At 41.1% G+C, this 72,089-nt stretch overlaps 2 protein-coding genes across 2 annotated transcripts in view; both read right to left on the bottom strand.

The window, feature by feature from the left end:
• The window catches only part of GORASP2 (golgi reassembly stacking protein 2), an 8,838-nt gene extending 7,526 nt beyond the window's left edge, over nt 1–1,312 (bottom strand). Inside the window, 4 exon segments of the mRNA XM_039698769.1 lie at nt 445–525; nt 960–970; nt 973–1,130; nt 1,132–1,312. Of these exon segments, the coding sequence (XP_039554703.1) occupies nt 445–525; nt 960–970; nt 973–1,130; nt 1,132–1,283 (402 nt within the window). The 5' untranslated portion in view covers nt 1,284–1,312.
• A 23,374-nt stretch (nt 1,313–24,686) lies between these two features.
• Nucleotides 24,687–58,609, bottom strand: GAD1 (glutamate decarboxylase 1). Its single transcript, XM_039699374.1, has 17 exons — nt 58,074–58,609; nt 56,791–56,936; nt 54,857–54,919; nt 49,523–49,681; nt 48,500–48,742; nt 45,750–45,840; nt 41,099–41,211; nt 39,564–39,679; nt 39,387–39,466; nt 39,128–39,182; nt 37,915–38,031; nt 37,701–37,765; nt 34,340–34,418; nt 32,595–32,744; nt 31,150–31,257; nt 30,383–30,472; nt 24,687–28,819 (listed from the first exon to the last, which is right to left on the bottom strand). Exons 2-17 carry the CDS (start codon nt 56,858–56,860, stop codon nt 28,646–28,648), a joined length of 1,773 nt encoding a protein of 590 aa, XP_039555308.1. The 5' UTR covers nt 56,861–56,936; nt 58,074–58,609; the 3' UTR covers nt 24,687–28,645.
• Between the last annotated feature and the right edge of the window lie 13,480 nt (nt 58,610–72,089).

Genomic DNA, 72,089 nt, shown 5'->3' on the forward strand with positions numbered 1-72,089 from the left:
ACAGTGTTTTTTTCCACTGCTATTATGGTCTGTTGTTTGACAATAGCTCTGCTTGGAAGCTCCCCCTGTGCCTCCTGCCCAGCCAAAAGCTCTGACAGCAGCTTTTCACTCCACCTGTTTGGTCTGTGTGCAGTTTGTGAGTTCTCATGGAAGCAAACAGAACTAGGAGGGCACTAACATAAACCATGAGGGTGGATCAGCAGGCAATTCTGTCTTGGTGCAGATGTCTGCAGAGAGCAGGTCTGTCTTATCCTCCAGCTAAACTCAACAGAACTGTTCCTACAGGGTGAAGGAAATCAATTCCTGATGCAGTTTGCCTTCCTCACTTTAAAGTAAGAAGAAATATTTTATATACATTTAAATAAAACAAATCTGTTGGTTTACCTATAAATATCCAATTCTCAACACAGTGTTTATATTAAAAGTTTATAACAATGCACTTACCAATCTTGAACCATTAATGGACACGATAAAATCAAAGAATGGCTCCAATCCAGCTCTATGCCCTGGTGAGTTTTCTTGTACCTAAAAAATTCAACAAGAATTTAGTAAAAGTGTTCCAATGCTGATTCACAGATTAGAATTATATTTCTGCTTTTGCCAGCTGCAGTTCTAGAAGCTAGTAATATTTGTATATATAATTTTAACATATTCATATATAATCATATAATCTATAGAACAAAAAAAAATCCCTCCCTTAAAAAAATAAAATACAGATATTTCAAAAGAATTAGTCATTTATAAATTATAAAATTATAAATTGAGGAATGACACAGCAGTAGCCACTCCCCGGGAAAAGCAGTGCTTAACAGTTGAATTGGATAAACTGTATGTATTTGTTTCAAGAAAGGAGATTATAGTGAAAGGTGAGGTTAATGAATTCTGAAAAGGTTGGTTAAAAAGTACTATCTTTCCACAGTAGTACCAACATTAGACCTTGCTTTTTATCTTATGCTTACTAAAGGAATAGAGAGTCACATCTGTAAGCAGCACAGGTTGTTATCTCGTGATGAAACATCACCTGGTGACATTTGTGAGACACAGAGGGCATCTGTACCACCAGTGATTTCATTAACAGACCTTCAGCTTGCAGGAAAAGACATGCAATTGGCAGCTCAAATAAGACAAGGCCCACTAAGACAAGGCCTAAGTTTTGGATACACACTACTCCCAGAAGCTAAAAGTATGCTTCTAATTCCAAATGGAATAACTGAGAGACATTTTGCCAACGTTATTTTTTCACTATTGCTTGCATTGCTGACAATGAAAAGTAACTCTAACATGGCTGTCAGATTTTTCCTACAGCTTTTTTGGTAAGGACACGCTTTTTCTGAGTGGAAGCTGATTCATTTTACCCACTGGATTTTTCTTTTATGTACTACAATCACCTTCCAAAAAGATCTAAAGCCATTACCCTTTACAGTGCAGTTCCTTACATTACATATTATTCTACCTGACAGGAGTGGTAAAAATGTTTTTGATTGTTCAATACTGGTCTGATTCTGCAGGAACTGAATTTTCTTAATATGACTTATCTAGAACAAAATATTCTAATATTCCACCATCTATTGCATAGGTCAAACAGGAACTTACAGTTTGTGTTTTTAATGAACCTGACATGCAGGCCTTATACCAAAATTAAATCAGCATATGGCTTCAGAACTTTCTGGGGAAACAGTTTTAAAGACACAACATGTGTTAGTTAAACCTCAGCATTAAAAATCAGTACATCCAGCATAACACTCCAGATTTTTGGGACTGGATATATGTCATGGCCTTGAAATTGAAAGGCCAGACTTCATCACATTCAGAGATTTTCCTCCATTTCTAAATGAACTTCTCTGAAATAAAAAACCAAACCATACCAAAATCACAACAAACCTCCTTCTTCCTGACAATATTCCTCCCTAATGACCTCCAAGAGATTATATATCCTGAACACTGTGAGCCAAGAGTGGCCAGTATTCAACAGAGCAACTTTTTGAAATAAGATGGAGTACATACAATAAACGAGAACTACAAGTGTTCAGCATCCATCAGAGTCAAGCTCACTGACACCTGGGATGGATAAATAATTTACTCAGAATTTGTGTTCTGCCCCAAATTGATGAAAGGACTGAGAGAGTTTACAAGTTCCAAATGATTCGTTTACAGAAAGTGTGTTCAGATGTTGAACTCCTTGCCCCAAACCCATCACAATCCTGAACACCTCTGCATGGTTTGTTTCTAAGTGGGCATGTAAAAACTACCAGGAAGCTGTAGCTGAAAGGAATCAAACCCTTATAGTTGTGTCAGTCACGCCTCTGAAGCAGGTTATGTGCATCCCTTCTGCCCCTGCTCTGCACAGGTTGTCACAAAGCTTCCTATTTCCTTGGCCTACCTTCAGTGATGGAAAAGCACCTGGCAGTCCCAGAAATGTCACCCAGAAATTCTGAGTTCATTCCACATGAAAAGTCTCCTCCTTAAAGAAGTGCATGCTCGGGCCTGCACAACAATGGCACTGACCCCCTGCTGGCTTTGTCACACATCTCACTTTCAGTCACTAGCTGCCCAATTCGTCACCACCACACGGTGCCAAATGCACAATACAGCTCTCTGCTCCCAGCTCTGTGGCCAGGATTCTCTTCCAGGACCTACCAAAGGACAACCAGGGACCTTAGAAAATACAAGGACACAAATTATTCCACCTCTACTAAGGATCGAGATAAGAAAGATTCCATGGATCCATACATAAACTCTGTGCCTCCTGGAAAATTTGGCTTTATGCAGCTTTGCTGGGTGCCCCAAGAAGGTATTTAGTAACTTGCCTTTGTAATTGAATAATTGCTGAGAAACAGCCAAGTAATACCATTTACAACAGATGCTACTGCAGGCAAGGTACCATCCCCAGCAGCCTGGGAAGGCTGATTCTCTCAAAGCCAGCTGTTATTTCAGAAAGACAAGTCACAGACCTGTATGGGTAAATGCCATCATTTTCTAACAATAGAGACAAACAGTGGCACAAAAAACACAAAGAGACTGCAGCAATGCAACGCCAGAGCTTTTTAAGAGCAAATTAAGAAAACCTCTGTGAAATGCTGAATATCCAAGGGCAGAAAAGGGCCTCACACAGTGCTGTAGGGTTTCAGTTTCTCACCAAGATGACAGCAGGGCTGCTGAGTACATAGATCACACACTGATTTCACTTCTAATTCACTGTCAAGAATTAAACAGGAAAAGGGTTTCAAGGTCAATACACCAATTTTAATTTGCAGTACTGAAAAGACTTTCCTGTCTTTCCATGTAAATATGTTTTTCTTTGCTGAACACTGTTCCCACCACTACCATTCTATGCCTACACAGTATACATTGCACATTACATATTTTAAGAAGTCTGCTCAGCAGCACAGTGGTCACAATTTGAAGCCCCAAGAGAGCAGTGCAACTGCAAATGAAGTTAGGCACTGAAATGTGCATTTTTCAGAGGCAGACGAAGGCTCTGGCCACTTCTGAAAGTCAGCTACCTTATACTAGTTTGTAAACTTTCAGAAGCTAGGCTTCAAGCATTAAATACACAACTTCCATGGCTTTCTTTTTTCCCCACATAAGAAACTCTTCCCAGTATTCTACTTTATTTGCAAAGAAATACTGAAAGATTTTTTGTAGTTCTTCCACCAACTCCAAAACTGGCACTAAAATTTAATTATGTATCATATATAAGCAATTCCTTCTAGATCTCTAGAATCTCTTTCATTTCTGTCAGTTATTTTAATAATTACATTGTATAACTGAATTTAATTTCTTGATGAAACACAGTTTCCAAAAGAAAAAGCTTTCCTCTTTGATTTCTGTCAGTTATTTTAATACATTACATTGTATAACTGAATTTAATTCCTTGATGAAACACAGTTTCCAAAAGAAAAAGCTTTGTAAGTTTTTAGTAAGAAAACAGATTCTATTTATGTAGATAACCTTTTATTTTAGCACAGAGAATTTCACTCAAGCTTTTAAAATGTGAACCACCCTTAAAAGATCACCTCATGCCACATGTTTGTATCACTATTACATCAAACCAAAGCACACAAACAAGAGTGGGAAATCTAAACTTTGGGCACTGCTGCTCAGTATCTTTTAGGGAGAACACCACATAATATGGCAGCATACAAATTTCTCACACATAAAAATTCTTACATAGAATCTTACAACAATTTAGTTTGAAAAAGACCTGTATGACCGTCGAGTCCAACCACTAACCCAGCATTGTCAAGTTCACCATTAAATCTAACCCAAAGGCCACATCTACACATGTTCTGAGTGTCTTCAGGGATGGTGATTAAACCACTTCCCTGGGCAGCCTATTCCAATACCTGGCCATCCTTTCCTAAAATCCAGTCTCTAAATCTCTCTTGGTGTAACTTGAGGCTCTTACCTCTTTTTTCACCACTCTTTACCTACGAGAAAAGGCTGCACCCTTCTCTCAGGGAGCTGTGGAGAGCCACGAGGTCTTCCCAGAGCTCCTCTTCTCCAGGCTGAACATCCCCAGCCCCTTCAGCTGCCCCTCACAGCTCTGGAGTTGTGCTCCAGAGCTTCTCTGGGCCTGGTCCAGAGCCTCAATGTCTGTCTTGTACTGAGGGGCCCAGAACTGGACACAGCACTGGTGTGACCTCAGCAGTGCCCAGTACCACAGGACAGTCACTGTCCTGTCCCTGATGGCCACATTATTCCTGATAGAGGCCAGGGTGCCACTGGCCGTGGCACCTGGGCACGCAGTGGCTCATGTTCAGCTGCTGCCAACCACCATCCCCAGACCTTTTCCACTGGGCCACTCTCCAGCCACTCTGCCCCCAGCCACTGGGATGTTGTGACATCTTCTAGCTGAAGAAACTGTCAGGTCATTACATCAGCCTGCGCAAACTACAGCAGTGTCACACTGCTGAGCAAGAAAATTACTCAAAATTTTCCTTCATTCTGTTTTGAAGAGCAGAAACAAACACATACTGAGCAATACACAGAGTCAGCCAGTTGGTCTAATCAGCCACACACCTTATGTTAAAGGAAACTCGAGGAGAATTGCTTCAAACAAATGACTCATTACTAGGTCTGCTTATGAAGAGACTTGGGCTACAGAACACTTGGCAACTTTTTCTCCCTCTTACCAAAAAACCCCCAAAAAACCACAATAACCACCTAATGTCTAGAAACCAACAACGCAACCCAGAGCAACTTCTGCTGTCAAGTATGCATATGATGAAATTCTTTTCCTTTGACAGCACCTCAGCCCTGGAGGGTTCCTAATTCCAACTGCACTGCTGATAAAGCTCACAATGAAAGCAATGTTGCACTGAATATCAGCAGAAGTAGCCAAAAGAATTAAGTAACCTGCAAATCTTACATTGAAAATTAATGGCAGTGGTGTTCACTTGTTGCATGTATTTCTGTTCCTGTTTGAAGTGAGCAGAGAGACAGACTTTTTACTAGTTTGGTGGGGAGCCAGCATGTACAGTCTACAAGTCTCACTGTAAAAAACCTGTAACTTGCAACAGTCTCAGTCTGCTTATCCCTCTGGCAACTTGTGCCTGGCTCCTACAGTCACACTGAATAATGTAATCTCTTTGTTTCACGGCCATTTAACACATATTTTCATTTATCTGCCTTACCCAAACAATTTCTTCCAGTAATTGAAAAAATTTTCAGACATTTCTCTAATTTTCCCACATGTAATGAAATCTTTTAAACAATCACTTTACATTATTTACAGAAGTTTGGTGTTATCAAAGAAATCTGATCTTACTCAGATTAGATCTGCAACACTGGAAGGCTACTGCTGTTTTCCTTCTACCATTCCCATTTACTTCATTAAAGTACTGAGCTCAGAAGGAAAACGTACTGGAGAGTAAATCAGAACAGAACAGCAGTTTGGCTTGACCCCAGGTTCTACTGAAGTCAATCCATGCAGACAGAGCACCTGCAGAGCTCCTCCAACAGTGCGAGCCCAACGCTGTCTGTAACAAACTTACTGCAGAATGGCAACTGGAAAATCAAACTTGGAAAAACTACAGAGAGAAATTCTAGTCACATTGATGCATGCCACGTGCATTTCAATAAAGTCATCTCAAATTATAACTGTTAGGCTGGGATCAGGATGCAGCTTAAGAAGCCTGTCCACAGACAAATAGTAATCACTCATTATTGTGGCATCTCAGGGTATCAGTAAGAAGACAAGGCAGTGAAAAACAGAGATATCAGTCTTTTTACGACAGCAGGCAGGTCCTTTCCTGCATTTAACATATATAAGGATTTGTTCTTGGAAATCAACTCCTTTAATGTGCACCTCTCAATTACATTTACAAAGACTGGCAATCAAACACTGTAATTTTGGGTCACAGCAAAAACATTACAACAAAAAAGTGCCTAAATGAAAACAAAAGGCACCAGATCCAAGCAAGATTAGAAGAAAAAATGAGTGGATTCTACTCAATTTATTAACATGCTTTAATGGAACAGTATGAACTCATAAATCTGATGTAACTGATACTCTAACTGCAAAGTACATACTGGTTTTACAAGTCTCCAAATTAAAGAGTTAATGAAATTTACACTGTACTATGCTAAAAACCGGAAAAAAAAAGTCTGCCAGTTTTACCAAGCAGCAGTAAAGTTTTTGTGGGGGGAAAGGAGAAGACAAAGTGGACTAACATAAATTAGTAACCCTGGACTTTTATGTACCATTAAGATTAAAGGGGAGGAAAAAACTCACTGTTTATTTAGTCCATACATAAATTTTAAGAGACTGTTTGGATTTGATCAGAACATCAGTATGTGCTTCTCAACGGCACAGAACTTATCCAAGAGGCTCCAGTTCCAACAAGCAGCAGCCCAGCACGGCACCCGAGGCAGAGCCGAGGCGAGGGCTCGGTGCTGCGGGCAGGCACTGCCTCCAGCACGGGCCCGTACCCCGGCACGGCCCGGGGCCGTTCTGCTCGCTGAAAGCAAAAGGAAGGGCTTTCCAAAGGCTCTCCGCAGAACCTCAACAGAGCAGCCCAATAAGGTATTTTGTATTTCACGTACCAAGTTGTGTGAAGCAGTGTACCTGTGGACAGCGGTACTCTCGGCGGAGCCGCAGCCCTCAGGTGTGCTGAGCACCGTGATCCCACACGCTGAGCTGCTGCGGGGCCAGCAGCTACAGCCCAGCCCGCTCCGTGCCGCAGCGACCAGGGCGAGCCCGGCGCGTTCTCCCGGGAGCACCGGGACCCGCGGGGCTGCTGCAGAGGCCGCCTCGCCCTCAGAGCTCCGCTGCCCACAGCCGGCATCGCCTCCCGGCCCGGCCTGCTCGCACGGAGGCACAGCCCGGCGGCACGGCACGGCCCGGCCCGGCATTTGTTTGTTCGGGACCAATTCTTCCTGCAGGCTTCCCCAGCCCGGGAGCGGCAGCGCGGGCCCGGCGCACCTCAGCGCTCCCACGAGCGGCGGCGGAGCCCGGGCGGCCCCGCTGCCCGAGCGCGTCCCGGGGCCGAGCGGGGCCTACGGCGGCCGCGAGGGGCCCGCCCGCGCGCTCCGTCTGCAGCCGTGCCGCCCCCTGGCGGCGCGGTGGCGCCGGGCGGTGGCGGACGGGAGGAGGCCACGAACCGCTTGGTGTTGGCTGCAGGAGCGGGGTGCGGTCAGTGTGTGCACACAGGTGGCAGGTCATAACCTGCGCTGCCTCCTCTGCTCCCACAGCTCCGAGAGCCGCTGCCCCTGCGAGGCCGAGCCGGGCGGGGCTGCGGGCGGCGCCGGGAGCGCAGGAACCGCCTGGGAGCGGCGCGCCGGCACGGGCAGCGAGAGATGCTGCCCAAGGACCGCACTTTGGATTAACCCCTTCCAGGCGCGCACGGCACACTTGAGCGCGATAACGGGGCCGATCCTCGCTGCCCACGGAGACCTTTGGAGCGGGAGAGCCGCGCCTCACGCCGGCAATGACATCCTGCCATGAGCCAAGAATGACATCCTGCCCGGAGCCAGCGGTGACATCCTGCCCGGAGCCAGCGGTGACATCCTGCCCGGAGCCAGCGGGATGCCTCGGGGCAGCCGGAGAAGGCGGACTGTCAGGGAGCACTCGGTGGCTGTCAGGGAGCACTCGATGTCAGATTCAGATCTTCCCTCTTCCAGAGTTCTCTGTTCCTTTGTCACAGCTCGCCCATGCAGACCAGTGCGTCCTGGCTCCGCAGAGCCTCAGAGAAGTGACCTCTTTGAGGAATGCTGCTGTCACCGGTGTTTCAGTGATGCAGAAACACTATTTATTAGTGAACTGCAACACAGTGTTAAAGATTCTTAATGGCGTATGGAAAGGATATTCAGATTAGCGTACTTCACTTCTTTTGGACTCACTTCCCTCTGTATTATCATAGTCCTTCACTGCTTAGTGTTAAAAGCCTCTGTTCGCTGTGCTTGGGCTTGACCCCAGTGCTGCCTGCGGGCATGACCGACCCCTTTCCACCCTTCACCAGCTCCCTGTGCTCAGCTGTTCCCACTGGAGCACACAGACAGTGTTTCTCCAGGCACTCGTCAGGCATGGCCAGTTCTGGACTCCACAAAACAGACACTGCAAAATACCTGTTAGAAGTCCCTTCCCATGTCATTGAAAACTGTAAAGAAAAGATCTAAAATTTTACTTTGGAAAAATAGAAAGACCTTTATAGTTCTGCCCAGCAGCACCAGGACCAAAAAGAGTATCTGTTCTGCCATTAAAAAGCTGTCACTTTGATGAATATACATTTGAAAATCTGTGATGTGAATGCTAGCATTTGACACACTTCCATTTGGCCTCCGAACATGTAAACAGCCTTAAAACTGGGATTGGCCAAATTACACGGTGCTGATTTTATGAACCTTTCTTCTAATTACACAGTTCTCAGTAAGTAGCAAAGCCAAACCCACCACATTCAAACTTGAAGGTGAAAAACACCTCTGTCTTTGGCAGTAACACTTGTATGGCTGCACTCTGCTCCTGTGACCATTGAGAGGTGGCTGAGGGGCCGAGGAAGAGCACTCTGGCAATTTGCAGCAGCTATTGCATCCAACTGTTTGTGAAAAGGAATACAAATTACATCTACTCTGACTGCAATTGCAAGAGTGAAGTGCTATCAGAGGAGGAATGCCCTTCACATTTCCTGAAGGTGCTGGTGGTGAAGCAAGGCAACAGATATTTCAGCTCCTTCAGTCTGCTCAGACATTTCACCCTCTGAGACCCAGTCCGCGCCATTGCACCAGCATCAGTTTGTCTTGTTTTCACAGCAACAAAGAAATTCTGTTTCCCTCTTCCTCAGGAGGTCTGTAGACATTTCGTGCCTGCATGTGATGAACTCGAAAATAGGCAGCTATGTTTTGTTCTAACCATCCACTAAGAAAAGAATTAACTGTATCCCAGCCAAACCAGGACAACCGCTCAAGTCAGCCCTACAGAGAAATCTGAACCTGGCCCCTCCCCAGAGACATAAGCTACATACATCACTGCAAGACCTGGAATTCTTTTCCTTAAGAACTTTTGCCTTACCACAGCATCTCAGCTCTCCATGAAAGTGCTGTCACCCTTTCTGGGATAGTCCCACTTCAGCAAAGAAAGATGCTATCTAGTTGTCTGTCATTTCCCATTAAGGGCTCAGTTGAAATACACAGGTTTATTTGAAGAAATATCTTTGAATTTGATCCAACGTTCTGTGGCAAAAGACTACGCTGTAAAAAAACCAAACAAATTTTAGAACCCTCTTAGATAAAAAAGACAAATCTTACCTAAGAAATAAGGAACAAGATTGCCTGAAAGTATCACTTAAGAACTAACGACAACAAACCCCATTTGCAGAAATTAACTAACAAGTATAACCTACCTGTTCTTTTACATTTGTATCTCAGCAGCTGCATTTCAAAAGTAATTAAAGTTAATGAGCTGTGCTTTATGGTAGAATCATGAAAACTTAATTGGAATAATTAGTTGTGAGATTGCAAGTGCATCTTCCTGGCTAACAACATGTCATCATTTGATAAGAATAATAATGAATTTAATAAATAAAGCAGGGCCCTTCTAATATGTTAATAAAATAACAAAGTAGAAGGCACACGTGCAAATGATGAATTATAGGTTTGGAGACTGCTCACAATTGTTTGAGGAAGATGGATGGGGAAGTGGCCTTCTTGAAACTGTCAGCTACAGCTGCTGGCTGAAATCCAGTTTGCAATAGATGAAGCAGCCACGCTGACCTTTGCAGAGGATGTGCTGCAAATGCTTCCAGCAGGGCCAGCATCCTTCTGCAGAGGATGTGCAGTGGATGAAGAAAAGCAACTGTGCTTTCTTTTCTTCTCCTTGAACCCTTCTGTGTTATTGGTGCTGGGCAAACAGGAATGAAAATGGACAGAAACCCAGGCATGTGTGGCAGGAAGGGAGCTACAGTGAACAAATCAGTCTATTTGACCCAAATCACTTAGAGGCTAAGACAGGCAGAAAATTATGATTTATTGCAGAAACGGTTTTAAGCTCAAACATGGACATGCACACCACAACAAAAGCTTCTGAGGCATTATTAAGAATCAGTAAATAGAATAATTTTAATTAATGGGTGCCTTTAAAATTAAATTAAGTGAATACTGCCAGAGTCATGGGAAGGCCTACAGTAATAAAAGGGATTGTCCCAGTATGCAAACACTAAAGGAAGGCTACAGTTTCAGGTGGGAATAGAGAAGCAGTGTGCAGTGACTAAGAAGCAGATGGGTATAATATAACTCTTAGTGTTATCCCCTAATCAATAGATGACCTCATTAATTTCAGCTCTTAATGTATTGCCCGATATGAGGAACTGCAGTTCAGAACAGCTGCTTGTTGACTCCAGTCCCAGCAGAGCAGGACTGGGCTTGGTAGGAGCCATAAAGAGCCTGATGTATGTCCAAGATCAACTCATATGTTGGCAGTTCCCAAGGAGACTTTATCTCCTTTGCAAGCTGCTTGGGAGGCATCCACCTGCCTGTGCACCCACAATACTTAGAACTTCACAGTCACAGACGACCTAAAGCACAGGCCCTTCAGCTGTACAAAAACAAAAACGTAGCTCTAGATCACACAAATGGCTGGTAAAAGCCTGCTGACACAGAGAAGCCATACACCCATCCACTGGCTGCAGGAGCACTCACAAACACTTCCCATAGTTTCAGACAATGGAGACCAGGGGCAGTAGATGCTTTGGAACTCAGGCAATCTGAGGAGAAATAAGATATCAATGGTCAGTGTGCATGCAAATGTCAGGGGGTGTGAGACTGAACCTGTTCTTGACCTGCTGCTGGGAACAGCTGTGAAAAGATCAGACCATTTGTGTATGTTAAGAGGAATTAACAGTGAAGCACTTTGAAAGGAAGCCAAGCATTACTGAGTCTCTGACCAAACAAGAAACCCTGAAACTCAGCAGGTTATGGTTAAATACTACGGTCTGATGCTCTAAAAGTTAATTAAGTACAGAAGTAATGTGGGACTTTTGTAAAGCTGGTTTCATGGTCATTAGTTGCTATGCAGCTAAACAGAGAATGAAGAAGGCACTAGCTGGACAAATTGCTCTTAGGCAGTTTTCCCAGTGAGAATGCTGCAGGGCTGCTTCTCCCTGGTGCTTCACAAAGCAAAAAGACCATGCCAAACTCCAAGAGCCTGGTCTTGACCGCTTGACATTTTTTACCACTGTAAATATCTATCAATTTCCATTGCATTATGGCTGATTTACAGTAATGCACAAGGGAGGGGAAGCAGTTTCACTGAGACAATTAAGAGTGACTTGTAACCAGCAAGGAAGGAGCTCATAAGCCTTCAGTTGAAAACTCTACATTGGTGCTACTGCAACATGCAGCAATCTCTTCTGCACTGGGAGGGAAGGGCCACAATGTCTCAGGATCAGCCTGAGCACACTGCATCTCTGTGAGGGGAGTGCTCTGTGGCACACAGAGAGCTGCCAGAATTGCTCTCTGCTTTTTCCCCAGGGCTCCCAGCATGGGCACATGTTGGAGCTGTAGTCAGTGTTGTCATGCTCTGGTTATTATCAGGAACAGTTCCTCTGGCTCCTGTAATTTGCACTGAGGACTGCAGATGCCATCAACGGGTCAGAGAATTGTAAAGGTAATCTACAGCTCTCTTCCCCAAGTCAGCTGAGACCAGAATCAAGGCTTTTGTTTCAGAAACCAGAAACTCAGCAAAACTAATTTGTGGAGGTCCTATTAATAGGACACAGGAAATTACCTAAAGCCTTCATTACTTTAACTCGTAAAAGCAACTGACTTGGCTGTGATACAGTTAAACTCTGTCTTCCCAAAGCTGCTGAAGACCCAGTAGCTCTGAGTTAGACCCTGGTAAGTACTTTTCACACAGATCTGAAAGGCACAGCTTTGACTATTAAAGATATTATAGCCATAGGTTTCTGACAGAATGGCTTGTTATACAATTTTTACTTGCTACAAGGGTTTAATTTGAGACTTTAAGACTGATTAAGCTCAAAAATAGACATCTTCTGCTCCTAAAAAGCTTTGAAAATACGTGCCTGAATATTGGAATGGGCTTAGTAAAATCAATATCCTCTCTTTGTTGCCTCCATAATTACTTTAAATTCACAATCCTTACTCTAGCCTGTTGTCCCATTTCATACAGACATCAGCCCCCAAATTCTGGCCTGAAGCATAGTTAAGAATTTTTATGGAGTGTGTTATGAAGAGGACACATAATAGAGGAGAATAACCTTTAAATAGATGTATTCACAGTAAAAGATGCGCTGGTGAATGGTTAAGAGAGGGCACAGAGTTTATGACAAATGTCAGAATGTTTCAAAGATTCACTTCATTATTAACCAGGAAATAACACAATGTATGTGAAATCACTGCTAAAAAAGAAATGCAGTCTGTTTAAAATGTATTGAGCAGAAAACAGGGTTCATTATAGAAACACAGATAGAATCTTAATTACAGAAGCAATTGCATAGACTAAGGTTCTGGCCACCCAATTTAGGAATCACAATGCAAGTATTTAAGAGGCTTAATGTGCCTGCTACTATTCAGCTGTAGATAGCAGCTGGCTTTGGGAGTACTGCAGCTAGGGATGTTGTGAAGAAAGGTTCATAATGAAGGATCAATTAAGTAATTTCCAACCAATTCATTACATGATACTTACATGTGTTAGTAATTTTTGACCCAAGTGGTTAGCCTAAAATCTGGAGTTTTGGAAACTGCTTATACTAAGAGACTTTGTTGATAGATGTCAGAGATTTGCTGCTGCACTCCTTTTTATTTACTGAGGATGTTTAAAATCCTATTTTCTTAAATACAACAAATCAAATGAGAATTTTTTTTGCTCATAGAATCCATTCTGCAGTGTCTTGGGTGCTCAGTACTTTGTATAGTGATGTGTACTATTTCAGCTTTAGTTCTATAAAGCGTTTTAAATTATTTTGTCATTAATTAAGAAGTCAGCTAACATTTTGCTTTATCTACAGTTTCTCTAGAGCCCTTTATCTAAAGTACAGACTGAAACATTAATGACAGATGTTGGTCTGTACTGCATTGGTCCACGTAAAAAAACTCCAAACCAAAAAATTTACTTTGGAGTTTCCCAACTCAAATTTTACAGTTTAAGATAAAAGAGTAGTAAGACAGGAAAGAAAATTTACAGCTTGACAGTACTACCAAACTGCTAGAGTCCACTAAGGGATGTTTAGAACAGCTGTTGAAGAAGACTCTTCTAGAAGAAATCAGGACTGGAGAAAGTCTTACACTACAACCCCCCTGTATTTAAAAATGTTTTAAAACATATTAAATATTAAACATTTAAAACATATTTAAAACATATTAAATCCTTTAGTGTCCTGTCCTGAACAGGGTTGCATTTATTGAACCTGACACAAAGGTCCTTCTTGGAAAAATGTCCAGACCTTTTCTGTAGGCTTTACAGAGTTATTGCAAATACATTGAACATTAAAAAGAGAAATTATAGCTGCCCTGACAGATTGGACCAAGCAGAAGTGCCAAATACAGTTCTTGAATATCAGGGATAAAAGAAATCCCTGTGATGGTTTCATCCACAGTATTTGATTTTATAGCTTTGGCCTTCATAGGTTTGGTGTCAGATACAGGAGCAGTTATAAAAGCTGTGAGAAACAGAAACCACCTTTGTACCAAGGCAGAGTTACCAGAGAGTTGCCTCTCCCAGAAGCTCTGTCATTTTCTTCTGCATCCCTAAGCCCAGAACAGGGGCCTTCAGAAACCAGGCAGTCTTTAAACACTGTCTTGTGCTGCACATGTGCTCTTACTGGGCTACTACTCTTTTGGCTAGCCTGTGACATGTGAATAGGGTTAAAAAGGAAGACATACAAAGGTCCTAGAAGGTCCTTCTTCACAGAAAGAAGGAATAAAACAAATACTATCACAGGGAATTTGAGATAAACAGGACAAATACTGCACTCAGACTGACACAAGGATGACCTGGCCCCAAGGGCTAGACACGTTCACATTACTCCTCTTTCCTGCCCACAGAGCTCCAGCTCTCTGACAGCCCTCCTAAGTGCATTCATTAGTCACAGGAGGGCACATTCCTCCATCTTCTGGACAGCTACAAACTAAGCACCATTAGCCTCTTTCCAGCCATACTCAAAACAATACATTGCCCACTCAGAGAAAGCTCAGTCTGCTTTAGCCTCAGGGAAAGGCCCTTTTAGTCTTTGTTATATTTTTGAATTGGTTTCATCCTGACATGTAATATGAAAGGTTCCACAATTATGCATTTCTTAAGTTATTTTTAATCCCCCCTTCAGAAAAAAAAAACCAACAAAACCCCCCAACAAAACCAACCTTCAACTCCCTGTCCTTTATCTTTTCTTGCCCTGAGAAGTCTTTTGTGATTAATTTTCTTCTGCCTCAAGAGCTGATAACTTCTTTTCCTGCAAGTCTTAAGGAGAAGGATTCTATCTTCCACAACAAGGAAATGTATTTTTTGAGCTTCTGCTGGTATTTATCACATCCCTGAGAAAGCAGGAGGCCTCTCCTTGTGAACATTATTGATTTTTAGATTAGGTTTGGGAGCTTGAATACAATAAATCAAACTGGTAATGTAATACATTCCGTGGGAGTGGCAATCCTCAAATAATGGCCCTAAAATCCTAGGAAGACTACTACTGGGTAGAATTATTCTGTAGGTGGAGTTTGTTAAAGCCAGATGACCATTCTCTTAATGAGCTCTTGCTGGAGGGAGCAAATAAAATTGATTAAAACAGCAAAATCCTAGGATATAATCAGATCACATAAGCCTAGCCAGAAAGCAGTGTCAACCCAATGCAGCACCCAGCCTTTCTCCAAAAAAAAAAAACCTGGAATTTCTGTTTTCTCACATGTACTAATGAGAGCAGCTAGAAGCTGGAGCTTAGGTTAATCCTTCCTTTGCTGGCTATATGAGAGCTCTTAGCACCACTTCCATAGAGGAAATGCTAAAGGACTTCCTGGGTGAATTAGCAAAACCAATGAGTTATAGCATGAGAAAAAGTGCCAGGAGTCATTTTCACAGCTACCTAGATACGTTAAACTAAGTTAAAGAGCAGTTTGTGACAAGAATCCCTGTCCCTGGCCAAGCATCTGTTTGATGTGGTTTCCATTCCACTGCAGGCAGATGGAGCTCTCCCTGCTTTCTGCAGTGTCCCGAAGGCAGCAACTCAGGATGTCACCCATGTGTTGAGCTTAAAAATCAAATGAGCAGTTTGTCATCTGAAATCACTGCACTGAAAGCCAAGTGACACAGAACAACAATGCTTTCCCATACTGCTGACAAGAATGATTCAATGGCCCTTGCTAATGCCACCTGATCAGATTCATTTCTCAGCAAGAACAAAGTTTGGGAAACAAGAGCTGGTGGGCCCAGCTGGATGTGCTGGAATAGCTTTTATTTATTCTGAGATGGGATTTGCAGGTGTCAGTGCAATTGACAGGACTGGTGATATAGCACCACTTGGAAAGACCCAGCCAGTTTCTGGAGCTGCCCCTTTATTCCTGCTGGCACTGACTCCTCTAGCTGTTCTGGGTAGATCACTACTGGAGCCAAGTAGTTTGAGTCCTGGAATATCTCCTTGAATGTATGGACAAGCTTTTATTCTATAACACACTGTGAAGAGTGTGGTGTTATTCACAAAAATGACTGAACCTTAACCATGACAGCTTCCTTCCTTCTGATTTATGGGATAGCTTTAGAGTGTAACTTTAGAGAGAAGTGATGTACAAGGCATTAGCTAGAACTTTCAAAGATGTTTCTGGAAGATGTTTCATTTGTGTTCAGGGACAGACATCACCTACCAAGTGTATTTCTTTGAGCATCTTTTCTTGATGTGGTGTCAGATTCAGTGAACTGTGTGATGTTACATGGGGCTTTTAACCTCCAACACAAACTTGGATGTTGTCCTAGGCCCAGACACTCCTGGAACAGGGATTTGGGCCAGCCAATAATCTGCTAAGCAAAACAACATCACGGATAGAAAGAGTTAAATGGCTAAAGAAAATTGAGAACAGATGATCATTTGAAATTTTTTCCTACTTAAGTCAGCATGAAGGGGAAAAATTGCGGTCACCATAAAGAGACAAACAAACAGAAGCACAGAGGAAATTGCTGCAGCCAAAAATGAGCAGAGGAAAGGCAGTTTACCCACTGGCTTTGATGGAAGCCACAGAACTGCTTAGAAAAGGAACATGAGTGCTGCAAGAAGCAGAAATTGCAGGCTAAGGCCCAGATCCAGCGGGAGCTGGAAGAAGCACGGGCTTACAGCCACAGGCCACCTACAGGCAATTCTCAGCTCCAGTTTGTGAGGTGAGACCTGTGCTCACCTAAACACCTGTGTGCTCAGTTTTGCTCCCCTGGCCTTCTCTCCAACTGCCTCCTCCTACTGCTTCTCTTCAATGACTACTGAAAGCCCAGTGGGAAACAGAAAATCTGCTGACTGGGAGCTACTGACACAAGCTTTAGAGTTGTACTTTTTCATATTAGAATATCAAAGGCAGTGGGTCTATTTCCAATATGTCTCCATTTTGTACAAGCCCATTTTGTCTTTTAAAACATACAGTGTTAGATTTATAGGGGGTTTCTAGCTCATCTCAGTTTAACCTTGTTTTATCTCCTTGTACCCTCCCTGGTAAAACTGGCTACTCCCTTTTGCTCAGTCTTTAAAATGTCCCTTATAAAGGGACTAAGCTGGGAAAATGTGAACTGGAAAGTAGAAATTTTAAGGTCTGATCAGTGCAAAATGCAGTCAAAATGCAAAATTACACAGACATCTTGGAACAGTGACTCTTATTTGTTACAGTTGTTTTTTTGTTTTTTTTTAATACACAATTCATGACCTAACTCTGTCATAATGAGAAACAGATTTTAGAGAGCTTTTGAATTAATTACTGTAGTATGGGTACACAGCTTAGATAATCCCACTCAGTTAAAAAGCAAACAAAATAAAAAGAGGTTAGTTTCTAGTTGCCTTAAAAAGTTGTGATTGCAAATTATTTAATGCAAAGTGTTAGCAAAGCTGTTGAAACAGATCCAAACACAACTAATTTGAGAACACCAACACAAATTTGGAAGACTGTCTCAGTCAATACCAGTCACTCATTAAGAAGTCCAAGCACATCAGGCACAGAGGACCCCATCTCTTTCCTCTTCAATATTTTCTCTGTTCTTAGTGGAGCCCCTGACTCTGTATAAGAGTTTTCCAGTGATTAATCAAAAATATTAAGATGATCAAGGGGAATGATTTTATTTCTCCATTGTAAATATACAATACAACTCTTTATCATCTGTGAGATATTTCCATCATATTTAGTATTATATTTGTTCAGGCCAAATAAATAGAAAATATTAGTAGATCTAAACCTTGACATTTGATTCTTGTGATATCTGGAAAGGAGATGAAAATATTTAATCTCCTTTTACACTGGATCTCTTATTGTTGGTTAGGGCTGGGAGATGTTTGTTTGTTTGGGGGGAGGATTGTTTTGGTTTATTTTTTTGTAGGTCTCTAGGTTTTAAGATAGTTTAAATTTTGTTACTTTACCAGTCAGGTCTCCCTCCAAACTGCAAGTGGAATAATCTACTCTCACTTCCAGGTATGTGCTTAGGCTTCACCATCACATACAGAAGGAAAATAGGAGACACCAGATGTCAGATTCATCCTCATTCTTCATCCTTAGAGATATTAAAAGAAATCTGGACATGATCCTGAATAGGGATCTTGGACAATATAACCTGAATTGTGACAGGGGAATTACAGTGCCCACCATTCTTACACCATTACATGCAGCTGTACCACAGCAGCAAACTCTGGCAGGTTAAAGTTGTTTGATATTCAGCCATGAAATATGAGCCTGAAATTGTAGCTGGAAACCAAGGTGCAGGCTGACAAAAGGGATGCAGAGCATCTCTTGTGATCACCCTGACCTTATTTTTTTCCCTAAATTACTTTTTTTCTTCTACTATAGTCACATCCCTTTTAGAACCAGGGCAATACACCTGGTTCTAGTACATTCAGTTTCACTCTAATTTTCCTATGTGTAACTGCACTAAAATTCAATAGCATTATACCAGGGTGAAGTAAATTTTTTTAATGTTAGGTTCTAAACTACCTCTTTATTTATGCTGTTAAGTCTTCATCTGTTAGAGAGCCATCAACAGATTAAATTAGGAGTGCAATTTATCAATAGTTTCCTGTTTTGTTGTTGTTGTTTTTAAATAACAAACCAACTAAATCCCAGGAATTACAGTCAACTGCAAAACAATTGCAACAATTACTGAACCAGCTAAAAGCAGTTCAACAGCTGCATCTTATAAAACATTAGCAAGTCCAGAGACCTACAAAAGATGCAGGCTCATAAAACTAGCTACAATTACAATGTGGCTTATGGAGCATGGATAAATACAAAAGAAATTATAAAGATCCTCAGTTTATAAGGTAGATTAAAAGCTATTTGTAGGATGTAGTATATAACAAAAAAAAGTAAAATCAAAATACTCTGGGTAAAATATTTCTAACATTTGATATATTTTATATGCATGCTTTAAATCTATTATTTTATATTGTTTTCTTCATTTCTTATATAGTAACTGATTAAGATATTTGTCTGATTTAGAGATATGTATCCAGTTCTCCATGAGAAGATTCTGCAAATTACTATGAAAAAGATTTTCAAACAGTGATTGATTTATTTTTTAAAATGTCAAAGTCTGAATATGACTTGGTTTTAGTGGACAAGAACCTACCAAATCACATCTCTAATTCACAACTAGAGATAAAAGCCTGGTTTTACAGTGTAATAGGCAAATGGGCCTCAATTTTTCAAATCCTTGGTATTCTTTGTTGTAACTGCTGAACAGCTGCTCAGATTGCTGAATCTGCATTTCAGAGAGCACACAGAGACAGAATAATCTGTTAGCTCAAATTACTTACTTCTACATGTCTCTTTCTATGCAGTTTATTTTTCACTGCTTAACTTTGCCTTTTGCCATTTCAAATTATTTTAGTAATGAAACATGTATTATTAGCCTAGGAAACCAACACCCAATTTGATAGACATCAACACTATTAGAAAATTAACCTGACTTAACACAGATAAACATAGGCAAAAAAGTGGGTAGAAGAAAGCTTTACCTCTCTACATAATTCCTCTTAGTACCCTTTGCTGAGTGATGTAGATGGTTAAAAAGGTTCCTAGTGCCTGTGGATGTAATGAGAAAATATTACAGCCAGAAAAACCTTATGCATCTAAAACTATATAAGTAAGCAGTTAGGACTGGTAGGTATTCATCTACATTTCTATTTATTCCTACAAAATAACATACTCTGTGCTGGTGTCTATTTCAAACTATATGCAATCAGCATCACTTAAGTGGTATCAAATTGTTTCTTGGCTTTTTCTGATGTTTTACCACTTTGTAAATTATTCAGCCAGAAGTGTACTGTACATTTCCTTTCTGCCTGCTGGACAACTTCACTATTTTGAAATTAGTGCGACTGTCCTTTGGTACCAGTTCTCTTTCCCTTTTAATTCGTACCCAAGAAACCCTGGTGGTTTTTTATTTCTTGTGGTAGAACAACCTGACAATCTGGTCTTCCTTTCAAAGATGGGTGTAAATGTACACACATTTGAAAGGATATATTGATCCATTCACTGGAAGGATGAGAAAGGGACTGGTTTGGCAGCCTGGCACAGAAGCTTTCCTTGTACAGTCTTTCTCCCCTATACACACATTTGAAAGGATATATTGATCCATTCACTGGAAGGATGAGAAATATGGAATACTGGGAAGACAGATAATATATAAAATATTGTTTACTTCTAAAATGTTGTGGATGTCCTATATTCACAGAATAATTTGTTGTTAAAGCCTAGAGACTGCCCTGGTTTAAGGCAAATTTGGGACAAAACCTCCAAAGGGACTCCTCTAGAAAAATAGATTCAAGCGGTTCCTCGCCCAGCTGGTTTGGGAAAAGATTTCCTTGGAGAAAAGTGAAAAAAACCTATTAAATAGGAAAAGCATTCACCAACACAAAAAAAATGGAACAATATTAAAGAATAAAACCTCTCGCTGCTCCAAAGAGATGACAAACTCAGCAAGTCCCCTTCGTGGGCTGTAACTTGGCTCACTCAGTCTGTTATCAGTCCCTCTGGTGCTGGAATGCAGGGTCCCAGGCCCTGGGGGCCACAGGTGTGAGCTCCTGGTGCTCTTCTGGGTTTTCAGTCCAGAGCAGGTTTGAACAGTTCCAGGACAATGAAACATTGCAGTCCAGGGAAACTCGCTGCCTCAGCCAGCTAAAAACTGACTAAAAGCACAGGAGAGCTCTCCCTCACTGTCCGTGCTGCAGACAGCACAGTCCAGGAGAAGGATGCAGGGGAGCAAGTGCAGCTCCTGATAACAAATTCTGAGCTGCTTCTCCCCCACTTTGCTCTCAGAACCAGTCTTAAGGGTGCAAAACTTACTTCTGGGCTAAACAGATGGATGGGGTACAGGTATCATAAAAGTCACCACAAGACAAAAGGTACACTTGTATTGTGCCTTTTTAGAAATTACCTAGGTAGATAGATGGATCAGTAGCTCACTACATAAACTCTAAATTGAGGGAATGGTCCCAAGTAAGGGTCCTATGTTTGTAGAAGCTCTTTTAACTAAATGTATTTGCTAAAAGACTAGAGGGGAACAGGAATTCCTGCTGGAAATTCAAGCCATGTACATTTCTCTGAGAATACAACCAATTCTCTATTGTATAATCAAGTGATTTCAATTCCTTTTTTTGACCACTTTGCCAGCTTAATGGAGACAGCTCTGGTCTGAGCTATGGAATAAATGAGAGAGCCTTCAAACTCCCCTGAGAACCTCTATTCCACCTCTGGCCTGCTTCCAGTACAGCAGTAATTGTACAATTATAGCAGCATTATATATAGAAAATTATCATGAGTTCTTAAGTCGTTCAACAATAGCTAAGCATAATTATTTACACTGTAGTCACAGAACTTCTGAGAGGAAAAAAAAATGCTAGGCTTTTAGGGAAGGAAAATTGTAGCAATTACTGGCCTAGTAGTTCTTTTTAAAGTAATGTTGATGTATTTGAAAGGAAGAAATTTTTTTAACCTTCTTGAACTTGCAACACAAGCTCTAATGCTGGAATCAGTCTGCACACACTTCAGGAAGCAGAGGGAGCTGTCTGATGGCAATTACAGTTCTGACTGCCAGGGAGCTGGGTCACAATTAGCAATCTGGGACTTCACATCATAGCTTGCAAAAAGACAGGCCTCATATGCTTGGGAAGACAAAAGAAGAAGCATCACATTATACTGTAAGATAATGCTAGTATTTAATTTATACCTACAGAATAATTACATTTACATTTGCTATGACTGAGTAAAAATTAACAACTACTCACTGATATGGGGTATTTACAGCATGGAAGCTAAACTTGATTCTTTTGTAGTGGGAAAATCCCCCACACCTTTTCTTGAAAAATTGCAGACTGATAGAAGAGCCATGATGTTCAAAACAGTATGAAGAAATATAGTACCCCTGAAACATAACTGAGTCAGGTACAAGTAATAGATTTTAAAGTGCAGCCAAGATAAGTGAACACAGTGAATTATTGTAGCAGCATACCTACAGGCAAATTTAAAACAATGACTTATTAAGAGTTGTGGTTGTAACAAATTAGTAAAAGTCTTTTCTTTTCCTTTTTTTTTTTCACAAAGAGGAAATCCTGCTGTAATCAAAACAAGTGTGGTTCTTTAGTTCAGCACTGCTAAACCCAGCACGTGGAGATTTCATCCTGCTGCCCAGTGAAGCTGTGCTCCTCGAGATAATCGAGAGCTGTGCTAGTGTGGTTAGTGATGGCCAGGGCTGTGAGTGTGGCAGGAGAGAGAATCACCTGAGAGACAGTCAATAAGGGCCTTGTCTTCAGAGGGTGCTCACAGCCAGAAAATGCAAGAAGGAACCACAAAAAGCCTCAAGCTAATGGAAATAAAGAATTTATCTAGTGATAAGACCGGATGTATATCCACGAGAACATATGTCAGTCTTACCCTGTGGGCATCCTTCCCAAAAGTAAAGGAAGAAGCTTAATTGAGATTAATGGCCTTTTTTCTGAGGCCCATGGGAAGTCCTAATAAGGCAATGTGTTAAGCAGTGAATGTAATTTATAATTCATGCAAACTTTAGAAGATATAAATAGCATATGACACTGAATGAGAAATGCCTTATGCCTTTCTCATGCTGCTTTTTACAGACATTTTCACCTGTTGGATTTAAAGTAGCATTCAAGTTTCTATTTTTGGGAAGGCCAACATGCCTGCTTTATGCACCAGCATAATTGAAACTCTTAATGATACCACACTCAGTAGACACTGTTTCAAACCAGCTTACACTGTGGTCACAGATGATAGACTTCTATAATCTAAGCTAAAATAATTGTACTTACCTGTGTTGATTTTGCTTGTAGTGACATTTTTTCTAGGTTTTCTTGAATGTTAAACTTAGTTTTTTTCCATTTCCTATCATCTGCATTGATCTTACATATTTGTGCTCACACAGTTGTGACACAACACCTTTCCACAAAAAGCAAGGCCATACATTTTTATATGGTAATTCCTGCATCAAACCAACCATTTGTAGATGAACCACACTGGTATCCTGTTAAAAGGTATGTAATTTGAGAATTTAATATTATAGAGATTTAACAATTTATATAAATATCCATATTTTTAAGGGTAGGGGAAAATAATTCACTGTTTCCTTCACTATATACTTGTTCAATATTATACTTCTACTGTCCTGAAAAATCCTACACAAAACAGTCATCATCGTGCAAAACTTAATTTTTTCTGATACTCACTGCGTATGTAAGGCATGTACATTCTTCTCATTTATACCAATGCATATAAATACACTCACAAATACACATCTCAAGTATACTTATCCAGTCTGATTCAGGTGCTGAACAGAGTACTTATACATAGGAGAAATAACTCAAGGTCTTCAGCTTTTTTTCTTATCATCATTACTAAACAATGTTCCATTTTTCCCCAGTAGATAGATCTATTAAAGCAGACAACCAGAACTTTTCTCAGTCTTTACCAGGTCTAAATAAAATCCTCTTCCTGCATCTTACCTTTTCTTCTAACCAAAATTTTAATTTTGCTTTGTCCAAAAGTCTGGTTCTTTCAAATACTCAAAGGAAACAGAAATCCTTCTGCATTTTGCAGCCATCCTTCCTTCCATCTTTTGCTTTCAGACAGTGCTTGCATCTTCTCATCTCCTCCTCCCTTAGCTGCTGTTCTTGAGTGAACAGTGCTCCCAGTTCATGTATCATCACCCTCAGCATAACTGTCAGGACTTGCAAATTATAGAACACTACAGAGGAAATCCAGGCAGGTGTGATTCTGCTGACCACAGAGAGCTGTGCTAACTACACACAGCCTTGTTGTGGTCCTAACATTTTACTGACCAGTCTGTGGGTAACCTGAACATTCCTTAATATTCACACCATACAATCATCCTCCATAATTTTTAGTGCTTTACACGATGGCATTTGCATGCTACACTAATTGGCTTAATATGTTTCTTGCATGTATTTTTCTCGTGACTAATTTGCTTCATAAAATATTTAACTTGGAAATAAAACTGTTTTTAAGATAACTCATCCTACTTGAAGGATGTTCATCCTACCCCAAAGCAATCAAAATAAAATTTCCTATATACTGTTAAAATCAATGACAGTTCTATAGATAATGCATAGAGCAGCAATTAATCAGAATTTATCTATACCATGAAAAAAAAATAATTATATTTTAATGAATTCAAAATGTACTCTTATTTTTCAATCTATTTGGTGTAAAAAAATGAAATTATTTTATCTCCTACAAGAGAATAATGGGTTACCCCAAACATGGTCTAGAATCCAAGATTTTAAAGCACATTTTTCATATTACACACATTAGTAATGTCTCAACCATCCTGTCCAAACTGACCAAGGTTCTGTGCTTGTGGTTCTTTCTCAGTCTCTATTGGTACAAGCTCACATTCAATCCACAATTAAAATTAAATAGTTGCCTTAACATTTGCCTTACTATTTTTAAGGCAAGGGATAATGTTGCATGGCTTTTGTCTCATATTCTTAAGGAAACAAAAGATCTCACAAAAATTATATGAGACAAATTAGTAATTTTTAAGATAAACTTTTATTGAAAAATTAAAACTGCATTGCATAACTTCTTTATAACTTCAACATTTCTTAAACCACAAAACAGAGATTCTGTTTAAAAAATCTCTTCATATTTTTCACCATTCAAAAAACAGATTATGAGCTAACTTCATGATGATTTTAAAATTCTGGATTATTCCCAAGGCCCCTGCTTCTGGCTGTCTGCCATGAATGGTATAATCTGTCTTCTCTAAAAATTACATTTAATAACACAATCAGAACTTTTCTCATTCAAAATCACCAGCTGCTCTTGATTTTTATCCAGTAGTCAGTCTTTTCCAAATAAATTATATCAGTTCATAAGCACTGCAGCTACCTGTTCAGCTAAGATTTTGCCTATTGCTTAATTGATCTGAATTCACCCATGCAAAGTTACAGTGATTGTCCCTGTGATTTTAAAGGCAAAATTGCTAGCTCAGAGTGTATTTTAAACCTCAGAAAAACAAAGTTGCTCACCTGGAATTAAAATGCTTTACATTAGTCAATACTCCTGTATATCCATGCATCCTAATCTCTCACAGTCAATAGTACATGGATTTAAAAGAAGGAAAGTTCCAGGTCAGTGTTAGTCTGAGAAGCTGTGGCATATTACTCAGATGAAATTACCTAATAAGAACAAAGATGAGTTTTCTCACTAATGACTGTAACAGCTCTGTTAAAATCAGTTAACCAAGTCAGAAATTAATACGAGCATGGTTCCTGTTGAACACAGTATATGTGACAGAAAAACACCCCAGAGACTGATATTAGAATCAAAAGCTTTGCAAAAATCCAATTGTGGTCATCTGTGCCAAGACAACACTGCAGAAAAACAAGATAAATGCAGAGGGTAGGAAGATAAATCTAAGCCCTCTATCTTTAGAGACAACACCTATGCATTAACTGTCTTGCTTCCAAAACAAGCAGGAGGAGCTCCATTATTCCCACTTAGCTGCAAACCATCAATGGCAATAGGAAGAACCTCTGATGCTTTTAACCTTCAAAACACAAGATACTCCATAAAAGGAAGAAGCAGAAATTTTAGTGAGCAAAACGTTATGTGTGCACTGAGGAGCTCTAGATCTGTTTCTGACTCCATCCCAGAAGTGTCAGGGGCATGCTGCATGAATGCCATCAGCTGTATCATGGTCCTTCCTACAGCTTCATGGTCAGGATGAAGATGGTTCTCTTCACCTCGTTTATATGCTTCAAGGAGAATTAACATCTCAGACACATTAAACTACTAGTAGAATATTGAGATGGTGATCTGGTTACAGGGTTCATGAGGTTAAAATATTACGGTTAGAGGACTGAGGGGAAGATAGAGCTTTAGTAATACTGTTGTTGGCAAGGGAGGTGAAGGAAATCAGAAATTCCCACCTAAGAACTGGGGAAACCATAAGAACCATGGTGTTTGTGTGGAAGACATAAAATCCTCTAGTGAAGCTGTCACCAGTTATACATCTTTGGATTAATTATATTAGCTCATATTGTTTTCATAAACAAGAAGGACTGAAAGAATTTTTTCCATCTTCTGTGGCTGTCCTTTGAATAAAGTAAAATTGAGACCAGATTTCAGACAGAAGCCTGAAATAAAAATGTGACATTGTGCTTCTTCAAAACAAACTTCTTTCTGTACTCTAAGAACAGCTCTCAATGAGAGGTCCTCTAGTTTTGATGAACAGCTGGTACCTATAAAGAATGGCATTCAATATCATGGAAGTTAGTACTGAAGTCAATGTTAATGCCAACTACATCTGTACTGCAGGCTTCAGGTCATACAGCACGGATGTTTACACCAGGAAACATCAAGTATTGAATACACAGTAATACAATAGGCTTATAAATGAGGAAGATTGGTGTTGAAGATCAAGAAGGCAGGAAACCAACTACACAGTCTTAAAAAAACCTAATGAAAGAAATACTGTGTTGGTAAGATTACTAGGGGGTTTAATGATATGAAGTAACAATGCAGATCTATTTTAAGTCATACTCATAAATCTAAAGATTAGATTCAACTCAGTTGGAAGAAAAGATGTTACAGAAGGTTATGAAAGAGGAATAAGCAAGAGTCCTATGAAAAGCTGGAAAGGCTGTGCTGCAGGATACAGCATTTACCATAACAGCTTCTTCCTTCTCCCTGTGCTATCACAGCCACAAACATGAGACACCATCCTCAAAAGACAGCCAGTGGGACCTGCAGGGTGGAAATCTCTCTTGTCTGGAGGTGTCCTTCCACAGGATTGACAGGGGCCAGAGAGACTGCAAAAACAGCATGGTATGACTGTATTTCACATAAAGTTCCTAAAATAATTGAATTTTTTTACTGAGGTGGAGGGGAGAGAGAAAAAGGAATTAATTATTGCTTTGCAAAGAATCACGTATGCAAACACTTGAAATTAGCATATTCCATTTATCACCATGACACTAACTCAGTGAACAGAGGATTATTGAATCTCCATTTTGTTCCACTACTCTGTTTCCAGTATGGACTTTTCCACTCAGTAATATTGATTATCTAATGATTAAAATTGATCAAGCTGCAGATGAATCTGGTGCCTATACTTTGAAAAGACTAACCAGTTGAAATTATTGGGACAAGCTAGCTGTATTAAAAGATACTGAGGTTACTTTTGGTTTTATTTATTTTATAAGCTCCAAACAGATAGTGAAAGAATGATGCTGGTTAAAACTCCCACAGAATTTAGTTAAAATGGTCACAGGGTCAGTTCTGAAATAAAACTCAAAAACAGGGGCCTTGGTTAGCAATCAATATTCACTAGAAAAGCATTCAGAACACTGAACAGTCTGACATTACAATAAATAAAACTGAAATTTCTAATAATTCTAATAGATTAAAGGGATCCCATAATTTCATAGTCTATACACAAGGTCAGAATTCCTTATCTTCAGTAAAATTATCTGTAATTTATTACTTTAAGGGCACTAGGATTTAAACAAAAGTGTCAACTAATATTTTCGTATTTTTTCTTTGGCTCACAAAGACACTAAAATACCATAAACATTATTTAGAACTTCAATAATATATAAATAGGTTACATTACAAACGGAAGAAAATACAAGACAACTCTTCAGCATGGTAAATCTCTGCATATAAATAAGCAAATATTTCAGATACCTACAATTAAACAGTTATCTTGCTGTAAAACTATTACATTAAATCCTTTTACACAAAGTAATTTAACAATAATATACACAATCTACACAAATTAACCTCTAAAAATACAGCAATAATATACCTGTTACAATGACTCTGCTACTGTGATCCCCTGATTTGACACTAAAGGGCAAGTACAACTATTTTACTCAAAGGTGCTCTTAGAGATTGCTGTTTTGTATGTGAGAAAAGCACCAACAATAAGATCTAATACTGTTATACATTTTCTTTAGCTCCTAAGAATCTACATTTTAGAAATGTTTCTATATGTCTATTTCTGTCTGGCAGAAAAACTTGTAGCACATTATCCACATCAAAGTTGTTGAAGGAAAACTTAATTTTCTTAAAGTGGAAAACATGCTGTGGCTTTGATCTAAGTTTATAACCACTTTATATATATATATATATTATATATGTATGTATATATATAATTATATATATTTATTTATACTGTACATATATACTGTGCAGAGTTCTTAATTTGCTATTTTAATACCTATTAATTTTCTGCTGTCTACAATAAACAAGACCAATGTAAGAGTCAATAGTAATTCAACTTCAAGATAATACATTTTCCCTCAATAATATGATCTACCAATACATATATATTTCAGTGGCCTATAGCTGTTTTGTTCAAGGATGTCTTAGGAGATTGCAACTTACAGAAAGAGAATTTCCTTTAAACATATTCTGCAGAACTGGGTTTAAAAAACAGCCAGTGCTGGAAAACAGTGAATACAAGAAATAAATAATTCAACCACTACAGCTCCTGCCCCAACCTCTCAATTTCCTCAATGAGGAAGTCAATGTCAGACTTAGTTGCTGCTGGGTTGGAGATGACCATTCGGAAGAAGTTGACTTTGTCACCCTGGGGCTGATATCCAACCATGGTGGTACCTGACTCCATCATCAAGGCCTTGATTTTCGGTGCCACCTTTATCATAAAAAAAAAAAAGAAAAAAGAGAGAGAGAGAGAGAAAGAAAGAAGAAAAAAATTATTCTTTCTTTGTATATCACAGCATTTCTTAATTCAGAGAAAATAAATTGACAGGCATTTGTTTTAATAAAAAATGTCTGTAACAAGGAAAAGGTTGAAAAACTAAATATGCAGGATTGGCTATTTAAACAAAAATTGACAACAATAATATCCATCTTTATGATTTATAAATTAATAGTATCCCAGAGTATTCGCTATGTAATAATTTTATATATTAAATGTATATCTCATTTCTTTGTGCTGAAGATTTTGTCATAATGAAACATTTTCTGCCTCTGTATGAATGTCCACTCCAGACCTTTTTGAGGATAGTGGATGTTTTCCATGAGAATATTATGTATTCTCAAAGCATTTTGTATGTGGGGACAACAATGGAAATTTTTCAACAAGATCTATGTCATAAAGAATTTTTTTTTGTTAGGATAAGCCATAGAAACCTTGAATAGTTTTGCAGTACTGTGCATTTACCACAATCTCACTTCCTTGGTTTAATTTACAAGGAATAATGTCCTGACAGTCTTAATATTTGGTATTGACTAAGCCCAGTTTTTCTGTCCAGACCTTCATTCTCCTGCTCTACTCTCTGCCAGGCAAGGTCAGATGTCTGGCTCTTTTACTGTTTTGTAGAATGCTTTATGATGTCCTCTAACATTTAACAGGGTTAAATAAAATATTTCATCCCTCTTGCTGTTTCTTACCTCTATCTTCCTCTATTATCTCTTTTTTTGGCAATTTCTTTATCTAATATGGGACTGGCTTGACCCAGGAATTTGACCCAAGAATTTCTATTCTCTTCCATTCTCTTTTCCCATTGTGATGCAGTCATTAAATCCTCTACAAAATCTCCCAAGTTTGCTCATTCTTCTCCCTTCCTTAACACACACACACACACGCACACACTCACACACACGAAAGAGCAATTACTCTTGACACCATGATATCATTCTTTTGCCTCCTGAATGTATTTCATTCCACTTCTGTCTAAAACACTACTACAAAATCACTGTATTTGGCTTCCCTCAAGTCCTGAATAACATTATATCTTTTCTGGTGGTGCTTCTATGATGCCTTCACTTTCCTCTACCACTTCAAATAAATGTATCCCAAAGTCCTCCAAAGGGTATTCATTTTCACTGAAATGCATTAATGCATTGGCATTTAAAACCAAAATAAATACCTGAGAAGGAACTTACATGTTTTCATGTCCTTTACCTGTCCAAGCATTTTCAAACAATTACCCTTCTGTTTCTCTTGTTGATAAGCTGTCCTATCCAAAACCTCTGATGTCTGTAGGCCTAGCTACTTTTTGAAGGCTTGTAACACTTGTGAGCACAGGATAACTGAATATGTTCTGAATCTGATTCTATAGGGAAAACATTACTTGAGCATTAATATAAATAAGAGAAAAAAGTGAACAAATTTCAAGGTCATAACAAGCAACGGAGAACTGATGTCTCAGAATTTGGAATTATCTTTTTACATTTGACCAAAAATACTTACCCTGTGTAACTTCTCTCTTCTCTCATCAGAGTCTGGCATGCCCCTGAGACTTGGAGGAATATACCAGAAACATACATTTGTATGCTCTGGCTGCAAAAAGAACCAAACATATGCATCAATTAAAAAAATTATACAGATCAGTCCCACACTAAAGGCTAGTCAGTAGCATATTTTATCACAGACATGAAAGACAAAATATAGTATTAACTTTCCTAGTCCTGCATGTTAAACAGACAGAAATGGATTACAGTACTGCTGCTTGCCTCTGCTGCCTTAGATTCCCTATACATTGTCCCATTTGCAATATTTAGGTTGCTAATGAAGTGAAAATGCTTTTCACCCTTGTGCAGTTTTATGAGTAACAGTTTTTCAGGATCACAGCAAGGGCAACCCAATTTTGCTTTCCTTAGCAAAGGGGGAAATGAATTTTATACTATGATCCAAAGGTTTATATACTGGCACTTGCAAAAGAATATACAGTAAAAATAGCAGATTCTCAGTTATGTACTAATAACCTCAGTATGAGTAGGTTGCATTAAGGTAATCTTCATGCCCTAAATAGAGGGTATGAAGGAGAGGAGGTGATAAACCTGACATTTATGGTACAAAACCACGTGATTGACAAAAAATCTGCCCAGTCATGTAGTTCTTTAGAAAATAGTCATGTAGTTCTTTAGAAAATCAGAGCAGTTATGCATAGTTGTCTTGAAGAACTGTGAGAAGCATGAAGACAGATTTGGCTCATACATATGTGAAAGCAAACTTACCTGCCCTTCAAAAACCATCTCAAATTCTTCTCTGTTTTTGATTTTAGTGTAGAGATATTCTGCCAGCTCCAGGCATTTATTGATCTGATTTTCAAATCCTACTGTACCCTATTTTAATAAGAAAGTAGGTATTAATTATATGGTCATTTTTTTTCCTGCTCTGATGCAATCACCTTTTTCAGATAGGTTTCACTCTTAAATATTTTCAGGCAGAAAATGTTTAGCAGTATTATTTCTTGTAACTTAAAAGTAGCGTTAATCAACGGTAAAAAAGTGGCTAAAGGTGGCCCAATTGTAAGACACTATTTGGTTTGTCTCATTTTAAGACAATTTGTTATGAAAATAACATGGATTTTCACTATTTTTAGTAGATTATTTTAGGCCTTTTATATTTTTCGAGTTTCCAAAAATATTATGGATATTATGACCTGGCTTCACAGCTGCTGCTGAAAGACCAGAAACTTGGAATGGGAACCCAGTTGAAAGTGTAAGAATTAGGAAGTAAAATATTTCCTGTGAAGAGTTTGCTAGAAATGTGCATTTAATCAGCAAGCAGAAGTCTGCAGTATGTTTATTAGAAGTCACTTGCTTACCCCCTGATATCTTGTCAAGGTCATAATCCCAGAAAAAGTATATGAATACTGATAATAAATAGTTGGGTTCTTTTTTTAAGTACACTTTGTACATGAATGAAGAAGCAAGCATTTTCTCCCAAAGTAAAAATTGGTTTATGATTTTAGAGTTTATCATTACATTTAATATCAGTTATATTTTAAAAATTAGACTCTGGACAGGTTACCCAACTGGATTCCCATTTTGCCAGCAGAAGATCAAGAATAACAGTAATGAGATGACTGCAGATAAAGCAATAAAAATGGAATGTGTTTTCTTGATTACATGAACCTTCATCTTGTGAACAGGTAAGCCTGGACAAAAGCCCATGCTTAAATTCAGCCATCCAGGCATACCACAGTAATACCAGGTAATCAACTGTGGAATCATCACTTGGGCAATGCTTCCTCAGAAAAAGGCTTTGTTTTAAGTTAAAAATTTGCTTATAAAATCTATTCACTGAAATGTCATGTTCAAAGGGTCCTTGTAAGTCATCAAGGCTGCTCTGCTGTTACAAATAATCTGTCATAAAATACGTATCCAAGTGTAGAGCATCACAACAAGATATCATTTTGGTGCCCTGCACTCAATGGCTTTTCTGCAGGACTCATCTAGTGACTTAAATCTTTTTTCTAACTGCCATCTGAATTTACTGACAGTTAGCATTGTTCTATAATTCACATACTTCCTTTCTGAGTCAATACTTGGATATTTGTGTGTTTAGAGATGGTAATGACATAAGCATTTATGTTAAAATGAAGTATTCCATTACATAACACTTAGAAATTAAATAAATGCATTTCTGGTTTTTGAGCTAAACTTTTGTTATTTACCTTTGCTTTCCACATCAACCAGAATTTGAAAATGTCTACATGTCGACCACACTGTATTGCCTTATCTCCAGTGTCATAGGAGACATCATACTGTTTGTCTGGCTGGAAGAGATAGCCTGCACACATTTGATTGCAGCCTTGAAGAATACCCTACAACAAAAAACATGTACACTTATCTGGCATTTGTGCATGAGAGAATGTACACATTAATAATGTATAAAAATGTATTTCAAACATGTACAGGAGGACTGTTCTTTGATGGGACACATTATAACATACTGACCTTGTTTTGCAAACCTGAGCCACAAAATTAATTTCATTAACCTAAGGTGGTTCTCTTAGAGGTCTCTGAGTAGCCATATGATTTTACACACACAAACACCCCCCTGAGAAAACATTCACAGATTGATCTGGATACTTAGTTTGTGATATTAGCTTTACCCACTTCAATTTATAAGGCTATGTTCTTTAAACTTAAATTTATGATTTGTTAAATTACACACGAGAATAAGGCTGTGGTCTCTCTGTGCAACAGATTGCTACACAAAAAGGAGTTTAAAAGCTTATTTGAAGGTTTAAACTTTGTATGTTGTTTATGACACTTAACATTAGTGATAAATATAAGCACAAATGACATAAACTGGACATCTTTTGCATATAAATAAATATGGTTCACAGAGTAATAGAAATCTAGGGACTACTGGTAAAAATGCCTGGTGGAAACACCAAACAGCAAATTCCTGTATGTTACACAGAAGTCTTACATGTGACATTTCTAAAATGGTTTGCATTTCCTTTAGAGTTTATAACTGGTTTTTGCAAGAAACTTGAAGACACCAGTGTGTCTCATAAATACAACAACATTGATCAAAGTTCTCATACAGAGAACAAAAACTCTAGCCAAAATCCTGCAATAGCTGGCACAATAAGCATGCATGCCACTAAACAAAGGCTCATGCTTGCCTTTGACAGATGTGTTTTACAAAGGGAAATTAATGCTGTGCTCCTCAGTTTAGAGATGGATTGGTTGGAAGAGCAATGGCAGACCTAGGGCTGCAACTTCCGACTTTCCATCCCAATTCTATACACAGGGATTACCTCTTCAACTAAGTGCTTCTAGTAGCAATTGGCATACAAGAGGTTAGTAGACAACATCATTAGTCCTATCCACATATGATACCACACATGATATGGTTTTCTTTTTTTATAATTTAATAAAAATATGTATTTCTTAAAAGAAACAAGACACAAGGTTTTCCTTTAATTGATGACAACTAAGAATCTAGATGCTAGTCCTCAAAGACTCATAATAAGACCAGCATGTTTTCTTCTCAACAGAATTGGGAAACTGCTAAACCACTATGTAAGGTAAAAACTTGCTTCTTCCTTAAGCAGTTTAGACTGTGATCAAGTACTAAGACTGAGGCTCTATGTTCCACATATCAGAAAAAATGGGGCAGGTGCTCAGATGAAGTACTTTAGCATGGCTCTATTGCTGCTATCAGAATATGCAAAGATCCAACAGGTGAGGATCTGACCCATGCTGTCTACAACTTTAATTAAAAAAAGCCAAACCCCACAGGACAGATAAAACAACTTCCAAAACACAGTGTAAATTCACACAATTATTCTTTCCAAAAGAAGTTTTGAAATTAAACAAATTTTGCAGTACCCTCTTAAAAAGCAGGGCTTGATATTTACTTTTTTTTTCTTTTTAATGTTTAATTATTAAATATAAGGCAGACCTTCTCCCGGACAAGAATGGCAGAACATTGTAACAACACTCCCATCATCTTGTGTGGATTCCAAGTGACTGAGTTAGCTCTGCAAAAAAATTACACATTCAGATAGGTCTGGAAAACAGAAACATAATCTGAAGCAGTCACCTTTGTTTTCTGCTTTCAGCTGGAAATATATGGAGTTTTGACCATGATGATATCACTATGGGTATTATTGCTGTCTTAAGTGTCTTCTTTCCCAGCTAATGCTGTCCAGGCAAGGAAATTTTTTCATGCTAACATTGCAATGTCAGACTTGTGATTATTTTATATTATTACTAATACCAGCTAAGTAGTATCAGACTGATTAGCTGAGACAGTAATATCATCCCCAGAAGAGTTCTCTTCTAGAAATAGCACTAATAAAAATAACAAAACCACTTTCATATGTTCTATTGATTCAAGGTACTGATGAGGAAAGTGGGGGTGTCAGACAATTAAGGGACTAATATGAATTGTGGGAGAATACAGTTCTTTACTGAACAGCTGCTGGAAAAATAGAAAGGAAAGAAAAAGACATTCTGCATGCTTCCCTGCTTTCCCAGTTAGAGCCACAGCCCTTGCTTGTCAAGCCCAGGGACTGTTAAAAGGCTCCAAAACTGTACATCTTATCCTACCATTCTCTATGTAAAGCTAAAAATTTCTTACATGTAAACACAATTCAATGCACAAGATCACCTAATTTACATGTCAAACAGATGTTCTGTATTTTAACATACTATCCTAGACAGTTTAATGGTGACACTGAAATAAATGTGCCAACGTTGCACATCCATTGACCTTTTCACCCTAAGTAATTAATTACCAAGTGTCCCCTTGATTCACTGCATGTTCCAGAGAAGCAAAGTGCATAATTGTATTTCACAGACTGTGCATGTGTTTTTACAATGTGGTTGAAAGAAAATTAAAAGGTATTTCCTCCTCTTCTACACCCTGCTCTCAGAGGACACAGACACAACCAGTTTCTCTGTTTTGAGCAACACAGTGATGTCTTCACCCCAGTCTGGGGACCACTGATTTCTAGATCCAATTCCAATCCCTGTAGGTGCTAGGTTAGACTGTAGCACCCTCAGCTGAAGGAACAGTGCAGCCTGTGCTGTATCTGGGGAGCTCACCATCCATCTAACATCCGCTGCTTAAGCAGTGCAAACCAGCAGACAAATAGCTCAGACTTATCTTTTAGAAAAACTTCACTAATAGTTCAGATGGAGCAGTCAGGAAAAAGGAATTTATATAACAACTTATTTCCTTTTGAAAGCACCATGCCTTCAGTTTAGCACATTCATTTTAACTTTCAGGGTTTCAAACAAAGACAATTTCAAGTCATTCCTCACAAGGAGCATTGGGTTTATTTTAACATGAAGCTGTCACTCTCTCTTCAGTGCAGCAGCAGCCAGACACTCTCCTACCACGGGCAACCCCATCTCTGTGCCATGGCAGCATGCCAGTCCTCCGTGCCAATGTGTCTGAGCAGGCCAGGAACAACCTGTGTTATCAACAGACCCCAGCTGGGCCCGTGACAGGCAATTACCCCATGCACGTGGGCCCCATCCCATGTTTGAAATCTGTAGAGCTGACTGGGAAAGAAATAATTTCACGCTTCATGGCCTGCTGCTTTCTGTATTTGCTTAAAATTATGGCCTTAATTAGCACCTCAGGGTTGACCTCAGGTCAAAAGGGGTGTGCCAAACTCCTGTGACCAAACCTCTGTATCTTAAGAAAATTATTTTGCAGTGCTGACTTATGTCAACTCATGTTGCCATGAGTCACAAGTAAATTGGACTGGGCAAAGGTTGATGGGATTCTGCTACGTCAGAGTACTCCACACCACATGCTGTTGCCCTTGTGACAGAAAGGTCCCCATGGTTTTTCTGCCAATCCTTCCATACACTATCCTTGCTGTTGTACTTCACTTACTGTATGGGATGCCCAAGCCTAGGATAGTTTGTTTTCCCTAAGGAAGAGCATTGCTCACTATACTCATTTTACAAATTTACAGGGTGCCCATACTCAGAACAGCCAACTCAAGGAAGCAATTTGGTGCTAATTTAAAAGTACATGGATAGAACTTGCTTCAAATATTTTTTGCTTCCCTGAAGGCTGATACCTGCAATGATGGAAAAGATCTAAATTTTGTGATTCCTCATTGCTTTTCTGATTTTTTTTTTAGATGGGCACCATTTTATGGTAGAGTGCTTTCAGAGGAAATCTAGAGATCAACATACCCATGGGATTATAAATGTAGCATCTTCTACAGACTTGTCATCCTTGGATATGGCTACAACTGTGCCAAAGACTACACCTGGAATGACTCCTGAGGCAACATTGTAAGAACCAGTGGGAGGGTCACATTCTCACTCTGCTGTGACTACCAACACTAATGCTTTGCCTCTTTAAATTTGATTCAATCAAAGGCTGGCTTCTGGTCTCAGTGAGCATCTTGGTAAGCTGGGTTACGTACCTGGGGGTACACACATGCTCTTTTCTGCAGACTTCACTCTGACCTCAACAAGAGCTTCCTGCTTGTTTCATGTGATCCCCACATGGCACCAACACACAGGCCCCTGTGCCCTGACACAGGTGACATCCTTTATGGCCTCTCTGTAAATGACCTCAGTCTTTTTTTCCCGTGGTACAGCAGAAGTGTAGCAGCTCTGTCTATCATAGTCCTAAGCCTTAAAGGTACTGAAACTTGCCCCTGAAAATTGCTGCTAATTCAGTCTCTAACTCCTCTCATTGTTGTATAAATTTCAAGTCATGTGTGTGTATAAATAAAAGTGATATAAGATTAAGCATATGTATGTGTTCCATTTACAGAATACTCATGAACATACACTCTTTATTTTCCAGAAAACCTGCAAACATCTTTCAGGAGAGAACCACTACAAATTCCCACTGTGGGTATTCATGCTCAAACACCTTTCCTGGATCCCTCATTTATCACTGGTATTCTCAAAGCACTACATTTCAGAGATTGTCTAGCTCTCACACTTCATTTTTTTCTTCAAATACTTCTCCATCCATTCCCAGACTTATGATCCCTTCAAAGCTATGCATAGAACAACCTCCCTTCCTTTTTGCCAAGTAATATCCTTGTCTTCTTTCAAATCTGCTGAAAACTTATCTCTCACTCAATGGTACATCACAGATTTCTCCTGTAGTATTGTTTGCATCTCCCCAGTTGGAACCTTTCCCTTTGGCCTTGCTGTTGTTTAATTTAGCGTTTGAACTCACTGTAGCAAAGTAATATTTTCACAAATTGTTGAAGGGTCATGCACCTTATGAAAGTACTTCAAGAACAGTATTACAAAGAAGCAGTGTGTAGTACCTTTCTATTCCATTCAATTTGTGACGGTGCTTTCGGGACATTAAGAGTCCACCCCCCCAGGCAGCCTGGAAGAGACAGAAAAAAAGATTTTTTTAAAAAAGCTCAACAGATTTTAATTTACTCAGGGTCTAGTAATAAATATTTTAATTCAAGGAAAAAATGTGTAAAGTAAGATCCTCTTTTGCCTGACTAGCAGCACGTTTTTGTTACTTACATCTACATGGAGCCAGAGGTTGTATTTTTCACATATATCTGCAATCTCCTGTATTGGATCAAAGGCTCCATATACTGTTGTGCCTGCAGTTGCATTTACAAAAAGAGGAACGTATCCCTAAAAAAAAAAAAAAAAAAAAAAAAAGTTCAAATATAAATTGAGAACACTTTCAGAAAAAAAAAACAGAGAAAAAAAAAGGAAAATAATTCTGGAAATATTATTTCATTTTGTAACCTAAAAACGTTTTTCTTCCCATGTGGAAGGCACAACATAAGCAACAGTAGTAACTAACTAATCATATACATGGTAAGAACAAACTGGTTTTTTCTTTATTTTCTTGAAACTTCACAAAATTAACTAGTTAGAAGATAAAGAACATTATTTTGTCTAATCTCTTCAGTGAGGAGATTCAAACAATGTAGTGGAAGATGAGCAATATTCAAGTAAATTTGGGATTTTTACAGCAGTATAAACAAAAATTAATTAAATATTATTTGTAAGTCATGATTTGAAAGCTTGAAATTGTTCCTTTAGTCTTTATCTACTAATAAACAGAACAAAGCAGAACAAAGCAATCTAAAACAAAAGCAATAAATGAGAAACTATCAGATCAAAGAGAGACAATTTTGAATTAGATTAAATAAATGTGAACTGCTATTTCATAGAGTTCCCAAATGCAAAGAAGTTAAGAAATAAAAAAATAAATCTTGATCTCTCTTTGGTTATTTCATTAAAAATTCATGGGGTTTTTCCACTGCATTGCTTCAAGAAATAGCAATTAATACCTAAAATTCAATCTTACTGTCTATATTTAACAAATATACATGCTATCTACATGAAATCTATAGGATTTTTTAAGGGTTCTGTAGAATCTTTTATGGATTTGGCTAAACTTAAAAGTTTAGATAAAAGATTTTATGTTTCCATGCTTGTTTCCATATATTTCCAATCAGGAAATTATTTTTAAACATCATGAACTACAGTCGTGGTTCAAGAGTTAAAAGTCTTTTGGTTGTAAACAGAAAATGGAAACCTTACCAAGACATATGATAATTCTGTAAACAATACATGAATGTATAATTAAGCACATGAAAATACTGTTATTATATTTACATCATTATAATGTTCTCTTTTATGTCAACACTCTGGCTTCAAAGGAAGAAGCAATTTTACTAAGCCAAGCATTTAAGCACTAATGTTTAAAAACACAAACCTTTTCTTTTGCTTCCAGAATTTTTGCCTCCAAATCAGCTGGTATTATTTTGCCTCTGTAATTATCATAGAAACAGGAAGACAAAGAAAGTTAAAGAATGTATATGTAAATAATAGCTGCAGTTGAAATAATTTAATAGGATTTTCTCAACAGGCCATTAGCAACTTGACACACTGTACTGAATCAGTCCTTAAACACAATAAAACAAATTTAACAGATGAACACAATTAATCTATCAAAACTTTAGTATTCATCCTACCTTTCATTGCATTTTATCAAAATAACATTGTCTGTTCCAAAGCCAAGTGCAGCTCCAGCCTTCTTTATTGAGTAGTGACTCTGCAGCAAACAAATGAACATTAAATGGAGTGGTTGTTTAATGGCAAAGCATTTTCACATGTCAGTAAATTAAGAATTAGCAGTGTGTTAAACTCACATGCTCTGAAGTAAAGAGAACCAGTTTAGGGACTGCAGCCATGCCTTTGGTCTTCACTTCAGGGAAATACTTGTAGCGTGCAGCCATTATGCTGTACATGTTGGAGATCGCGCCTCCTGTGAACGAACAAATAAATGAATAATAAAATAGTGATAATGAAAACAAAAAGCATATTATACCACAGACACTTGCGTCTCATTTGCATAATGCAGTGAAAGTGGTAGTGAACTATGAAAAAGCATTTCTCTGAAATGCACTGGCATCTGCCTGAATAGCACAGGACAGACTCTCGAGAAAGCCGAAGTGATAATCAGAATTTCCTAAATGCCATCTCTTTCAATTGCTACTATTTTGTAATACATTCCTAAAAAGTTCAGCTTTCATTGTGCTGCTTTTGCATAAACTTCTTGTTAGCAAGAACAACAGGAATTTGTTAACTAACTTGAAATTGAAGAAATGTCACATATTGGATGGATTTATCCCATCTTACTGTAGACATAGAAGTAGATGCTTAAATGTAAATTTCTACAGCTGAGCTACTTCTTCTAAACTCCCTCACAGTTATTTATGGGAAAGAGGCTCATCACAGGCTATGATTCGCCTAATTTATTTTCATGTTTAATTTTGAAGAATTTGAATACAGGGAAAGCACCTATTTCTCTTGGTTTGCTGCTAAAAAGAGCCCTGAACAATTAGCTCAGTTCTTTGGTGCAGACCTCAAGCTTTAATAAGACCAATCTCACCCCTAAGCCTAGGAGGACTTCTTCTTCTGAAATTTTGTCATTGATGAGAACACAGAAAGATCTGTATTTCTCTAGCAGATAGGACTGGAGTGTGCACTTTATGTGGGCTGTTCCAAAAGGAGGTGGTTTTCTCCTTTATGCCCTTTTTTTCTAGCAGATAATGTGCACTTTATGTGGGCTGTTCCAAAAGGAGGTGGTTTCTCCTTTATGCCCTGTGACAGGATGGTGCTCCCTCATGCCAAGCCCAGAAAAGTCCTGCTGAGCACCCACATTGTCCACACGCTTGCCCAGGACCTCCACATGTTTCAGCACCAGTCATTTCTGTCACTGCTCACTGCCTTTGTGTTCCTTGCATGAGAGGACACATTGTCTTGATCTTTATACTGGAGCCATACTTGTGAATCCAATCAGATTATATCCCAGATAAGGAGTCCCAGAAAGCGACAGACAACCACCTGACTGCGAGCCCAAAGAAAGCAGTACAAGATTTTTGAGAACTTCTAGTCAAAAGGAGCTGTGGTTGCTCAGAACTTCCAGAAGATCATAAAAGGGATGTTTAAATGCCTAACAGTGTACTGTAGTCAAGTTTTAAATGCCATAGTACATAACCATACACAGAGATAATTTTTTGCCCCAACTATTCTGTGGGATGTTTACACAAAGCATCCCTACTTCTACATATCTGACACATTGCTTTGTGTTGGAGATAGTGTGACTATTCAGACACAGCCTATGTTTATTTTAACTTTTGAAGTTTTAATTAAACCACTAAAACAGAGAAGAAAAACTCACCAGGTGAGAATATTCCATCACCATCTTTGTTTGACCATCCAATAATCTCCCTCATCTTTCGAAGTGTTATTTGTTCCATGAGGACAAAAACAGGAGCAATTTCATAGGTAAACCTGCATGGATAAAACAAAAATACCAAATAAGCACAATACAGATACAGATTCTAAAAACACATGACAAATTCCCAGACTGTGATTCTTTGTTAAAATGTTCGAGGTTTCTAAAAGTTTTTCTGTAACTTGAGGTCCTGATCCTGAAACTTTACCCAAGCAATAATCCTCAGGAAGGCAATATTAGAAGTACTGATGAATAAAAACTGCAGCATTAGATATTTTGCAGCTTTCTATACAGTGAATGTAAGACCTAATATTCAACATCACAACACTGCTGACTTCTGTACAAGGTTGTCCTTTAAAACAACTCTTGCCCAAGTGCCAATTCCACAGTTGTGGAATAACATACTGTTAAATCCTTATGAAAACAGTGAACTTCACCGAGCTAAACAAAACCATAATTAGAAGTATTGAGCTAGGGTTTCAAAGTCTAAATATAATTAATTATGTGGATTTATTCTGTTGATGATCTCCAAGGACAACTTACTTCTACAATACAACATGATCAATAACTGTCAAGAGTAATTACAAATGATGATTTTCTAATTACCAATTACCAAAACCAAGTCAGCAGTCAACTATTGTATCCATTTAATGAGGGCAAAAAACATTACATATCCTGGCATGCCCTGATGTCAGAGTCAGATATCTGGATGGAAATTGACAACCATACAACTATTTTTGTGATCAAGGTAGATGGACAAATTACTACTGCTGTAAACAAATTCTGCTTGCTGTGTGTGGGGAAAAAATAAGAAAGGGAGGAAAGGAAGCAAAGAGAAATGAAGAAATCAGCCTCTGATTTCCAAAGGGATCCATAAGAGTATGACACCCTGACACTTTGGATTTGACTGATATTCTCCACTTGAATAATTTTGTCAAAACTATGTGTTGTCTCTCTAATACTAAAATGATATTTTGAGAATAGGCACAGCAAACTTGAATGAGACATGATATTAAGAAGGGAACAAGTGTCTGAAAGAGTTTTTCTTTGATTTACAGCTACACTGGTTGCTTCCACTGTTAGTATTTTCTTCAATTTTTATGTGTCCTTAGTCCATCAGAGAAACACCACCATTATTTTTAAAATATTCCCTTAATATTAAAGGTTGCAAATTTGTTTAATTATTGTGATTGCTATTTTCAGAAGTCAAAGTAATACTTGTTTTTATTATCATTAGAAGTGGCAGAGACAGTTCAATACTGATCTGAAGTTTGGGTGCCGCCACTATTTACAAATGGACAAAATTAATAAACCAGTGTCTGCTAACACTGGTGTTGGGTTGTTTTGTTTTTAAGCACTGCAAGTCTAGAATATATTCCAATTTTTATTTAGGCAGAATGATCAACTGATGTCCACAGGAACTCAGCAGTCTATAGATCACTGTAGCTCAATACAAGGTACTCTTAAGTCAATGTGATTATTTTTTTCCCCACCAGTTCAAACACATTTTGGGTTTTGTCCTGGGACCTTGCACACTGAATTTTGAATACATTTAAACACAAAGAAAATACTACTTATTTATTCTATTCTGTAGTTATTTTCTGAGTCTCCAAGAACTGACAAGAAATAAATGACAGTAGATGTTTATAAATTACAAGGCAAATGAAGCTACATTAGATGATGGCTATGAATTTATAAATATATCATGTCTTGTTAAAGTTCATTCCACCTTACTTGTTTTAAACTTAAATTATTTTGAAAAATTCCATAAAACCCAAAAAAAGTGTTTGGCTTAAAAGGAACCATCAGACTTTAGAATCAATCTCCTAAAAAATGCTGATTAGGTTTTCCTATAGTGACAACATCTACAGGTATTTCTGTGAATTAACTATCACAGTTATGAGTATCAGCTTTTTACCAACATGTACTAACTGGTTTTTTGGTAGAAGCCAGTGCTGGCTTAATTCTGCTCTCACATAAAGGACAAATCACTTTATCAGACCAAATCATTCTAGCTACCGTTCTCTTGTTGGCCAGCATGTAAAAAGCAGTCTGAGAATAAACACAGAACATTTTACATCCATTTTCTATTCATAAGCATATCTGCACAATACTGAAAACACCAATATAATACCTTGTCTCAGCTAACAGCAGGCATAAACAGAACTTCCAGATAATATTTATTTTTAACCTCAGTTGGCTGCTGCATGGTGACAGAATGCACTGTGCTACAGAACTGGATGAATAATGAAATTCTGAAATTTCCATGCTGAAGGTCTCATGATTAGAGATTGAGCTATGAATAGCACATTGACACATTATTTCCAAGTCAATGGGGAAAGCTTATTATGTTTATTTTTATATATTATCTTCACAGTGACACTTAAGTAATATTTCCTAATGCTAATTTAAAATTTTAAGGGAGTACAGATGTTTTGATTACTCAAAATTCATCTGTAAAAGAAAACACATACTTTTAATTGTTCATAAATATTTTAAGTATTGTTTATCTGTAGAAAAGAAAAAATGGCATATGAAAAACATTCCCTACTATAATTCAATGTTACTGTTGCTTTTGTATTATGTGTTCATGTAGCTGTAATAGGTTGGAACAGTTTCTAGGCAAAGGTCAAAACCTGTTCTGGTGTGCTGGAACACTGCTCAAAACAAATACTATGCTCCCCAGAGCTCACAGAGGTGATTTGGTTATTTTTAATAACCTTCTCTGTCAGTTCCTTGATTCATATTTACACACATCTTGCTTATTTGAAATTACTGCATTACTTGAAAGCACACCATGTTGGTTTTCTGGAAAAAAAAAAAGACACACTGAGCCTCATGCTAACAAATAGATACTAAACGTTCATGTTCACAGAGAAGTATTTTCAAGATACATTCTTTTTTAAAGAACAAATGGTTGAGAAACTAGCTATTTAACAGCTTAAACATTAAAAAAAATGGAAAACATCAATTAAAAAGAGTTACTCTTTAAGAAGTGACTAAATGAGTGCAATGTTATTAATAATGATGTCAATACTTTTTTATCCTGTCATAGTCTGCCACAGAGCTGAATTCTTTTATGTCTTATCAGATTTGTGTAATTTCACAGATTACAAAAGGATAACTAAACTGGGATAACTAAGTTAGTCAAATGGGCTTGAAAAAGTGACACAGAAATATTGGTCACAGAGAAACAACCTTTAAGCAAAGTTTTTTTTAGAAATGTGATCAGAACTGTTTTCACTTTTAATTGTGCTGCTAAAAAGGCACCTCAAAGCACTTTAAAGCTTTTACGACACTTGTTTAATAATTAAAATATATATTGCTGGGTTTTCTTCCCAATCAGCTTTAAATCTGAATGTCTCCTACCAATTTTAAGCAAACAGAACTAACTGAGATGATTATTACAAAGAAAAGGCTGGTTTTGGCTCGAGTACCTTAGGGTTTTATTTTATTGTTAATGTCACAAAACAGGCACAGCTCTGATATCCATAGAGGTGCTAGTCATCAGGTATATTTAATGAACCATATACTCACAGATAGGCCAGTGAAAATATTGTTCATTTTCCAATCTGAAGATAGATTTCTTATGTTATGAAAATTAGCAACAAACTCCCCAAAGCAAAGGTCCCCTTACAGTTAAAACACATTCAGGACTAAAAGAAAGCAGTCTTACCTGCTGAATATGTGTACTCTCTCCAAGTTTTTGACATATAGAAATCAAAATATAAATAAAAACTGACTAGAAAGTTGGGTGGGTTTTTAGTGGTTTGGAAGGTTTTTTTGGTTGGTTTGGGGTAGGGGTTTTTTGGGGGTTTTCTGTGGATGTTTTTGTTTACTGTTGGTTTTTTGGTTTTTTTTAATAAATTTTACTCTGCTGCAAAAATTCATTATAATACCTTACAATGACATTTAGCTTTCATTAACTTTGAGGTCAAGAAAAATTAGGAAAATTTTCTTATTTGATGCATTCAGATGTCAAATTTTACTTTTTTTATACTTACCTTTATTCATTTACACATTACTTTATTAATCTTAGACTAATTCTTTTATTAGCATAAAATTATTTTTCAGTGTTACGTTTTTAATAATTTTGAAGCTACCCAGAAGCCACTTCTTTACTAGCACATAAACAAAAGGTATTGCCTCAAGCCTGTTATCTCTGAAGTCAACAGTAGAGAAGAAAATAAATTTTTCCATGTCTTGTGTTCTAGTGTTAACATGTGGATAGCTGCAGACCTGTTCAGTCTAGAGACAAAGCTTTTTTTAAAAAAGAAAAATATAGAGAATATTGGTCCAAAAGAACAGAAGTAATTTCATGTTATTATATTAGAATAATCATGTTTTACTTACCATATGCTCTCTGATATTTGCATTTGGATTCATAAGAAACCTAAAACTTTTCAGTGTTATGGAATTATTTTCATTGTATTACTGACACATTAAGAAAAACATGAGACATTTTTCTGGAAGATGTAACATTCATCATTTAAAAATGAAAATTATTCATATCTGTGACAATACCTATCTACCATGACACATGGCAGCCCGTGCAAGCACCAGTCCCAGACTCTGGTGACAAGACACTGCTTACATGTTTGTGTTAGCAGTAGATGTCAGCCACTCCCCAGCCAAGCCAATAATGTCCAGTCCTGTGGACAGCTGATTGAAAAAGCGAGGGTGACCTGAAAAGAGAATTGAGAGCGACTTAGAACAAACTCTACCAGTGTCTCTCAGGTTTCAGAATTAAATCATCCACCTTTTCTGACACAAATCACAGGTTTGTGCTCGGAATACTTACAGCAAAGTTTTCAAAGCAAGTCCTGCTTATGGGGAGACTGATAGCCAACATTCACGGATGTCTTATTGCAAACTTGAAAAAATGCTTCGGATGGGAGCTTCTGTATGGAATCATTTGCCTTTAAAAGAGAACCTCAGAATGGACTGAGCCTGTAAACAGCTCCGGGACCTGCCCAAGGGCTTGGGCTACCCATTTCCAGAGCCCTCTTCCGACTTCTGCCGTGCTGTGAGCTCGGGAGAGGAGCACAGGCTGGGGGACACCCCTCGGCAGTAACAACCTCCAGGTACCGGGGCTATTTGCATTTCAATCGAGGAAGAGAGGGAGGCTCAGGCGCTTGAGCTGGGGCTGCAAGAGTGAGGCAGGGCTACGGAGGAGCCAGTCTCTTCCCCAGCTACAAGGACACGGGAGAGACGTTTTGCGGGGTCTCGGCAGGAATGTCCCAACTCTGCAGAGGGGACAGGGCCCCGCAAGAGCTCCTCGACTCGGGCCCTTTCCCCACACGGTTTATAAACCAGAATTCACCTCCTTAAGCAGAGTTTGCTATTGAACGGAAGTAAATCACATCCCTGTATTTCAGCTGAAGTTTCTTTAAGAACTTTCATAAGCAAAAATCCCGAGACTTGGGGACCTACTTTTCCAGCATGAAGAGAGGAAATTCCTAACAACTGGTATGGGGAGCTGAGGGGAGGTGGGAGGTGACATGATTTAGACCTCTCTGCTCTCTGGAGAAGGACACGCAGACAGCACACTGGGGACAGCCCGGCCCTAGAAGAGAGGTCAGCTCTCGACGCCTGGAGGGGACCCTGTCACGTCGGATTCGGTTCAACACTGGGAATATCAGCATCTTTTGACATGAAGAAATAAATGCGATTCTGCCCCGAGCGATGTCAGCAGAAATCTTTTGGAGGCGTGAGCCTGCCGGCGCTGCCACATCGCGACACTTCGTGAAGGGGACACGCCGCGCCCGGGCTGCTCCCGCCCGGGGAACCCAGGGCTCGGGGCCAGAGCCCAGAAATACCACCGTGGCTGTCTGTTTGCTTTACAAATCAGCACTTCTCTCCCTTTCCAGGACACACTGACTGGCAAGTTATCCTCAGCGACATTTCGCTGAGCTCCCATGGCTGTTAATGAGCCCGCGATCTCCTAAGGCTGCGCTGCAGATTCACACCCGGTGACTTTGAAGGGAGCTTGAGAGAGAATGTGAGCCCCAGGAGCCCACAGCACAGTGCGTGTCCTGGGCAGTCCGGCGACCCGAGCAGCACTTTCAAGCTGCACCAGACCCCGCTCTGAGCAGAGCTTGTGTCCGATCGGATACCTGCCTGGGGACACTCCTGCTGGCCCCACAGAAGCTCCAGGGGAGGTCGGGGTGAGGGGAGGAGGCTGCACGACTTGGGCACAGTGAATAGCGGAATAATGGTGCAAGCATACAGAGGGCAGCCACTCTGACTTAACCTCAGTCCAACATCCCACGCGTTTGGGAGTGAAACACTCTCCCCATTAACAGTACAAAAATCACAGTATGCTCCTGACTCCACTGAATCGATCAAACCACCATGTAAAAAGGAAAAAGGACAGAACGCTACCCGCCACATCTGTTGTCAAGATTTTGCTCCTTGCAAAACGGGTCCTCACGGCTGCAAAACCAACCACAGCAGAAAGCTGCGGCCTGTCCTTCAGGAGCCACGGCCCGCGGCTGCCCAGCCGGATCCCGCCGGGAAACAGCCTCCGGCAGGAGCTCCCTCTGCTCCGGCTGCCCGCCCGCTGCGGCCCAGCCGAGCCGAACCGAGCCGTGCCGAAGAGGGCAGCCGGGCAGGCAGAGCTCAGCAGCCCTGAAACGCTGGAGCAAGGCTGGGGACAGGAAACTCGGCACGCTCTATTACTGCTCCAGTTCCTGACCCGCTTGGGCACGTACAGCAGTCAGGGCTAGGTGCCAGCCAAGATTCTTGTGGATCCTATATAAAACATTTCAGGCCAAATAGCCTGAAAGAGCATTGACTTTGCTCTAGAGCCTACCTACAGCTGACCCAGTAAAATAAGTGATTACAAACTGGGATTTCTGTCTGATTCAGAAGGACCTGGACAGGCAGGGCTCCTGGGTAATGGGCTGAAATCCACAGGGTTCCTTTATTGATTCCTAGGATTTCAGTCTCTTTTTCATTAAACGTTTGATGAACATAAAAAAGAAAAATTGTAAATTCCGTGTCATTTATGCCCTCATTTACCTAATGATATTGCTCCCCAGAGATACAGACAGCTCGCGTTTCATCAAGTGAAAGAGATTACGTCTTAAAAACTTGTTTCTGTGCTCTAAAAACAGCACTGAGCCCTACCCGGCAGGGACGGATGGTCATCAATAAATGAGTTTCTGAGCAGAAACATTTCCAGTGGCTGCAGCCAGCCCTGGAGCCGAGCCTGCACAGAGGCTCAGTCATGGGTGTAGAGAGGCTGTGGGCTTACCTCCTTGAGCTGTCAAGCTCCCTTCACCAAGAGCCCGAGAATAGTCCCAGGAGGGACTCGCCACAGAATAGTGTGCACAAACCTACCTGTTCTCACTCCGTATTTCAGTGTGTCCCGACAATCCACCAGAATCTGCTCCAGGGACTCAGGGTTGTCTGAAAGCTCCAGGTTGAAGCCCTCCATGCCCTCCAGGAGCTGATGTGGGTGGTGGAAGTCCAGCACTTTGGTGGATCTGTCAAAAGTCTTCCTCACGTAGTTGAGGAGGATGTCCACAACCTCCAGCAGAAACTGCATGGTCTGCTCCTCACCATTCTTGGAGGGCAACAAATCTGTGGGGCAAACCAGCAGTCAGCGCTCGCTTTGGGAGAGAGAAGCAGAGATGAACCAGCCTCAGCTTCCTGCAGCATTCCAAGGAGCTGGAAGCCGCGGTCCCAGCGCTGCCTGGTTGCAGCTAGGCAGACTCCCAGTCCCTCTCGCCCCGTGGAGAAGGGCGAGCCTGGGTCACCCACGGCAACAGGAGAGGTACGTGCAGCTGGGCAGACTCCCAGTCCCTCTCGTGGAGAAGGGCGAGCCTGGGTCACCCACGGCAACAGGAGAGGTACCTCCAAGGCACCCCGGCCTAAGAGCACGCCCTGCAATGCAAAGGTTGTGAGGCACAAGGCACTCGCCTCCTGAGGGCCAAAAGCACCCGAAATCCACACCTGCCCTTACCCTGCATATCCGCACCTCCACCCGCAAAGGGATTGCTGTCCCTTTCCCACTCTTCTTGCAATGGCCCCATATCAGCAATCACAGGCTGCTTTATTTCTACTTTACTAAGGAGGACAAAAACATAGAATTACTCTCCTCCCGGATACTGGATCTGGAGAACCCTCTGTAACTCCTGAAGCTGAGCTGCAGATGATCAGCCCAAAGTACATAAAACTGCTTTTCAGGCAGCTTGCATACATCACCAGTGCAGCTCCCAAAAAACACAGACAGAGAGCTCCCTTCAAAAACAGCCAAGGAAAAGCACAGTCTAAACACGGCTGCACTTCCAGGGGAGATGAGGGCAAGACTACTAAGGGACATGCCTGAGCTGGAGCAAGGAAAAACTGTAAAGTGTTTACCTCTGGCATACAGATTGGAAAAGTCCGTCTCGGTGCGCCGGAACCTGGATCCCTTCTCACTGTTCTCGCATGCCAGCATGCTCTTGGAGGACTGCCTTTCCTTCAGAGAGCTGACGATCCGGCCCTTGTCTTCCAGGCTGTTGGTCCTTTGCAGGAACCCTACATTATTATTGCAAGGTGCACAGGTCAGAGTTTTCTCACTTCCCAGCATGTTTAGAAATATCTAAAGCAGCTCTCTAGACAACAGTTAAAAGCAGTGTTAGCTCTAGATCTGACTAATGAGGTCAGGAATAAGGGTATTTATGGGGATTATTTGCCTCCAGGAGGGAGAGTTCAAAATGCCATCAACTGCAAAAACGCAGCCATGCAAAAAACAAAATTTCGTCATTTAGTGCACTGGTAAATTCTTATTAAGTCGATCAGACAGATTCCACTTCAGTAATCAGCTGAAGAGAGTTCAGGATGAGTCAATGCTATTTCAGCCTGCAGGCGAAGTTTATGGACCTAGCAGACAGGGGCAATGATGTACGATTAAAATCAGGGCCATTTTCAGTTCTCCTCGTGGTGCTCTCACGCACAAAAGGCATGAGAACAAGCAGCCATTCTGGAGCATCCGTCCTGAGAGTGCCAGAGCTCTGAGGATACCAGTAGCGCACTCACATAACCCCACCTTCCTATTCAGTAAGTACTGAAGCGGATTTTCCACCTGAAAAGATGCTTTGATGTTAACAGTAATCATTCCCCGGAGGTCTTAAGAGCTCCGCTCTCACCGGAAACGCATCTTTGGCACCCAGAACCCGAGCACAACTGCTGCTGTTATATGTCACGGCAATAATAAACCCACTCACCCCAAGAATTATTGGGGCGGGAGCCATGCAGAGTCCGCGGCGAGTAGTGAGGTCTGCTTTAACAAGGCAGGGAGAACAATCAATTTTCTGGATTTAATATATTAAATCTATGAAGCCCACTAAAACACGCATAAGTGTCGGGCTTTTTGTCTTTAAGGAAAGCATCGGATTTTGACCTTCTAGGTTGCAAGGAGTGTGCCTGTATGTTTGGAAGAGGCACTACAGTGGCGCCGGTCTCCTTTATTCTTTATTTTCTTTTAAAACAAGCAACAATCGAAAACAAGGCTGGTCGCGGCTGGGAACATCCGCCAGAGAGAAGGGCTTAGCAGGGAGGATAAACAACGTCCTGAGCTCGCTCACCCACGTTCCCCGACGCCGCTTCTCTTCAGCGCCCTCCGCTTTGCGGCCATATGTCCCTGCTGTCCGGAGCCGAGACGGCGGACCGGGACTGTGGGCACCTCCCATCGGGCCCATTCGGGACCCCTGCACCTTGGGCAGGCGTAGGGGCTGAACGTCGGGGGAGAAAAGCGAGCGACAGTGAGCTGCTGGGCCAATGGCTCCCGGCGCGGTACCTGTGCCTCGGACCCTGCTGGCAGTCACAAAAAAAGCCACCGAAAACGGAGCACTGGGCTGGCAGGCCCTTCTGCATCAGTCGGGTACCCAGACGAGGCTCCAGGAGGGTCGCTCACAGGTACGTTTGTCGGAGCCATACTTTCAGTGAACATCAAACGTTTTGCCTTTTAATTCTGATCTTCTACTGATTAGTCTTTTTCTGTGATGCTTTTACGAATGAGACAAAGACTATTTAAGCGAAACTCTCTTCGTGCATAAATACAGAGTAGTCATCCATATATATATATATATATTAAATTCAGAGTAGTCATCCATATATATATATGTAATAAATACATATATATGTATATGTATACATATATATATATATGCAATATTTTGTTATGTTGTTACTGCTTCTAATGACTCTTGCAGGGATCATTATCTCCTGCAACAGCTAGTGCTATTTTCCTGCTCATTAGGAGGAGCAGCAGATATCAAAGCAGGTGCACTCCAATCTGAATTATGGAAGTCCTACGGCTTGATTTTTCTTTGTTTTCCCCCCACCCGTCTTTATCTCAGGCTCTCAGCAGCGATGCTCAGGTGGGACGGGTTCCGTGAGAAGAGACGCCCGCAGGAGCAGCCGCGTTCGGCTCGCCCCGAGAGCCGTGCTCCTGGCACGGCTGGCGCTCCCCTCGGCGTGCAGAGGCTCCAGTAACAGAGGAAGGCTGCACTCGCCTCCAGTTCAACTCTCATCGGGCCCAGCGAGGCCGTGGCGTCGCTGAGGGGTCTGACCTAACTAGACGCTGCGGGCAGGGAGCTCAGTCCTTGCCGAACGACTCTGGGCTGCTGTTCCCCGCGGAGGCTCCCCGGGCCCGCCGTGTCCCACGGCCGGCGGCGGGGATCAGCTGCGCTCGGAGCGGCCGCGCACGGGGCCTGTCCCCCTGCGCCTCGTGGCGACCCGGGGCTCGGGAGGCTCGAGGGCGGCGAGTAGAGGACGAAAAAAGCCTGAAGACAGGATCGCGCTGTCGGCCGACATCAGCCCACCCGGCTGTAGGTGACATGCCGTTCGCTCCAGGCAGTGTCTCGTGGGCCTGGAGACTCGGAGTAAGGGGCAGCCCGTGGGACAGGAACAGCCCCCGCTCTGCAGCCGCCGGACCATTCGTTTGCCGAGCCCCTCCCTGGGAGGGTGTGGGACGTTCCCCAGCGCCGTCGCTGTCTGCACAGAAGCGTAACAGCCGGCCCTCGAAGGCTCCTTCCGCTCCCGGGGAGAAGCGCATGACTGCAGCCGACCTTTCATCTGTATCCTGCTTGGAAAGCGACGCCGGTGTAGGACACTTCCAGCAAGTAGCCGAGTATGAAATAGCGTCCGTGCTGCTTCTCCTGGAGCAGCGGAGGGCGCAGCCTCTTTCAGCACTAGGTCCGTTCCGCAGGTGCATTTTCACCCATGCGCTTTAAGAGACCGAGTTTTCAAGAGCCGAGTGACACCAAACTGACGAGGGAGTACCTCGGCGCGCAACGCGAGCACAAATTCAGCGTGATTTCACATCAGGCCTCGCACAAGGCCGGTGTTGAGCCCCCCTGGGTGGACACTCGTGTTCCGAGGCGGGGACAGACCGGCGGGTCCCGGCGCGCACCGCAGCCTTCGGGCGTGCACGGCGGTGGCGGCTGCAGGAGATCCTGGACCCCGCCGCGCTCGGGGCGTTTAGCACCACCCCCGTAAATTATGCTTGGCAGCATAAATCCCACGGACTCCGGAAACAAGCCCAGTTTCCAGCATGCATGGCTGCTTTGGAAGCTCCACTCTCCCGCGTTGCTCACCGGGTTTGGAATCATCAGCTGGCCGAGGCCAAACAGGAGACGCACCGGAGCAATTTTACTACGTTGAGCATTCCACTGGTGCCAAATGTTAACAGGATCAGTCTCAGCAGTAACAATTGCCATGGTGGGAGTGTAGCATACAAATCCAGATACAGGGGGAAATCTGCCCATATTTTGGCCGCCGTGACAGTTCATTAAACCGCTTAAAATAGGGGTTTGGAGGTTTGGGGTTTTTTTTCGGTTGGGTTTTTTTGGGGTTTGGGGTTATTTTGTTTGGTTTTTTAAGGTGGATATGTGCAGAGACGAAGAGTGGGGAGAGGGGGGGAGGGGTTGGGAGGGGTAGGGGTGGTGGTAGCGGCAGCGCTCTTTTCAGGTGGTGGCTTTCAACCAGAAAAGGGAAAAAAGCTAATCCTTAAATCGCTCAGTTGTTTAAGAAGAAATTACATACATCTTGGATACATAATTATTGAAAATGTCAAACCCATAATACACAACTCAGATGGAAGAACCAACTCATTGTTCAAGACCTGCCTTTTCTCTGAGGTCAACCCTTATTTAAAGTTTGCATTCAAAATTAATCGATTTCAGCGCGATACACACAAAAGGAACAATTCCAAGGCGCCTTTGTAACTGTACAATATTTAGCGTCCAGAATGACATTTTGTGAAAGGTAAGGACAAGGAGGTATCACCTGCAACAGTCAAATGTCAATTCGTTTAGCATGTTTAATTAGGATTCTTGGCAACCTTAATACTTTACTGTGTTTACCATAGGCAACCTTCCCTCTATGTCTTTGTGAAGGTGTTCTATTCAAATGGGAGGGCTCATACAAGCAAAAACAGCGGTCGTGATCAAATCTGAGTATTCCCAAATGGCATCACTCACTGGTCAGAGTATATTTTTCATGTAAAACAGAAAAGAGCCTGTAAAGGAAAACTGAGCACCAAACCACAACCAGAAATACAGTTTGTCTTGAACTCCCTTCACAAAGCCTTCACTACGCTCTCTTATGCCCTTCTCAAATCCAAAATGGTGGGATATTTCATTTTCAAGCGTATTTGATCTCATTGAGAGAAGCTGCGCTGTCCTTCTCTAACCCCCACAGTCTGGCAACACGGAGCAAGCCTAAATGCGTTACTTTATCAGTTCTGCTTGCCGGGCTTAATTAAAATGATGGTGAAAATGCCCATCGCTCCAGCCACTGAGGGGACTGGTAGGGAAATGGTCCATTAAACCCAGATCAGGAGCTATTTATAGAACTAAGCGACTACTCGTTAATGTCGCCAGCGGCTACCAGTGAAATCTCTCACAGACACGAGGCTAAACATTAGCACCCCGATTCTTTTCCCGTTCAAACTTCCAGGTGACAAACGCTTAATGAATGAACTTCGACTCGAGCAAGCAGGGAGAGAGGTTTAAATGCTCCTTTGCATCGAAAAAAGGTTAGTCTCTCCCACGACATATTTTCCATCCCCCCCAAAGAGACAGAGGGGAAAAGGGGAAATAATTTCTATGCGTCAGGGCTATGGGCTAAACTGAATGATTACCCCATCAGAACATGAAGATTTGACTGTTAGCCTCTGAAAGCAAAGGCGCTACCGAGATATCTAGAGAAGGAAGACAGCTTGTTATCTGCAAATGAATCTCTTGCTATAACGTTGCGATCTGATTGTGCATTTGTTTCCCTTCTGCATTTCATGTGCCTGCGCGCTGACTGGCTGCCAGCGCTATCTTACCAGCGCAGCAAGCTGACGAATTGCTCTTTAATAAGGCTCTCGTTAATCTTTTTTTTCCCCAGGAGATCCGTATTTTCTAGTCAGATAAGGCTGAAAAATTTCAGACAGTGAGAGGCGGCGAACCGGTCCCCCGCCCCCGCTTTTCCTCCCCATCGGCCTTCCCGGCGGGTCCTGCGCTTTTTTCACGCGGAGCGCCCGGCGCCTGCACCCCCGAGTGTGGCAGGAGGGGCGGCCTCCGCTGCGGACAGACCGCGGCCCCGGCACCCGCGGGAGGGCACGGCGGCGGCGGGGCCGGGCCCGCTCTGTGCCGGCAGGGGGCGGGCGGGGGGCGCTGCCCGGGAATGCCCCGCCGGGGCGGGCGCCTGGGGTGCACTTACCGCATATCTTCAGCCCGATCTTCCTGGTGCACCCGTGAGCCACGCCGCACCACGAGTCGTAAGCTGGAAGAGAGAGCAGAGTTGTTCCCCTGGCGCGGCGGGGTTGTCCGGCCTCCGCGCCCCCCACCCCGGAGCCCCGCACGGCGGCATGGCCGTGGGAGACGGCTGACTCCGAGCCCGGCGGCGCTGGGCAGCTGAGGCTCGGATGACAGCGAGGTGACATGCTGGCCTGCCCAGAGGAGAGGAGAAGGCACCCGGGACCCGACATCTCATCATTTACTGGCGGGGCTCCAGGGAAGTAGCAGCTTAAAATAAAGTGGCGTGAAATGGGGTCACAAAAGAGTTCAGGAATTAATTGGGTGAAAAATAGTATTTGACTAGATGATCGGACTCGCATCATTGAGCCTCGGACGGACTGACGAGCGCCGACGGTCCTACTGGGACCGCACCCCCAGAGGGAGCAGGCTGCTTCCCAGCTCCTCGACTCGTGGCTCAGACACGCACCGCTCAGCCCCAGCTGAACCCACGGGAAGCGGGAACGACGCCCAGGACGGAGGTGGAGGGTGCGCCAGGCGCGGCCACGGGCACTAGCGAGCCTCTCGCGGCACGGGGCAGCCGCAGGTCCGGTAGCGATGGATCCCAGAGGGCGACCGGGGCTGGGCTGGCTGACCCGGCGTTGGGGCGTGAGGGGAGAAGGTTTCAGAGGCACCGGGACGAGGACGGCTCACCCAAGCACGGAGGGCAACGACCTGACTCCCGGGGAGGGGGAAAGGCCACGGCGCTCCCGTCGGGCGGAAGAGCCCGCTCGGCAGAGGCGCTGCCAGGGCCCGGGGAGCCCGTGTGGGCAGGGCAGGGCAGGACGCCGCTGCCAGCGGTTATCTTTGTGTTAGCCGTGTTGCCCATTAATTCGATTTCTGCGAGTGACACCTCAGTCGAAGGCAGCAGTGCCTGCCACGCGCGCCTGAAACAAGACCCAGTGCTGCCGTTTGCCCCCTTCCCCGTTTTTTTCCAGTTTCAGAATAATGACAATAATGACTCTGATGCTCGTGTCTCCTAGCTCTTTCAGGGTAAAAGCCATTACTCGCTCTGCTGTCCCTGACAACCTTTCATTTCTTACTGTTGCCCGCTCTTTGTCTCTGATGCTTCATAGCATCGAGCCCCTTATGGTTTGGGTTTTTAATTTTTTTTCCTGTAGGCGACGGTCTGAACTGCCTGGCAGGGCTATGAACTGATTCTCTATCCACCTGCAGCAGCCTTTGCTTCCCACTCACACCTCAATACTCATAGCATCGAGCCTCTTATGGTTTGGGTTTTTAATTTTTTTTTTTTCCTGTAGGCGACGGTCTGAACTGCCTGGCAGGGCTATGAACTGATTCTCTATCCACCTGCAGCAGCCTTTGCTTCCCACTCACACCTCAATAACTCAAGGCGAATTCAGAGCAATTAGGAACATAACGCTTTGAAAAGCTGCAATTAGCATCCAAATTTCGCTTGATTACAGGCTTCAGCGTAGGCTGAAAGAAGCTGCAGCATTAGCATTTATAAAATGTGGCTGGGAGACACCTGCTTTAATACCCTGGTGTAACTTCGCCCTTTAACTGATTCGTTTTCTCCTCACCCCTTCCAACATCCCGATTTTTTTGTCCATCTGGGAAGTCAGTTTATTGTCTTTATCTCTCAAACGTGGCTGTAAGATAAAGACAACGTTGGCCGGTAAGGTGGGCTTTTCCCCACAGCGTTTTATTAGCCACGGACCGACCTCTCCTGTTCCCAGTAGGAAGATGGTTTCTTTGTGTAGAGCACTTTCCGCACCTTGCTTAATGGCGCGGAACAGGGGATCGTAGATGTATAATTTCGTTTAGAAACTGGTCTTTCTGAGCTTAAATGGGGAAAGCCTCCAAAACAGTTAAAACGAGGAAAATATTAAAACCTACTTGTAGGTCGCAGATTAGGTGGGGTGGGGTCCGGAGCATCGTTGGAGGACGAGGGAGCGGAGGAAGCCATCCCTTCAGAAAAGCCCCAGTCCCCGGAGCTCGTATTTCCTCGATATTCCTCTGAGGGGTGGGCAGCAAGGAATTTGCTGGAAGGAAGAACAGGCTGGTTTAGTAGTCTCCTAGAGCACCGCACCAGAGTCCCGTCCAGACGCCAGCGGGCGGCAGCCGCGCAGGTCCCGAGGCGGCGGCAGGACCGGCCGAACCGGGAAAATGCCTCAACAGACTGAAGAGCAAAATCTTCCCTTCGCTAGATTCCAGGGCGCTACCCCCCGCGCCTGAATGACGGATTTAGCGGAGCATGAAGCCTAGAGCAATTATATCGGTGGCCACTGAGCAGGGCAGTTATACGGCTCGCATCAAATGGAGACCAACGTGCAAAGCGGGCTTCGAAATCACCAGCCCAAACGACCTACAATCCCAGACACAGCCCGCTTCTGGGCTTTACCAAACACACGTCAGGCTAAGCATTCAGAAAGGACTGACAGATAAAACCCGCCACCACAAAGGTGCGTTTTGCCTAGATCCAATGGCAGGCGCCACATACATGTGTATTTGCACACACATGTTTCAGCAAACCGGGGCCACTCTGTGCTCCAGCACTAACCAGCGATCTCCCGTGCCCGTGCTCGCTTTAGCGGCGCAAATGGCAGGAGAGGCACGTCTGTCTGGGGAAAGGAAGGTGCAGGACCAGCCCTCGCTCCTCGCCAGATGTTCAACTCTTCCCTGGCGGACACGGCGTTCCGATAACCAATACAGGGTCGCTGATCGAGAATTGCCGGGTCACTGCCCAGCTCGTCTCTTTGTCCCCACGTCTACCTGCGATTTATTTTCTTCCCCTTGTAAAGAAAATGAAGGTCGCGGTAACGAAAGAACGCTTTCTTTGTTAGCGGCTTTTTTCAAACCGGTAGCTACCGATTCATTTCCACTGCTGGGTGGATTTACACCCGCGTGTAAACGCAACGGATCAATGATTTCAATGCAAAACAGATATTTAATTTTTTTAAGACGAGAAAGAAAACAGCCATAAGCAGAAGGTATTTTCTAGACAATGCCTAGAAGTGAAGTAACAGGTTAACACTATGTCTAGGGCAGTAGCTGTATCAAAAAAGCCGTTATTCCTCTATTCATAAGACAGCGACCAAAACCGATTTTTGTGAGAAAAAATGTTCCAGAGGTTCCCAAAGGCTTGGAAAAAAATAGGATGCTGTTTAGAGGACACTTACCGAAGGGGCGAGCGGACACTCTTATTGCTGTAGTCCAGGTTGGCAGGGTGACTCTAGCCTGGGAGCGACCCGCCGCTTATAAACTCTGCCAGAAACGACGTCGGAATACCAATCGCGCCGCGGATTTTAATGCGAGATGACCTTTTTTTCCAGAAGTGCTCGGATTTGCTTTTTTAAAAGCGTGAATCGCCGGTTGATCTGCTTCGACGCAGGCATGAGTCACAGGACTGCCGCCACCGCCTCCGCGCCGCTCCGCACGGGGGCTGGGGACCGCTGGGGCGGGGACGGGCGGCCCACCGGCCCCGGCTGCTGCCGCTGCTCTGCTTCGCCCCGGGGCGGCGGGGCTGACTCCCGCGGCGGGTGGGGCTGTCCAGCCGCGGCAGGGGCGGCACCCCAGGCAGGCGGTTCTGCCGTGCGAGCCCTCGGTGAGCCCCGCGTGCGGACGGAGCCAGAGGCTTTCCCTAGACAGCGCCGGCTTGACCCGAGGTCGCCAGCTGTGCTCATAGGCACCGCACACATCGGCGCACCGGGCAGGCGATCCCTGCGGCCCCGGCCCTCCCCTGAGCCTGGCGCGGGGCTCAAATGAGCCAGGCGGGGTTCGTGTGAGTTGTAGCTTAGCAACACCCCCTGTCCCCCCCCTCCGCCGTGTCGAGGGTCTGATGTGACCCGCTGGCTCAGCCCGCGGCTCCCGCGGCTCGCCCCGCTCCTCCCGCCAGAGGGTGGCAGAGGCACGGGTACCGCTGCAGCGGAACACCTGGATGCCTGTGACTTGCCCTCAGTGTTGCCATTAGATTACGATACCAGACAACCCTTTGCTAAAACCAGAAGCACCAAGACAACAAGATTTTTGTACCCCGACAACCCCATATCTGCGTTACTCCATCCCACACCCCGGATACGCTTAGCCAATATTTTGTGGTTGTGACATCGGTGCTGTATTTCAGCATGTCACGGTAGCTACGCAGATGCCTAAACCAAACCCTTCTCAAAAAGATGTCACGTAAGGGGCCGGGAGGAATCCGCAATGAGAAGAGAGGAGAGGAAACAGCCCGATGGAGCCAGAGAATTTCATCCTGTGCAGGAGATGCTGGGCAGTGCAACGAGCAGCAGGGGCTGTGTCCTTTCTGAAGGACTCGAGGGAAAAGCAAAAACTTACGAGCCCGTTTGGCAAAGGAAACTGTCCGACTGGCAGCATTAAGTAGCCAAGACGACTGCTTTGTCGAGCACACTTACTCTCTAGGAACTAGATGTGTAACAAAAACACCGACAGCACAAAGGCCAATTTTTAAACATAGCTTTACAGATATTAATGGCCCTAGCTAACACAACCTTTTCTCATATCTAGACCATCATTTTAAAGGTAGTTTCAACCAATCGAGCAAGACGTTTGCTCAGTGCAGGGTGTGAGTAATAATAATACAACTGTAACTAATCGTCTTTATAAATGTAAACAAACGTTCAAAGGAAGTCTTGGCAGGACTGCAGTACAAAGAGTCAACAAAAGACCACACAAAGAACCCCTAAGCCATCAGTCACTGTGAGGCGCGACCCAGCCGGGTGGATGCCCGACACGCTTATTCCTTTCCTTCTGGCTTTCCAGAAGTGCGTGTGTCTGGAGTAAACAGACATGGTTTAACATAAATATTTACATCCTCGCAGAATCCCAGGCCCGCGAGGGGAAGGAGCCAGACAATGAAGTCAGCGAGCCTTCCGCGGCACGCTGGAGATGCGACTCTTTCCAGCACCTGGAGGAGCCCGGCGGCGCGGCGCTCCCGGCTCTCTGCTCCGCTCAGCACCGCGGACAGCGCCCGCAGCCCCGGCCCGCAGCCCGGCGGGGCGAGCGGCACGGCCGGGGGCGCGGGCAGAGCCCGGGCGGCCGTGCCGAGCGCTCGCTCCCTCCCGGCCGCGCAGGGGGAAGCCGAGAGCCAGCCCCGCCGAGCCCGGCCCCGCTGCCCCTCTGGGCGGCGCTGCATCTCAAGCCCAGACGCTCCGCTGAGCCCCGGCAGAGCCCGCCCGGCCGCTGCTGCGGCTGCTCCGAGCCCGGGCTCACCGCAGCTATTCGTGCTGGCCCCGGCGGCGGCAAGGGGAAAGCACCCAACCCTGGGGCTCCGCGGGTCCCTCCCTCGCTCCTCTGCAGCGTGGCTGTACAGCACGCCTGGAAACGCTCGCCAACTTTTATTTGCAACGGACCCGCTTGAAAATCCGACTAAAACCCGAACCACTCCAGCTCAGCTCAGTTGCCACACCAACTGAAATCTTTGAAACACCCTTGCCAGCTGTACATGCCCAGGCCAGGGCACTCAGAGATGTGACGATTTCACCAAGAGAGTTCAAAGTCTTCCCCTCCAGCTGTTCTGCTCAAGCAATCAACTATTTTCTTGCATGTGACTATCCCTTCCCTGAGGCTACTGCTCGAGTGCACTCTAGGCACAGGTTACAGAAAATATCTTCGCAGCTGGGGACCCAGAAGACTTGGGCTTTGCTTTGAATCCAGATGTTTACCGAGAACATGAAACACACAGGCAAAACTGATAACTGATGCACAGTATCAGCAAGGCAGTAGGATGAAGATATATAATTCCCTTAGCTGAAGCTTGTAAGCAGCACATCAGTTAGAAGTCAAATTAAAAGCCAGACAATGGGGGATTTCTTGAATTCACCTCCATCCACAAACTGCACTAAATATAAATGCTAAAATATGAATCTTGAATACCCTGAGTGGGCAAAGGAACGAACGTGATGCAATAAATATCTTTAGCAACAAAGACTACTCAATAATTATAACATTTTTATAGATGTGGACATACAAACAATGCAGAAAAACCCCACTATTTGTATTGCAACCTGTAGATTTGAAGAGCCACTGCGTTTGGAGCTGCATACAATATTTCAAGAGAGAGATGAGCGCCTCCTGCCTACCCTGTAAGGAGGTCACAAGCTACATGAAATGGAGAGGCAAATACAGAAAAGTCCCTGTGTCATAACACTTCTTACTTCTTCATATTCCAAACTACATTCATGTTATATATGCATTTATCTGCAGGCAGGGCAGCAAATTTGACTTCTGGTGATTATTATTATTGTGGGGGGTTCCCTCCATGAATGCTCTGTGTTGCCTTTTAATTGCCACTTTGTGTGGATTATGAATATTTTAGCAGGCTGGGACTAGGCAAACTCTTTCCTTGAAACTGTATACAACAGTAAGTACAGAGAACATCTATGATGTTTCTGGACTTGTGGGTTTATATTTTTGTCTTTGCAGCCTGTGATTTTTTTTTTTTTTTTAGTAATATAATAATTTGTAATCCAGTGCATTATTACACAATAGATTTATTGCACCCAGTATCCATTTCTTTTCCTACGATTTCTGGTATACAAAAGTGTCTACTTTGCCTGTATCTTGAATGGAATAATTTAAATAATAAATTTAATAAACTCCTGACATAGAAAAATTGGAAAATTGTTCAAAACTAAGTGTTTCAGACCTTTTCTGGCTATCATCTTCAGTACTTAAAAATACAGATACTAAATTCCTGTATATCTGTAATGAAAAAAATGAACATGCCAAGAGAAAAAATAACAAATCAAGAAAAAATAACAAATTAGTGCTTTGATTATTTGGATTATTTGGCCCTGCCCATAAAATTCTACAAATGGAAATTTGGTGAAGACTGTGGATTTATACTCCTACTCTACAGATAGCTTTTGGTGTTTTCTGTAACTTGACAAAAACTAATCCAAGATGAATGATATGTTTGCTTTGGGTTTTATGAACAGTCAGTACTGATGTACCCAACTGGCCCATATTTAAGGATCATGTACATCACTCGAATTTCAAAGACAGCTCAATATGAACTGCCAGACAGAACATTCAGCACTGCTGTGATGAAGGGCATTTAGAAAAGTCTAATCTGAAGCACATTGTTTTACATACTTTGTGGCTTCTTGTTTCAGGATGTCCCCTTCCTGATCCATGCTGGCATGTCTTGTTGTCCATTTTGATCTGCTTCATCTGAAAAACATCCCAAAGAACAACCCACATCCTGAAACAACAGCAGCAGAAAATCCCAACTCCCTATAACCCCAAGCAAACATGGAAAGAAACAAAGAATCCCCTTACTTCCAAGCTGTAACAAAATAAACCCTTTTTTATCTAGATGGATCAAAATTACTTAAGTCAGGTAACTATGATTGCAACTTGAAAGAACAGCAGAAGTGATAGTACACCAGTAAGTCCATTCTCTACCAGTTTTGGGAGGTTGCAGTAGTTACACGGGCTTCTCTACTCAGTACAAGTATGGAAGATTATGAAAATATTGAGGGGAATTTTTAAGGACAAAGCCACTTCTCCCAGATTAAGAGAGAGGTAATTTGAATTAAAGACATCTCCCAGACAGAAAAATCAGATTAGAGTTGACCTGTTACAGACACATATTCCAATCTATTTATGTAATAAAATCTTGTCTACTTTGGCCTTTCAAAACTTCTCTGCAAGCACACACTTACCTAATGCTGTAGACTCCTGTTGATGGTATTCTGATAGTTGCACTTGAAGAAGACAACCACAGAAAAAAACAGAGCTGCCGTCATCTGGGACAGCATTAGCAACTCAGCACTAGAACAAGAGACAGAACTTAGCCATGCTATCTTTAACAGTTTAGCCACCACAAGGTTTTTAAAAGCAAATAGACAGGAGATAAAGAGCAGCACTGCTCTGAGCAGTGAACGAAGCACAACTTCTCTCTTTGTAATCTTAAGGGATACTTAATGTTTGCTAGGGTTTAAAGGAGCTGTCTGGCAAGGGATTCAAGAGAGTACAATGGATCATGCTCTGGTTTCTGACTGCTCTGTTCTCCCCAGGACAGGTAACAAGGCTACTTGCATTCCTCTCCAGCTACAGAGAGAACACCAACAGAACACCAACCTGGGATTTCACTCCTCAGCATTCTTCTAAAAGCCATCTTTTTTTCTTCAGACATTATTAATCTGTTTAAACAAATGTCTCAACTCCACTGAAAGTAATATGAGCTAGCAAAAATGCTGAAAGGTTTGTCAGATATTCACACTCAAGATATTCATGCCATATAGAAAATTTACAGATATTCCACTGGTTTCCTCCTTCAGAGAAAATTCTGTTACAGAGGCTTTAGGGATCTGAAGAACTGTAGGAACAAACAACATGTACCTTTTCTAGAAGTTTAAAGAGTCCAGAATTTCCTTCTCCAGAATCTGAGATGTTAGACATGGAATCTGGTTTGTGTATTGGTGTAAATTAGCCCTAAATGTTGTCAGCTATTAACATAACCACTGCTTGCTAGAGACAGGCTGGATAAAATGCTACAACAGACTTCACCTGCAGTAAGCAGGACTGCATTCTGCTTACTGGGTTTTAACATGTTGAAAAAAATCACTGTCTTGGTGAGTGAATAGACTCTTGCTAAGACACAGCCTGGGATCCAGGTGGGTGAAGGATTACTCCTGAGGAATTCAAGAAATTCTTGTTCAAGTAAAGACATTATAGATTGATCTGCTATGTTAAAATGTTTTTTGGTCAACAGTGAGTTTAAAAATGCATATTTTAAACAGCCAGCCAGCAAACTAAGTGAGCACAAAAGATGCAAAATCCTTTCAAAAACCATTTAACACTCAACAATCATCCTCAATTTTCACTTTGCATTAATTCTCTACAGAAGAACACGAATACACTGGTAATGACAGGGGCTCCAGGAACAGCCTGAGATGCCACTGGGATAGTGAGATATTGTACCTTGGACCAACTGGAGACCTGCAAAGGCACTTCTGCAACACAGGAAGATCTCTCTGAGTAATGAATCTCCAGACCTGTGAGTTCATGCTCTTTATGATGCTGGGGTTAAACAAAGAAACAGACCCTGCAAAGCTAAGCCCTGTTAAGGAGCACAAGTGTTTGATCAGCATTCTCTGTCATGTTTATCCTATTATTCCTGCATCAGGAATTACTGAAAGGAAAATAGCACAACACAGAGGTATTGCTTTGGATAAAGGCAGGAAGAAACCCATGGAAGTTGTTTTTATGGACACACCTATCTAAGCATGAGAATATCAACCTATTATTTCTCCAAGACTTATAAACTTCATTAAATATAATTTAGACACATAATTGATAAACAGAGATTTTTTTTCTTATGCTAAGGTAAAAGAAAGATACACACTTAAAATTATAGCATGAAATGGTTACTATGTAGTCCTAAATACTAATACCAGGCCTAGAATTTCTGCAGTGAAAAGCAATACTAAATTTTAATGTTCTCATGTGTTAAATAAAATATGTTTATTATATATATATAATATCTTTTCTTCTGCCAACCCCAGAACAGCATGTTAGCTGTGTTTGGTTTTCATTAGTTAACTTTACTGAATGTGATTACACTCAGTCCAATTCTCCACACCCATATAACTGCAAGTTTTGTACAGTAAAATTATTAATATCTAAAAAAAACCCCCCTGTCAATAAAGTAGGAGTTGGGTACAAGCCTTACCTGCAGTAGCATGGCTCAAAGTACTTTTTCACCACCTTAAAACCAGAGAGTAGCACTATGTGTCAAGTTAGATGAATACCTTTTTACAGGAATGCCAGCCAATATATATCCAAACTTCTAAAAATATTTTAACGTATTTATTTCTTTCTGCATTGTAACATGGTTCACTTAGCCCACACCATGTGGACACCAACTGATTTGAGGTAATACATATGGCAGACATCCCACATTGATGTCTGCATTAAAAATGGCAAAGATATTAGTATAAAATGCAAACCATCTTGAGTTTATATATATGATCTATTCTTGAGATATTCTACTAAAGGGGAATTTGATTCTTAAGAGCATATCTGAATCATTTTCAAGTTTTAATGCCAGTCCAGAAAACTAAGCATATTTATAAAGTAAGAAGAATGACTCGCAGCCCACATTTTTCCCTGCCATTAGTAAAAGCATTCATATGAATTCACTTAGTTTTTCAGCAAATTGTTTTCTCTTAGGAAAAAATGCAAATTCAAAAGCAAGCAATAGGAGATGAATGATGTGGACATTAAAATGAATATTAGTAATTCAGGAATCACAACTGCAAAGAGGTTGATAATTTTCACTCCTTTCAGTTTAATTCCATTTCTCTCTGGAAAGCAGCTGGTTACTTATTGCTTATCCATGTCTAGAAAATAATCCTTTTGTCCTTTCTAAAGCCTAGCTGTGTCCAGAGAAACAATTAAATATCTCTGGTAAATTTGCTCAAGGAGTCTGACTTATAATCTCTTATGCAGATCAAACTCCTCAGGAGTGTAAATTTAAACCTTCCCAGTTGATTATGAATATTTCATACCACAGTGGCAGTTACTACTGTAATTCATACCATCTCAGTCTATAACTTTTATAAATGTTAACAATAAATTAATATTAAATTGGTGCAAGTCACAATCTTATCAGTTATGTAGATTTTCTGATCATTTTACAATTGGCACTTATTCAACAGTGCTGTTTGGTTTATCTCCAAATCTAGACAAGAGACTGCCATTGAAGCAAAGTATTTTTACAAAGACGTCAGGCAAGGCTTTTCAGCTAAAATACTCTAAGACCTATTTCATTAATGCAAAGGCTACAGAAATCACAAGACTTTTCAGATAGCATTGTTTTTATTTTAAGGCAGCATTTCTGCCACTCAAAACTACAACACTGTTTTGCAGATTACAGAGTTGTATATAATCATGCTGATTTTCCCTTGTTCATGTGGTGCAAAGGAATGTATCAAGACCAATACTCCTAAAATATTGTTTTGCTCAACTGATGACCTGTGTCACAGTTTCCACGTAACTTGTTGATCCAACAAGAAAACACTTTATCAATTACTTCTGCGTACATCAAGTTTGCATGTGTCATCAGGTTAGAAAACAAGATAATTTTTACAGTTATAAATTTGAAAATATTGCAAGGTCTACAAAAATTCTAAGATCTGATATTAATTTTAGTAAAGAACACAGAAATTTCTAGTAATAATTATGATTAAACAGTGTACTTCAACAGTGTATGTTGAAGATTGTTGGAGAATCAAAATCATCAATGAATACCATACTACCTCCACACTATTTTTCTTCAGACTTTTCTTCATCATTATTATTTGAACAGCTAGGGTTTTATTTTTGGTTTTGCTATTGCTGCTTACATCACTTGTTTCTGCATCATCTTCACTCTCCCCACTGATTAATTTCTGTGCTGCTTCTGCCATAAAAACACACACAGCTCAACAAAGCTCTAAAATTAGCACAGCTGGTCACCAGAAAAGCATTCATTTATGGGGAATGTTTGAATTGTGCCACCAAGCTACTCTGCTGTTCCTGTTTCCTGTAGCTACACAGTGGCAAGAGAATGGAACCCTGCCCCAGGTATCCTTATATCCTAAACTGAAAAGGACTGGGAAGACTTGATCACAAATGAGCAGTGTTAGCTAAAGTGAATGTGTGAGAGAAGAAAATACTCATCTAAATCAGGTTTGGCAGTGTTTCAAAGATGGATTAAGTTGATATTTGCAATCCTTTCCTTGTCATTACTTCTTTCTCATATAACAGAATTCAAAGGGACTTCTTGAGGTTAATATCCTTCAGACTAACATTCATTTCATAGTAAATGTGGCTTATGTTTTGGCACAATTCAATTGCTGTGATCACAGGTAACATCTCAGAGCACTGTCAGAAGTCATTTTGTGAATAAGGGACAGCTTAAAATTTATTACCTTTACTCATTTTTACATAGTCTCTGCTGAAACTTTCCTGCTAGAAGAGTTGTCTTCAGCATTTGTCCTCTGCTTCAGTGCAGGGTGAGCTTTATGGAAGTGAGGTTTTTATTGATACTATATTGAGACAGTTTATGTGAACTCACATGGGCTACTTGTTCTGAATTTAGAAGACTGTTTCTAAATTTGTAGGATTTCTGACTTTTTTTCTTTATCTTTTGATGTACTGTAAAATTAATACTTGCAATTGAACATTAACAAATGGAGAATGTTTACTTTGACATTTTACAGACCAAGGCAGAACATTTAAGATATAGAAACCCCAGATATAATGGAAGTATTTTCTCAATTGCTGGCTTTTACAATACAAAGTCAAGTTCCTGTTAGTACAATAATTCTCATTGTGAAAGGCAAGACTATCTGTACAATGAATATTGTAGTTGGGATTGTCAAACTTACCCACCACCTTTTCTTCAATAAGTGGAAAAACTGCTTGGCCTTAGTATTTTCTGGTTCATAAATCAGAATTGCAGGCTGACAACATAATACATTACAAACATGTATGATGACAAAACAAACAGAAAAAAACACCCCAGAGATGAGCCTGCCTCTTATGGTTCATGAAAGTGTAAGTCATGTAAACCAATGAAAAACTTTACAAGTACAGAGATCAGAAATGGATGTTCATAGGCTGAAGAATATCATGCTCTTGGGTAATGTAATAATTTTGAGTAAGTGGCTGCAATGCAATGCAATGTAAAAAGAAAAAAAAGACATCAATGATTTTAGGATTAGGATAGAAAGCTGACAAACTACTTTTAAGAGCAGCAAGATGATCAAGATCTTAAATAAAGATTGTACTTATGATATAATGATCACATCAATCAAGAAAAATAGATATAGAAAATTCAGACACCAGGTCAAACCTGAGAAAATCTCCACAACAGCAAAACATTAAAATCTCATTATTTTGCATACCACTTGTACATATGCACTATAAAGTGAGCAAAACCAAATTAAAAAATCTCACAGAGAAGAATAATTTTGAAGATGAAAACTGCTCTAATTACATCCTTCAAGATTCTGTTAGACAATGGCTGTGCAATTGTAATCTTTCAAAAGCTAACACAAATTTTGTTAGTTTTGTTATAGCAAAGTGCCAGTATTTAGGGGTTTGCCATCCTACCTCCTCTTATCCATCTTCCTTCTCTACTGCATTTTCTACAAAAAGCAGCTGCAGTAGTTGAAATGAAGGTTCCCTTCCCCACACTAAAAACCAATGCATGCAGGAGCTTGTGACCAGATAATGAACAGGGAGCCAGGAGAAATCAGCCAAAGTCACGTGGAGGCAACAACAGCAACAGAGATCAAAGAATAAAATACCAAAGCCAACCATGAAATTAAGTGACAGGAGTCAGGTAGGCGAAAGAGAAACTGTTATAACCCTGATAATAATTTATTTGGGGCCTCCAAAGTTGCACTGCTTTGCAAACATAGCAAAATCTATCAACATATTTCTCATCAGGAGTTGTTACTGGGAAATCATAGGAATAACACACACAATGTAGCATGGACATTTCTCACTATAAACCAAAATAATGTGTAAATCTAGGTTTGTGAATGAAAAGCTGTCTAAACAACCTGGTCTAGTGAAAGGTGTCCCTACCCATGGCAGGGGGGTTGGAACTAGATGATCTTTAAGGTCCCTCCCAACTGAAACTATCCTATGATTCTATTGTATTACTCCACAATTCATACACCTCTTTTCAAAATTACCAAAATCTGAGTCAGCATTTGCTGTGCATACAAGTGCAGAAATTCTGGAAATTAGGCCTCAGTACATTGCCTATATTGAAACTTCCCTTACACTGTGAGTCCCCAGGAGGAGCAGAACCTTGTCATGAAGCTGCATTCTGATGCACTGAAATAACAGGACATATCCATGTATGACTTCAACATCAGAAGAATAAAAAACCACACAGTACCTGGTTTATACTTGACATGCCCATAGTTTCTCTTCACCTTACATAAGAATTTTAGCTCCAGTGCTTAAGTTTTCCAAGCTGTAAAGGAAATACAGTTCAGAAGTCCACACACATTCATGCTCCTGATATGGTTTCTGTTGTTGTTGGGGCACAGAATGGTCCCTGGAGAAACACTTTCACAAATGTTTTTTCAACTACTGGTTCTAATAGTAATGAATTTAAACATTCTACACAAAACAAAGGCATGCAATATTTATCTATACACTCACCTATAGTGAAAATAGAAGTAGAAAAGCAGATTAAAAGACAAGTCAAGAACATGAAGATGTTGAGTTCCCATAATGTAGCTTACCCAATACTATGTTTTATTTGATCTAAATTACAATGGTGCCAAGTGAACCACAGGTTAAACAGTTCATCCATGCATTTCCAGTCTTTCAAAATTAATTGGGTGACAAATTGTTGCATTATTGAGCTCTAATTGCTTAAAAAAGCATGTAATAGATCAGCTGCAAAACTGAAGACATATTACCATGGTACTGCTTGAACTGCCCCTTCTGAAAAGCAAATTCAAAACAGTTGTTTCACATTTTGGCTCACCTGATGGAGTTTTGTTCATCAACTTGAATATTTCTTTGACTTGAAGCTTATGGTGAAATTTTTAAAAGTTCCACTTCAAATATACACTATCAAATTGTTCAACCCCATGCTTTGTTCAATTTCCCTGATTAAGTAATGAGTATTTAAAAGCAAATAGTATTATAAAAGTTACCAATTGTTAAATAATTTATCTTTTGGCCCCTAAACACATAATTTTGCATTTTGTTTGTTTGCTTCCAAAATAGAGACAGGAACTTTAAAAAACATTAATTTTATATTAAAGGTATTACTTAAATTCTGAGGTAGTGAAAATTTTCACCAATTTCAACACAATCCACATAAGGATAACCTGGAATTACTTTATTTACTGCATAAATACACAAAGCAATGGGATGTAAAATATCAGGTGTATATTAGATTCTGGACTAAGTTGATGCTTACTTACCTTGTTCGTCTCTGTCCTTTTTAAACAACTGTCCCTAGTAGAAAATGAAATGACAAAACAAAACAAAAGACCAACCATGTCTTTTTCTTTACAGCAGACCACCAGAATTTGTCTGAACAGACACTGAACACCAGAACAAACAGAATACCTTTTTTATTTTCCTTTAAAGAAGTCTTGGGACAGCACATTTTTGCTTCAGTTACTGAAACAATTAATGCATATTGGCTTAAACAAAGAAAAAATCCAACAAACAAAAAGTAAGGAAACCAGTGAGGACTTGAACAGGGTTTCCTTTCCTAGAAGTCCTCGTGGTGGGCTCCTCACTAGGGTCTCCCTCACTATTATAAGTCATCTATCCAGCAAAACACTGATATACAGCTCATGATCTACCTGATTATGTAAACACCCACAGTTTGTCCTTACATCCTACTGAGGTCACTAAAACTTACATGTGTGCTTAAATGAATTTCTCTGGGGATTCTTCAGTAAGCAAACCACATGAATGCAACAATTATGCTCTTTAGCATTTAAGATTTTCTAGAATTTGTGATTATAATTTTTTTTCCACTGTTATTAAACCCTCACCACTACAGCTTGATTTTGTAGTCCTAGCAGATCACCACAACAAAGCAACATGGAACAAACATGCAGAGATTTTTAAAAAATGTGTCTAATGTCCACTCTGTCATTAGAGAAGAAAAAAATTAAGCTTCTATTTTTAATAGCCAGACATCTTACTCTAGAGTAATTTAAAACCTTATTTGATATGTCTTATTAAAATAACGTTGAAGATTTACCAGTTATTTAACCCCTTGCATACAACAGGAACCTTGGCCCACCCCTTGGATAACAGGAGTTAAAAAACTTACCTAGGAGTGAACAGCCAGGACACAGCCCCTCCTGATTCACTGAGATGCTGCTGGCATTCAAGGAGAGCAAGCTGGAACAAGACAGCTCCAGAAGGAGAGTGAAGCTGTAAGCCATGCAGCCCCTCTCCTCTGTCTAGCAGATGTCAAACCATGGCTAGGAAGGGTTATTTGACATGATATGACTGTACAATGGTGAAGTTCTCCAGCATGAGGAGCGACAACAGTATCTAGGATTGTACTTCCAGAAAGGAGTAGAGATGTATTGCACTTTCACAAGTACCTAACCTAAAAACACTCTACAGTAGCTACACACCCCTACATTTTCCCTCAACTGTAGCTACAGCATGACCTTCATAACTACATAAAATCAAAGTACAAAATTTGAATGTAGAAGTCGGAATAAAAAAGCTTAAATTTTGACACATCACAAAAATTATGCCCAGTGCAGTAAGTACCATACTTAACCTACTCTGCCCTTCAGAATGTGCACTATTTATTATAATTCTAGCTTAGTCCACTGGGTGGATTGCTCCTTTTTTTATCCACTAGGCGTGATCAAATCAGTGCAATAGAAGAACTGCTGATGCATGAAATGATAGGTCAATGTAACCTTGTCATGGAGTAATATCCCTGCAAATCACAGTAAACAAATAAAACAATTCATTTTTATTTACTGTAGGTATTAGGCAAGGCAGAAATTATCAAAATCTAAAGCAGGAACATTTTAACTGCAAATATAATATATTGCCCCATATTACTGTACAAAAACCTCATTTAAATAACAACACACAATATGGGGGAAAAGCTTTTACAAATAAATGCTGGTTTTAGTCAGACTACCATCTACCACTGGACTTTCCCAAATCAGTATTACCAATGCCCTTCATACAATGAAAGTTTTCTAAAAGCTTTTGTCATCAGGTGTCTTTCTTTTCTTGCCTTCTCAGTTATAGATGTCTCTGGAATAAGTTCATCTAAACAACTGGCACAGTATATTTAACATAATTTTTACATATACATTCCATATACATTATCTTATTTGCTATTTTCATTTCTCATTTTAATTAGTTTACAAAAAATAAAGTAAGAATTGCATTCTTGGGGGTTTCAATGTACTTGATTATTTTTTTTCTATGAGATGATTCATAATCAGAAAAGAAAATACTTTGGAAGGTAAGTGTAAAGGTGGTAAAAATTTAACTACTACCCCAGCAGTCACATACTAAGATATCATCCCATAAAACATACTGGAAACATTAATGCATGGTATGATTCTTTACAACACAATATGTTCTATATGGACCTCTGCTGTGCAGTGCTATTAATAAAAATATTTTTTAAAAAACCCTTTTAGAAT

This window comes from Passer montanus, unplaced genomic scaffold (assembly GCF_014805655.1).
Source record: "Passer montanus isolate IOZ18808 unplaced genomic scaffold, ASM1480565v1 scaffold1, whole genome shotgun sequence".
NCBI classification, from domain to species: Eukaryota; Metazoa; Chordata; class Aves; order Passeriformes; family Passeridae; genus Passer; species Passer montanus.

Coding starts and splice junctions, on each gene's coding strand:
- GAD1 (XM_039699374.1), bottom strand. CDS start 56,860: ATGGCTTCCTCCGCTCCCTCGTCCTCCAACGATGCTCCGGACCCCACC. Junction 39,680..41,098: donor TGATGGAATATTCTCACCTG/GTGAGTTTTTCT, acceptor GTTCGTTCACAG/GAGGCGCGATCTCCAACATG. Junction 38,032..39,127: donor TTCTGGAAGCAAAAGAAAAG/GTTTGTGTTTTT, acceptor TTTTTTTTTTAG/GGATACGTTCCTCTTTTTGT.